This window comes from Corylus avellana, chromosome ca1 (genome assembly GCF_901000735.1).
Source record: "Corylus avellana chromosome ca1, CavTom2PMs-1.0".
Lineage (NCBI taxonomy): Eukaryota > Viridiplantae > Streptophyta > Magnoliopsida > Fagales > Betulaceae > Corylus > Corylus avellana.
Window position 1 is genome coordinate 36,358,427 of NC_081541.1, and position 67,305 is coordinate 36,425,731.

Consider the following 67,305-nt stretch of genomic DNA (forward strand, 5'->3'; position numbering starts at 1 on the left):
CTTAGGTAGCATAAAATATAGCATGAAAGACAACTTCATATGCCACATAAATGGTCTATTTAGGTTTGCAATTTCAAAACGTGCGCTTTGAAAACTCGACTTTTAAAATAATTTGATTTTTAAAAATGTTGTTAAGCGTTTGGTAAAATTATAGTCTGACCTTCAAAATCGCATATTTTTAACAACATACTACTTGCTTGCAATATGAAAACGCAGATTTGTATATGTTTTCAAATCGCAATTTTTTTAAAAACGTACCCTCAAAACAATACATTTTCTACGATTTGATTTAAAACCACACTTTTAGTTCGTAAAATCGCAGTGTCAAATAACGCTCTCAAACTAATTAGTTTTCTTGTAATAGGATTTCTATTCCAAATGGCTGACCTTTTCAACAAGCTCTTGATCCTAATAAATTATATGACATGGTGATATTTTAGGCCAACGCTGCAACAGTTCCAGAGGAGACTAACCAAAGAGAAGAAGAAACAACACAGGAGTCTCCTGTTGTTGTTGAAGAAAAGCAGGCCAATACAGAAGTAGATGTCAAACCGACAGAGTCCAAGACAGCTGAACCTGATGACGTGTTTTTCCCTGATGAAGAAGATAATAAACTAGCTGATCAAGAAGGAGATGAAGAGGATAAAGCACCCATTGAGGAAGATTTGAAATTCACAGAGGATATAGAAAATGAAGATCAAGCAGAAGAGGATATCGAGAATGAAGATTAGTAAAATGAAGGCAAAAACTTTTAGGTGCAAGTGGGAAATAAAGGAGATGCTTAAGCATTTGTTGTGCATGGTGTGATGTGGGTTTTTCATTTCTGGTTAATTTGATCATAGGCTTCTTCAAAGAGAATTATATTGAATTTTCAGTTAATGTTGGGAAGGTACTGATCATAGACAATTCCATGTTATTGTCTTTTGTAATGTGTGGAAAGGTGTGTATTTGGTGGGCTTTTATGTAACTTTTTACTTGCTTGTCTAATTGAGTTAGTTTGCTTATAACTATTTTTTTCAGAGCAAAATAATAAAATTACAAAAGGAGGGGGTGGGGACAGCAACAAACACCTCCAAAATAGTCATTACAGTGCATGAAATTAAACCTAAAAATAAAGCTGGAAATGGATTGAAACAAATCCGATATCATAATTTATTGACCAAAAGGTTGAAGAGAGTGTCGCCTTGAAAGCAGTATGTGATGCAATCTGATGGTTGGACTGCTAAAACAAGGATGCATTAATGATGACTGTGATGAGGCGGTCGATGTAGATAGCTTTTTCAGCATCATTGGCAAAATGAGCATGCTTAGTTACAGCTCTAGATAAAAGAGAATCATTCTCGCTTTATTAAGAATGGAGGGGAGGATGAGCTCTCGGAGGGAAAGTTGGATCAGGACACCACCACTCCTAGGGGTGTCAAAAAATACCGGGGAATTGGGGATCCGGTTCCGGTTCCCATTCTGGTTGCAAAAAAAGCAAAAACCGGAGACCCCAGTTCTGGTCCCGATTTTTGGCACCCGATAAAAATCGGGAAATCGGAACCGGGTGTATATATTTTACCCCATGAACTATCTACCTATTTGCACTTTTAACCCCAATGTTTAAAAAGTGACACTTTACTCCCCCCCTCCCCCCAAAAAAAAAAAAATTCCAAATTGTTGCAATTCAACAATTCTAACCTTTTTTTTTTTTTTCCCCCAAAATTCCTCCATCCCAAGTTAAAACAAAAAATTTAAAAGTAAAAAAAAAAAATTAAATTAAATTAAGGGGTGGCCGCCCACCCCAGTTGGGCCTAGGGGTGGCCGAAGCCACTCCTTAATTTTTTAATTTTTTTTTTTTTAAACTTGGGATGAGGGCATTTTGGGAAAAAAAAAATCAGAATGGTTGAATTGCAACAATTTGGAAGTTTGGGGGGTAAAGTGTATTTTCCTTATATATATATATATATATATATATATATATATATATATATATTGTATGTTATTTAAGTGCGTAATCTCACATTGCATGTGGATAAGATCTTTGGCATGTTTATAAGGAATGAGCAACCCTCTCCCATTAAACCGGTTTTATGAGATGAGTTAGGCTCTCGAATTTCTTTATGGTATTCGAGCCTACCACAAGACGAATGGAGCCCACACTACTTACCCTATGACAAGAACTAAAAAAAATATTAGCTTGCACGTGAGGGAGGGTGTTGATGAATAATCTCACATTACCCGTGGATAAGATCTTTGGCATGTTTATAAGGAATGAACAACCCTCTCCTATAAAAACGGTTTTATGATATGAGTTAGGCTCTCGAATTTCTTCAACCATTCCTTTGAAACCCTTAACTCTCAATCTCCTCGAGAAAAACCTATTTTTAAAACTCTAAGCAGCTTCATTGAAATGAATTGCGATTGAAGTTGTGATTGGAGCATACTGTGATACTCTCGTTCAAATGGCTTGCGAGTGATTTTGCAATAGAGGTATTCTAGGATTGTCTTAGGCATTCAGTGCATATTTAAGATTGTGTTTGAGAAATAGAGATTTAAGTATAAAAATGTTTTTGGGCAAAAGTTTCATTTTTAAGCTTTTGCCAAAAGTGCGTTTTGGCCATTTTTAGGCTTTTTGACCTTCAGAAGCACTTTGAATTTTTTTTACCAAACAAGTATTTTTTTTTTTCATTTCAAACAAACTTTTAAGGTGTTAAACGCACTTTTGAGGTCCACAAACGCAATAGGAAACAGGCACTCAATGACAACCTCTTTCGAATGGGCTTCGATCATGGTTGTGATTGAATCATTATAGGACATCTATTTGTTGGAAATAATTTTGGATAGTGCACAAATTCTCATTGATATAAAATAATTACATTCTGAAAATTAACAATAAAATAAATAAAATATAAGAGATGAAAAGTAGAGTTGTAACACCCCAGTCCCATATTGGGAAGATGAAAAGAAGCCCATATAGAGTGTGGTTTATAAAGATAGTTATTGGTGCTAAGTCCCATATTGCCTAGTTACTAGGTGAAACTGGGCTTTATAATGAATTGTAGGAAAGCTCCAAATTGACTAGTCATTTTGGGGTAATAGCCCAGATGTGGCTAGCGCTTTTTCCTGGGTTGTTACAAATGGTATCAGAGCCACCTAGTAACGTCAGGTCATGTGGTACTGGAGCACTGCATGACGTAACCCTAACGAGGACGTCAGGAATTTAAGAGATGGAGTTTGTAGCACCCTAGTCTCATATTGGGAAGATGAGAAGAAGCTCACATAGAGTTGATGGTTTATAAAGATAGTTATGGGTGCTAAGTCCCACATTGCCTAGTTACTAGGTGAAACTGGGCTTTATAATGAATTCTAGGAAAGCTCTAAATTGACTAGTCCTTTTAAGGTAATAGCGCAGATGTGGCTAGTGCTTTTCCCTAGGTCGTTACAAGAGTATAAAAAGATCTCACAATATGTTATAGAATCACACAAGAACGTTGTCCTTAAAGGTTGATTCGTACCTCCCAGAGTATATAACTTGGTGCGATTGGATCCTTTGACATGCAACCTTATCAGGATTAGACCCGTCTACCTTCGTTATGGACGCACTTCCAATAACAAAGAGTAATAGAACAACTCTTTTGATTAACGTGAATTATAAAATGCAACAGCAAAAAAATCGTTGCTAGTGGGGGCAAAAACAGAGAAACAAAACAAAGCTCAAAACCAAATGTACGTAGCCAATATATCAAATCATTTGAACCAAAGAAGTAATTCTATATAATACTCTTTTGGTGATATATATAAATAAATATGATGTGGTTCTCTTAAAAGTCATTAATAAGACAAAATAATGACCATATCAATTAAAGAATCAAAAGCTATAAAATATTTTAATGACCAACGGCCCTAAACTGTTAAAGTGAAAATCAATGGATTTGATGACTCATGGTAAAAACATATGAAAAAATTAAATGCTCCTTAATGACCAAACGGTCACAAAATTATTTCTAGAAAACCACTTGTTGGATATTAAATAAATAATAAAAGGGTTTGAAAAGAAAAGAAAAGAAAACAATTGTTTGTAACACATATATTACAACAATCCCCCACATGTTACAAACACTAAAATAAAATGAGATTGAAAGTATGCATTGATGTGGTACCTGAAGGTTTTAACCGCACCTAGGATAAATTAATAGGAACTTAATGCATCGTGGTAGAGTTAAACTCTTTTAACCAAATTTAACCAAATTCACAAGTTGACCAAACTTATCACCCATATAACTTTCTCAAAAAAAAAAAAAAAAAAAAAAAAAAATCAAATCAAATCAAATAAAAAAAATTGGGTTGTTCTATAGTGGGTTGGCGCCTTATACAGGTCATGTGCCTCTGGGTTTTATGAGTGTTCTAGAGACTTGCCAAAGTCTCATAGGAAGCAGTACCTCCTCTACACCCACATAGGTGGCGTCCATCAAGAATGTGTGTATAGAACACTTCATTCCAACAAGTAGAGACTATGGACCTATTACTAGTTTTAAACTCATCCTTACTCATTCTGCATCTTTTGTTGTTTTACCATAAAATGGCTTTCATGAGTGCTCTAGAAACCTACCCAAGTCTCATAGGAGATAGCAGATCTACACTCATATATGTAGTATCCATCAAGAGTGTGTGTAGGGAACACCCCATCCCAATAGGTAGGGACTATGGACCCATGAAGAGCTTTACACTCTGCATCTCTTACACCAAAGGGATGGACTCATCACTAATCTTCTCAACAAGATAGTTAATAAATATAATCACATGTGACTTCGTTTCCCATTAAACCTCATTCATGGGATCTCCAATCATAGAGGTTGGGTATCAATCACAGTGTCATAAATTGAGTATCAGTCCTATCCCCCTCGATGCTTCTCTCACTAGCCTTCTTGCTAGTGGGTTGGTCAAAGAATCTGTAAAATTCTTTTATGACCTCACAAAGTCCATAGACATTACACTAGTCTCAATAAGCCGTCTCACAATATTGTGCACTTTTTTCCTATAAAGCTTTGCTCTTTGCTCAAGCTATGGCAGCCTGTCAATCACAATGAAAACACAGGTGGAACTAAATTAGCATATAAAAGCAAATTAATTTATCAATAGGCTCATCGGCCATTTATCTTCAGTTCCTACCTTCTCCAAGGCAACTAACTCTGACTCCATAGTAAACCTTGCTATACAAGTCTACTTTGAGGACTTTCAAGAGATAGTTTCTCCAACTAGAGTAAACGCATAATAGCCATTAGTAGGCTTTGTTCATCTGAATCAAAAATCTAGTTAGCATCACAATGTCATTTCAATATAAAAGGATAATCACAATATGACAAATCAAAATTAGTTGTGCCTTTTACGTATCTCCACAATTTAGAGATAGCATTCCAATGCTCAATACCATGATTATAAGTGTTAAGTATATAGCTTTGATACCATGTTGAAATAATGATGATGTGGGAATATTGAGCGGAAGCAATAGAGAGAATGAACAAAGAATTTACGGGTGGTTCGGTGTTAGACACGTACGTCCATCACTCGGAATACCCCTAATGGCTACATTGTGCTCATTAACTTTTATTTGTCTACAATACAAAGGTCTCTATTTATAGGGTAGTGTCTAAATACAAGTATAGTAATCAAATCTCGTTGATTTGATTACAATTCTAATATATGATTACAATCAACCAATAAATAGAGAATATTTCAATATCAATCTAAATATGAAATATACGCAAAATATTATATATTTTCCATATATTCCAACATCCCCCCTTCAAACTCAAGGTATAATATTCTGAAACCTTGAGTTTGAAATTCGAAACAATGATGACAGCGGTGGCGGAGGCCGAGAACAAGCCGTAGATGGTGGTGACTGCCGGAGAAGATAGAGGCTGGTAGGCGGCCAGCGACGATGGCAAGTGGTTGGTGAATACAGATTCAAAAGGGCTAACAACGGGTTAGGACTGACAATGAGCCAAACTTCAAAAGGTGCCGACAATGGGCCAAGGCTGACAATGAACCAAACTTCAAAATGGGCTGATGACGGGCCAAAATCCAAAATGGGCCAACAACAAGCCAGGGCTTATAATGAGCCAAAAATAAAAGGGGACGACGATGGGCCAAAATCCAAAAAGGGGCCGACAACGGGCTAGGACTGTCAATGTGACAATAAATAAAAAAGGGCAGACTATGGGCCAGGGCCGACTTAGGCAAAAAATAAAAAGAAAAATGAGCCCACTTGGGCGGTTATCAAATTGGCGCACCGAATTTGATCAATGCGTGGCGCACATGATGTGGTCACTCGGATTTTTTTTTTTTTAAGAATCTCATTTTGTGCCATATAGAGATGCCAAAAGCAAAAACAGACAAAAAATTTGAAATCAGGACGAAAAATTGAGTAGGAAACACCTAGTCAACTCTGAAAGTCAACTAAAAAGTCAATAGTCAACTCTAGCAGAAGTCAACAGTCAACGCAAGACTGCGTGGCCGTGGTGCTGACGTGGCATGGATGCTGATGTGGAAGATGTGATGATGTGGTACTATGCTGACGTGGCCCTAAGGTTGACGTTGTAGTTTGAAGACCCTGGCGCATGTGGTGCACACGCGGAAGGGCTGGCGGTGCTTGAGCGCGTGAATCTGACATGCACATCTGTGAGGGGCGAGTGCAGCACTGGACAGAGGCATTCTTGCCAATTCTGGAGTCGTGGGAAGGAGATTTGTTGAACGGCAACCTGATCCAAGTGAACGGACCATTGTGGCGGCCTAAGGCGGAGTGGGAGTGGCGGAACAACCGAAACTCTAGGCGGCTCGTGGAGGTGTGTCGGTGATGATATGTCGGCGTTCTTGGCGGATATGGGATGACTGGCGGCTGATCTATGGAACGGTCCAGCAACCTGGTAGATCAGAAGAAGACGGCGGCTCGTGGAGCGCATGGTGTTTGTGGTAGAAATTCTAGGAGGCGCGTGAACCATTTTTTTGTGGCGTTTTGGGAAAATTTGAGACGTTCGGCGGCCAATCTATCGAATGGTGTGTCCAGCTCCGTGATCAAGAAACTTTAGCGGCACGTGATTGAGAAGGTAGAGAGCTTGGGTGGAGCACAGAAGAGGACTTGATCACCAAGATCGTCAGATGGAACGTGATGAAACGTCAAGGACGTTGAAGGCCACAAGAAAGTGGCTCTGATACTATGTTAAATATATAACTTTGATACCATGTTGAAATAATGATGATGTGGGAATATTGAGCGGAAGCAAGAGAGAGAATGAACACAAAGAATTTACAGGTAGTCCGATGTTAGACACCTACATCCATCACTGGGAATATCCCTAAGGGCTACATTGTGCTCATTAATTTTTATTTGTCTACAATACAAAGGTCCCTATTTATAGAATAATGTCTAAATACAAGTATAGTAATCAAATCCCGTTGATTTGATTACAATCCCAATATATGATTACAATCAACAAATAAATAGAAAATATTTCAATATCAATGTAATTATGGAATATACGGAAAATATTATATATTTTCCATATATTCTAACAATAAGTATATCTACTCAATTTACTAATAATATATGTAATAATATCAGGGCATATACAATTTGTCAGAACATCAAACTATCAATGGTTTGTGCATATTTTTCTTGCAAAAACACCATCATCATGATTCTTAACCAAGTGTATTTTTGAATCATATGGTGTAGAGTCTATAGACATAGGTGTATAATAAAAGTGCTCAAATCTTTTAAGCATATTTTCGACATAATACATCCAAGATAAAATAATGCAATCTAATTCTCTTAACTTTAATGTCCAACATGAAATTACATTTACCTATGTCTTACATATCAAAATTAGATGAAAGAAATATTTTAGTTTCATGCACAACATCAATGTTAGTTCAAAAAATAAGCAAGCTATCAATATATCAAAAACAAATAATGACACATTCATTATTGTAAAACTTGCGATGCATTTACTTGCACCATTAATCAAATATGCATTAGACAACATCACCTTGTCAAGTTTGTCTTGCCATTGTTTAGGAGCTTGCTTTTATCCATACAAGGATTTCACCATTTTGCATATTTTGTGTTTTTTACCGTGGATGACTAGTCCTTCGGGCAGATCTATATATATAAATCTCTTCGCTACTTAAAAAAGCAACTTTGACATCCATTTAATGTACAACAAATTTATAAATATAAGTAATGACAAATCACATTCTAATCGATGCAATTTTAGTAACCGAAAAATAATTATAAAATAATCAACATTATGCATTTACTTGTAGTTTTTAGCTACCAAATCTACCATGTACTTATCTATTGTATCATTCGGTTCAAACTTCTTCTTAAACACCTATTTACAACCAAATAGTTTGGTCTTAGGATGTAACTCAATGAGATCCCAAGTTTAGTTAGACATAATTGACTCCAATTCAATATTTATAGTTTCTAACCAAAAATGCATCAAATAGATTTAATTGCTTCATCATAATATGTTGGATCATCATCAACAATATAAGCAATAAAATCATTACCGAGATTCCTTCCGTTCTAGCTCGCTTACTTCTTCTCAATTCTTACACATCATCAACAATTTATTAGAAGTAACAGAAAATTCATGAAATAATTTTTCCTTATTTTTCAAATGAAACACATGCTCAAGGAAAATAGCATTTTAGATTTAGTAATAGTATTGTAATCTAAAACACCACTCTTGATAATAAGGAATATATAGCATGAGCTATTACAAACAAAACCAATAAATCCCAATCACAAGTTCTAGAACCAAGTTTCCTCTTTTTAGGCCCAGGTAATATAACATCTGCCAAACACCCCCACACTTTGAGGTATTCCAAACAATGCTTATAAATGACAAACAAAATAATGGCTTCCCTCCATACTTTGTTGAATAGCCAAAAATTGACAATCATTGCATTCATCATTTATTTCAATATTCTAATTTCTTTTCATTCCCTTGATGTAGCCAAGATTTACATGTGTAAATCTATGATGCTAAATATTAATGGAATAAACCAATTAATCACAAGAAGATATATTTCCAATAATAGCACACAAATGCTTTAAGAAATGACTTTCATGAGATCATATTTCTCTAAGTATGATATGTCATTTACTATTCTTTCTTTTCTGTTAATTGAAAGATTTGTAAAGCTATTAAAAAAAAAAAAAATACTAATCATCACTTGTGATTTTTAAACATAGTTCTTATATATAGGAGTCGCATATCACAAATTCAATCAAGATATTAAAATAAACTCTTTTTAAAGCTATCATGCTCAACCATATAATAATCAACTATTATTGGCTCATTGTCATAAATATGACATTGGTATCAATCTAATAATATGATAAATTTATTAAATATGAAATGAGACTTAATATATAAGAACATCAATAGTCACATATATTTTATTATGAATTAGCATGTCAGAGAAACTTGAAAGCTAAATGATCTAAAGATGAAGAATTACCAAATACTTTAAAGTATTTATGCCAATCTAACATGCCAGAGCTAACATAAATGCTAGATACTATTTCTTCTTTGAAATAGATAAATCAATAGAGGGCCACCACTTATCAGATACAATATTTATATAATTATAAAATTCAATTCAATCAAGGAGGACCTTCATCACTTGATTTATCTTTTAATAAATGAAATTATATATTATGTCTTAAAAAAAAAAAAAAAAAAAAGACCTATGAATCAGAGTTTAAAACTTACAGTGGAGTCAACAGCTTTACTCCAATATCTTCCAAAATAGTTTGTTGCCACCACACACCAATTAGTTGTCATGAGAACCGATTGACTCAATACACGCTACGTCTTTTCTCCTACAATATGCTTATCTGCAAGAAGCTTCAACAAAAATTGTATTCTCTGCACACAATTAGTAATGCCTATGTATTTTCTGCATCACAACATGAGTAACCACTCTTTTTGTTTTTATTATTATTATTAATCGACGAAAATGTTCTCTAACAAATGCAGCATATCACAATAGAAATTGCTAAGTTCTAAAAATCAGAAAAGCTCAACTCTTTTTGTTGCAAGATTCATAACCCAAAAATAAAAAATTATTTGACAATCAATAAATTGAGTTCAAATAATTGAAAACTCTTTCAATCAAAATATTTTCACTTTCAATAACTACATATGAAATTAAATTCTTTTTCTGATAAATGAATAAATTATCAGATATTTTTTCACAACAAAATTTTTCCACTCAATATTTGATTTCATCTTTCTCATATGTGAATTGCATACTGCAAACTCTTATACTATTTGACTTCTCATAAGTTTAAATACTATTGTCATGGTCTAATCAAAATATTTGTGCAACCATCACGAACTCAACCTTTAAGGTTATTGGAAATAATTTTGAATGGTGCACAAATTCCCATTGATATAAAATAATTACAATCTGAAAAATAAATAAAATATAAGATATGAAAAGTAGAGTATAGAAAGATCTTACAATATGCTATAGAATCACGTAAGAGAGTTGTCCTTAAAGGTTGATTCATACCTCCGGGAGTATATAATTCGGTGCGATCGGATCCTTTGACACGCAACCTCCTAGGATTAGACTATAACGTCTACCTTCGTTAAGGACATACTTCCAATAACGAAGAGTAATAGAACGACCCTTTTGATCAATGTGAATTATAAAATGCAACAGCAAAAAAATCGTTGCTAGTGGGACAAAAACAGAGAAAGAAAACAAAGATAAAAACCAAATATATGTAGCCAATATATCAAATCATTTGAACCAAAGAAGTAATTCTATATAATATTCTTTTGGTGATATATATAAATAAGAGTAATGCTAGGTACCATCTTTTTATGCTACTAAAATCCTTCTAAAGCTAATGTGGCTTTCAAAATCACCATTGGATCAGAATTCAAGTACGATTCATCTAAAATTTAATGGTGATTTTAAAAGTCATATCAACTTTAGAAGGATTTTAAAAGGATAAAAATATGGTACCTATCATTACTTTATAAATAAACATGATGTGGTTATCTTAAAAGTCATTAATAAGACAAAATAATTAATGACCATATCAATTAAAGAATCAAAAGCCATAAAATATTTTATTGACCATCGGTCATAAACGGTTAAAGTGAAAATCAATGGATTTGATGACTCATTGTAAAATCGTATGAAAAAAATTAAATGCTCCTTAATGACCAAACTATCACAAAATTATTTCTAGAAAACCACTTGCTGGATATTAAATAAATAATAAAAGGGTTTGAAAATAAAAGAAAAGAAAACAATTATTTTTAACACATATATTACAACATGTTCGAATATAACAATCCCTACTGTTCGAATAGGAACCCATAAGATCTATATATTCTATGTAAAACTTCTCCAGATCCTATTTCTACAAATCCCAAACTCTCCATACATATTAAACACCAAAAACAACCTATACACAATATCAAAACAACTTCTAGAACAATAAAAATCTCATTTTTGTATCGAAACTCAAACTTCCACTTTACATTTTCTTTTCTCCAAATCACAAAACCACTACAACAACGGCTTCACACACTCCATTAAGACAACACAACTCAACCAATCAACCCCAAATGATCACAATGAAAAACCACAACAAAATCAAATCCTAATATTACAACAACACACTATACCTTCAAAATCACAACCTTAAACATAATAACAACACTATTACCGTTCATACTCACCAAAATTGTAATGCCTCCAAAATTAATTGGTAATTAAATCGGTGCGCCTTCCTGAACCTATTTAGAAGTGAATAAGCCCCAAGTGATACATCTACTCCTCAAAAAGATAAAATTAAGTAGCAAAAACATGTGATTTTTCTTTTATTCCATTAACATTAATCATTACAACCAAAGTATTTACTAAGAATCATCATATTAACTTAAATCATTACATTATACACGTCATCAATATAAAGAAGATCCATTTTAAACATTAATAAAGAAATGCATCTCAAAACACTTAAGTGTGTAGTGTCACTTGAAAATATTGATTACCATGACTAGCTTGCGAAATTCTGCAATAAGTCCTCAAGTGATAACCAAATCAATATTATTACACCAAATGACCGCATCTGCCTCAAGGTCTTTCTTGCTCAAGCCATAGCTGATAGGTAGAAAGATTAAAGCATAAGTCCACAACTTAGTAATAAGAAAGCTAGTACTAGTGTGTAACTATGAACATTTCATCATTTAGATAGAAGTAGTTTTAATGCAACGTACTTTTCTAAAACTAACCTTTAGAAATATTTATCTTAAAAAAATTTACTCAAATAAAATTCCAGCAGGATACTAATAATCCACCCACATGTGAATGCTTTCCCCATCCCCAACCTCATATTTAAGAAAACCTTTAGCAATATCCCTCAGCTTGAAGATTTTTCTCTCGCCTCAAGAACTATTTTGAGGAACACCAACACTCTAAAAACTTATTCCTTGCAACAAATTATCTTTAACCTAAGCCACCCAAATGGAACTTGACCGAACAAAAAAACTGCATACATGCAAATCCAAATCCCTTTCTTTCTTTTGTTTTGTGTTCTTGTTATTTCCCTTTTCCCTTCTCAATCGAATAGAAAAAAAAAAAAAAAACCCTTCTTTCTTAGGAATTATTCCATTCACTGTTGTAAGAATTGAATAAAAAATTTTAACAAATAATATTTAAATAAAATAGATAATATAATAGAAAACTTATTACACTGTGTATTAAAAAAAAGTAATTAAAGTAAAAGTTTTTACTTTTTCAATAGTTATACTTATTTAATATTTGAAGAACCGTAACGAAAGACCAAAACAAGAACAAGGTATTGCGTAGAGTATCGAATGGATCTCAATCGTATGAGTGCATCCGAAGCGACCCAATACGCGCCGCACCCACCCAAACCTCTTCCTACTAATAAAGCATCGGAACCCCCACGCGTCAGAACGCGTGAGAAGTATACCACGCGCTCACCCAAAAAAACGCCATCGTCAAACCCTATCCCAGTCTCTCATTCTCTCTCGTCTCTCCTCCTGATCACTATCTCTTCCTCTCAAAAAATCCTAAACCCTAACCCTAGATTTCTCATGAAGTTCGTCAAACCCTTCGACGACCCTAGGGTTTTCCTGTCGAAACCAGACGTCATTTGATGGTTTCTTCGGCACCCTCCAAACCCTAGGTTTTTTTCTTTTTGTGTTGTGTTTTTCTGTTTTCTTTAATCTGAGGCTATGGAGGGCTCTGTGGAGGATCTCGGAGCCCCGGAGTCGTGGGAGGTCGCCGATTTGGACGAGTCCATGAGCCGCCTCATACTCTCCTCCAAGAAAGACTCCAAGCCGGTTCAAGAGCTGAGCGATAGCTCAGCTTCAGTTTCGGCTTCATCGGCTTCTGTTGCTTCGAATTCGGTTTCGGCCGGTGGTGAGGATGCCTCCGACGATGTAATCAATCAGGTCGATCAGTTCCTTCGAGAAGCTCTGCAGAATCCTCGTGAGCGCTTGTCAAGTAAGCCCATACGCGTAAATTTGTTTTTGTAAGTGTGTGTGTACGTAGCGTTGGAAGTTCGTAATTCGTTCTGTTGTTTTCCATGGTTTTCGAAACATGAATTTTATTTTGTTTGGTTGGTTAGTTAGTGTTGCGTAAGCTGCGATGCTGTTATTTGACAAGAATGTAGGATTTTGAGGTTTCTGTAGCTTGTATTAGTGAGTTATTTTACGATGTTGAATGATGAAGAGTGGTTGTATAAGTCTTATGTTAAAAGAAATGTATGCATATGTATGAGTTTTTTTTTTTGAGAAGTAAATGTATATGTATGAGTATATGTGTGTAGGAGTGCTGTATTGTGTTTTTGTGGTTTGTCTCAAGAATTTTGTGCCAAAATGATCTGTTTCATTAGAATAGGGTAATGTTTTGGGTACTTGCTATGTTTTACAGGTTGTAAATGGTATAAAGTCTGTTGGTGGGTTGATTCTGGTTATTGTGGTTTTGTTTTGTGGTCTTCTAATGCTGCATGTTTATCAGTAGAAATTAGGACTACGACTCTGGGATGTTTGGTTCTACTATTCTAGGCAGCTTAAATAAGGATCATTATGCCTCAATCAGCTTAGGATGTAACATAAGATTGTCATGATGCTATGACCAGGAAGTGTCTAGCAGTTGGAGAAGCAGCTTCATATGGAACCTACCATTAGTGTCTCTTGTTTATCTTGCTTGATGTCTGTTGATCCTAGAATAATTTTTAGTCTAATTAATGGAATACTGTGATGTAGGTTTGTTGAGTGTTTAGCTGATGAGCTCTAAGCACAAATGGCAACCCTCCCCTTCTTAGAACACGGTAGAGGGTGAGGTCGTGAGTTCAAGAGCCATAGAGAGCTATTGTAAATTACTGAGCTAAAATTGTTTAGTGTTTGGTTGGTGGGTTTTTTTTTTTTTTTTAAAGATTATACTTGTTTTGTACTTAATGGATTTATTACTTTGCTGAAAGGTCGTGTTGTAGGTGAAGTCAAAAGTTCTTGAATGGTTACTTTGAATGAAGTAAGGCTTTACTTGAAGATTTTACCGTAAAAGAAGGAAACCTAAGGAAATTCTGGTGCCAGAACAAGTATTGTCGCTCAAATGAAGCAAGCTCAGTCCAAAGAATCCATGATGAAGTAATGTTATCGAAGTGAAAAAAGGTTCAATTGTGCTAGGATAGGAATATAAATTTAGAAATATGGAAAGAATATAGCCATTATTCTAACAGATGTGGAAGTTGAATGATAGAATTCAATTTGTCGTGCTTTTGAATGTCTTGGTCTTGAAAATAAATGTTATTGACAAAAAGTATGCATAACTTAACCCCAAGGGTTTGCCCAAGTGGTGAAGGCCTTGGCCTTGAGGGTTTGCTCCCTTCAAGGTCCAAGGTTCAACACCTCATGGGTGCAAACAATCCCTTGGGGCCACACCTCCTAGTGAAAAACCAGTGATTTAACCAGTTCAGTGTAGGAAAACTTCCGAGGGTGCGGTGCACAGGACCGGGATTTACTCTGCAGGGGTGGGTCCGAAGGGCCCTGCCTTGGAGAGGTTCCCTGACATTAAAAAAAAAAAAAGTATGCATAACTTTGCGAGGGACCCCCTGCCGGTAGGGAAGGGGAGGAATTAAATATGAGTCTAATTTTAGGCTCATGATGTTTAGGCTTGCAAACAGGATTACAGAAGAAAATTTGATGAACTTATAGGAATAGGCAAACAGTAAGGGCGAAGACTGTTCAAAATTGTCAGGGAAAATAAGAGAAAACTAATGAGTAAAGTTATCTATCCTGGAAGCATGAGGAAATAGAAGAATGGGGTGAATTTTCTTCAGGGAGGAAAAAAAGGGTCTACTAAGTATTATGTAAAATTAGCTCAGTTGAATGGTTGGCTTAATGGCTTTTTTATTTTCATTTTCACTCTATCTATATGTTCAGTGATGTGATTGTAGTTTTCACGCATATTCGGTTTTTGAGTGCATATAAGTCAATATCGTTATCATTTTAGTTGGTTATGCGTTATCATCATCGCCTTCATTGACAGTATTTTCATTTGTCATGTTGTTTTGAACATGATACATATCTATGTTTTGATATTCTAGTGTTCAAGAACGCTTTTCAATGCATCAGAATTAGATTTGTTTATTACCATTGCCTTTTACCTTCTCACTGAAAAAAACTTGTAATTTCCTTTGCTCAGTTTTACGGATGGAGCAAGATGTTGAAAAGTTTATTCGTGATCCTACTCAACAGCAATTTGAGTTCCCACAGCTGCCTACATCCTATTTACGGTTGGCTGCACACCGTGTGGCACAGCATTACTCGCTGCAGTCAATGGTTTTATTGGACAATAGTTTGCCTGACGGTACAGGTTCCAGAATTATTGTTCGCAAAACTTCTGAGTGCCGGCTTCCTCTGATTCGACTTGCAGATATCCCTATCAATTTACCATCAGAAGAGAGTGGTGTTATTAAGGTTGCAATCAAACAGAGACCACAGAAACGGTCACAGACTGTCAACAATGCAAATTCAAATTCTTTAAAGTCGGGCAATTCCAAAAGCGTCGAGGAAAGAAAAGAGGAGTATAACAGGGCTCGTGCTAGAATATTTAACTCCAGTAATAGTATTAGCAGTGTTGTAAGTGGGAAACCGGAAAATGAACCAAGGCTGCCGGAGAATTCCCAGCATGGTTACTTGGGGATTCCGAGGATAGAAGAGAAATCTGTTTCGGCCATTACTGATGTAAATTCTAGTAGAGGTCTGATCGATTCTTCGACAAGTAGCAGTAGATCAGCTAGAAGTAGAACAGAGAAGGAGCCACCAATTGGTCGGAACAAACCAAATAGTAGGGTGGCTATATTTAGGGACCGTGAGGTTGATCGTAAGGATCCTGATTATGATCGGAATTATGACAGGTATGCCGCTATTTTTTTTATTTTATTTTATTTTTTTTATTTGCCTTATCTGATCTTTCTATTGCCCTGCTGGGCCAACATGGGGGAGGGATTTGGGTCTCTTAATTGGCTCAAGTGGTAAGGACCTTGGTCCGGGTGGCATTTCCATAAGGTCTAAGGTTCGAAACCCTTGGGTGCAAACAATTCTTTGGGGGCCAATCCACCGGTGAAGCCTGAGTATTACCCAATCCATGTTAGATTGAGCGCTTTGCATGGGTCCAATATTTACCCGATAGGGGTAGGTACACGAAGTGACCATATCTTGGAAGGGTTCCTTGTCATAAAAAAAATGTACTGGAAAAATCTCATATGTTCTAATATAAAAATCTTTGAAGGCTTATTGTCCTCTAAATGTCTTTTATGAAATTAGTTTCCATGTTAATATGGCTATTAGGTATATAGCAAGGAAGCTTCTGTCCGTTCTTTGCTATGATGTCTGTCCATTTTGTGATAATTGTCATTTTTGACTAATTTTCACCTGCATGGTCCAACTTCTAATTATATGCTATTCGGCCTTTTCCTGTCTCCTGAAGCTTTGCTTCCCCCTTTCCATATTAGTTCTGCATGGCCCACAAAATTGTTCACCTCTTTCTATATTACTTTGCTGGTTATGTGGCTGCATGCAGCAATGCTTCATGGATCCTGAATCAAGTTTCCCCTGGAGATATGTGTAGCCATTGTTTGATTACTCTAGGAAGCATGCCTTGTCACAGCAAGTCAATCTCTTGAAGCTTCTATTCTTTTCTGTGCCAGTTGCAATTCATTGTATTATTCTTGAATAGCTGTAAATCTCTCCTGCTGTTAATGGAAAGATTGACTGCTGGCTGGAAGTGGGATGGTTTTAACCCAAATAGTTTGGTGATCGGAAAAGCTGCTTGGTTATGCTTTGCCATACATACTCCTTGAGAGGACATTGGAGGAGCTCAAGTCCTTTGTTCTCTTTTTACTTGGACAGCTGTGTTTTTAGCTCCTTTGGTGACTTGGGTTGCGCTTTGCGCTTTTAATGATAAATCAATTACTTATAAAAAATATATATGAAAAAATTGCAGAAACCCAAATGTTTTAACTGTTATAGAGTTTCAAGTTCTACATCACGTCCAGATTTTGCATTATTTTGTGCATATTGAGATGCTGATTAGCTGAAAGATAGTCTGTTTGTCTCTGGAGGATATCCCAAACGTTTTAAAAGTAAAATGTTTTTCAGGTATTTGCAAAGATTTGATCCTGGGTTTGGGTTCAACGGAGGACCATACACCATGCAGCCTATGTACACACCTGCATTGAACTACAACACTGAATTTCCACAACTTGGATCTACTCATAGGCCTCAGATTTCTCCTGAACACCAACCTCGGCCACTCCCTCAACATCTGCCTGGGCCATGGGCTGGACCATCAACCCCTACAGGAATTGGGTATGGCCATCCAGAGACAATGATGACAGCATTCAATCCTAATCATGTCAGTGCCCGCTCCACATCTGCCATATACCTGCATTCCTCTCAGTACCCTTGTCAGCAGCCAGGAATGCCCTTCATCCATCCTCATGAACAAGTTCACCAACCTTTTTCACAGGTATGATGACTTCAGCGGTTCACCTCTCCCATGTTGGTAAAATAGAAGTATTAAATATTTCTCAAACAGGAAGAGGCAACCTTATCTTTATGCTTGCTACTATAGTAAGAGATGTCCTACTTCAAGGGCAGTAGACACTGCTCCCAGATCTTATAAATAGCTTTGCTTTGTAGTGGAACAACACCATAAATACAATAATAATGGCTTGGATGGTTGCATGTCCATCCCCCCTCTTCCCTCCCTTTCAGAGACGCACTTAAACAAAATATATGCAACAACAACAACGGACATGTCTAACCCTGTCCTATTCCTTGCTGTCCCACAGTCTATATTCATTCTCACTAACCTCTTACACATTTCACATGGTGTCCTAGACTATTAGTCGATATTACAACAGAAAGTATAGTATGATGCTTCTGTTATTTACAAAAGGGCAGTTACCACTTTAACAAACCATCTAATAACACAATTTTGTGGCTTATGATATTCTGGTGTTTTCGGAATAAGATTATGCTTTAGATTCTGGTAGGTGTTCTCTATATTGATCAAAATAATGATATTATCACCTGGGGAAGTTGGGAACAACTTCAAAGCAAAAAATTGATTCTAATAATACATGTGAGAATGCATGTCTAACTCTGTTTTAGTGGAGCAAACTTACTGGATTAAGCTTTGTATTTGATTCCAAGAGGTAACAGTGACTGTTGATAATTTGTCATCAGAGCCCTTTATTGCGAACTTTTTTCCATATTGTTCCTGTTTTAGCCATCAGATTGCAGCCTTATAGGCAAATGCTGTTATCTATTCTGGCAGACTTTTTCTGTCTTTTTTATCTTTCTTTTGTGCCATTAGGGTGGGGTGACTGACATGTTTTGTTTCTATTGCTCCCGTTGAAATGTTCCCACATGGTTTAGAAATTGACATATATATATATATATATATATATCAATTTCTAAACCATGTGGGAACATATATATATATATATATATTTATTTATTTATTTATTTATTTTTAAAGCAAATACAAGAAAAGTGCAAAGTAGAAGGACAAAAACACAACAGAAAAACACCAAAAGCAAAACACAAAAGAAAAGAAAAAACAGAAAAAAAAAAAAAAAAGATCTGCTGTAAAGAAACCAACAAGGTAGGAGGAAGCTCAAGGAGGGGCTAAGGTCACTGAGAGGAACAATAACCACAGGTGGGAGAGAATAAGTAGGAATGTTTCCACATGAGAAGGTGGATGCGGCTCATCTGTCTAGATTGTTCACAGACCAATTTACACTTATTTAACCTAATAATAGAGCAATCAGGGATTCCATCTTGGAGGAGAAGTGCATCTTTTATGATAGATTCAATTTTTCATTTGCATGATAGATAATTATTGGAGAGAAGAGGCCATAACAAAAGAATCGCCTTCTATGATGACATTTCTAGGCAAAGACGAGCTATGCTGGGCCCAAGAGAGCGTTTTTCGATTTTAGATATTTTTACAATGTCCTTGTTCCCCAGTCCTTGTTCCCCATGATAGTACTTCTTTCTTGTTGAAGAATATTTGGTGGAATAAGATCCCCATGAGAGCCGTTTTTCACTTGGTTGGCTGCCATAGTGAAGATTCTCATCATAGATAACCTAAGGAAGCAGCATGTCTTAGTGGTTGATTAGTGTTATGTGTAAGAGAGTGGAGAGTGTGTATTGTCTTCTTTTGTGTAATTCTTTTTTTAGTTGCATTGGGTTAGTTTGGGTTATGTCAAAACGAGTTCTAGACCTTTTCACTTGTTGGAGAGGGATGCATGGTAGTCTTTAGAGTGCTGTAGTGTGGAAGATGATTCTGTCTTCCCTAATGTGGTGTCTTTGGAGGAAAAGAAATGATAGAAGTTTTAAAGACCAGGAGAGGACAATGGTGGAATTAAAGTCTTTCTTCTTCAATACTTTTTACAACCAAACAACTGCTTTGGACCATCATAATTTGCCCAATTTTCTTGATTTTGTTTCTCGTTCTCACTAGGTGTATCTCTTATATACTTCTTGAGTACTTGAGTAGCACTGTTGCGCTTTTCTATTGATATTTTGATTTCTTACCAAAGCAAAGAAGTTCCAATGCTTTCCTCGAGGCAAGGAGGGTGGGCTGCCTTTGCTTCTCCAAAAGGGGGTCACATGGGAATTTTTACAGTGCAGGCGAAGATCCATTGATCTCTGTCTCTCTCTCTCTCTATGGATAGAAACATCCATCCAAGGAGGAGAGAGGAGAGCAAGGAAGAGGCCATTGGTTTAAAGCCATTCAAAATTGCATTTATGATAAGTAAGTCATATGCCGATACAAATTAGATGTGTATTAGAAAGGGAAATGCATTAATGATGAGACTATATATTATTATAAAAATAAATAAATAAAAATAAAAAAATCCTAAATTTTATGTGTATATTTTTCGCAGTCTTCCTCTTTTTCCCCATTTCCTTCAAACCCTAAGCTCAACCTACCCCATCCCACTGCCACCAAACTCAATTCAAAGCATCAAACCACACTCACACTGTCATAGTTGGCATTTAGTGAAACCAAGTCCACCACCTCCTTTGCCAACACACCCATCCAAGTTCTGCAATATCATTCCTAATGACTTCTTTGGAGGCCTCCCTCTCTCTCTCTCTCTCTCTCTCTCTTGTTGATCCTGCAAATTGGTATCAGTTTGATTATAAAATTTACTGAGAGCCTCTGTATAGGCTTTTTTTAAATTTTTTCCTGTGGTCTTTGAGATTGGAAGACAAGATCACTGTACTTCATTGTGGAGCACTACTCCTTGGCATAGTTGTGCAAATACGCTTGCCTCTCTTTTTCGGTGAATGCTTTCTTTCCTTATCTTTGAACCTCAAACTAAAATTAAATTAAAACAAACAAACTCCTCTTGGTATACCAGTGTGTTCAAATTTATACAGATTTATATTCCTTTGCTTGGTGTTTGAGATCAGAAAGATTGAAATGATTTTGAGTAAGATTCTAAAGTTCAAGGAGAAAAAAAGGAAACATGTCATTGTAGTTAATAGGTATTGTATGTGTAAAAGGAACGGGGAGTCCCGGGATAATCTTCTTTTCCATTGTGAGCTTGTCAGTGCCTTATGAGATGAGATGTCTTCTTTAGTCGATTTGGGTTGTCTTGGGTTATGCCTAGACGAGTAGTCAATTTATATGTGTGTTAGTGGACTGTTGGGAGCGCCAAGAGTGCTGTTTTGTGGAAGATGGTGACTTCATACCTCTTGTGGTGTCTATGGAGGAAAAGAAATGATAGAAGTTCTGAGAACCGTAAAAAGACTTTGGAAGAGCTTAAGTCGTTATTTTTCTATACTTTGTATATTTGGACAGCAGCTTTTGTTTATCCTTGGTGATTGCTTACCATGATTTGCTTGCTCTCTTTTCTCCTTTTAGTTAGGTGTTTTCTCATGTATACCTTATATGTACTTGAGAGCGCCGTACGCTTATATTAATATATAAGCGTAATGATATATTGATTACTTACAAAAAAAAAAAAAAAAAGTCCTTGGGTTTTCTTGTGTATGACATATCTCCTACATATTTTGGTAATTTGCCCTGTTTCCTTTTTGCAATTTGGATTTAAATCACTCTATTAACTGTTCTTGTGCTTACTTGATGCAGTCTCATCAACAGCAACCTGATGCAAGTTTTGGATTAGCCCGGCCCCGATGAGGGGCATGGGCCATGCCTGCACGCTGCCAGCTGGAGCCCAAAATATGATGAGGGGTTGCTACAGTTGCACATATTATTAGCTGGCAGGAGTGCAGGCATAGAGGACCGAGATGGACCGAATTGGATGTATTAATTTCATGGAGACCAATATTTGATCCATTCGACCATCTTGGGTTTGATGGAGGCTTCTTGCATCTCTGATAAATGATGAAGAAGCTCATTGGGTTTACCATTTCCATCTCTAAATGAGGTTTTTGAGAGCCATGTTTTACAACTGATGATTGATGAAGAATGAGAATAGAAGAAGAATTTACCAGAGCTGGGAAAGTAATTGGTCGGCTTGGACACAGGTCTGCTCTTCAAAATCATCAAGCTCTGATTTTAGTTGAAGCAGCTTTCTTTTCTATTATGGCTTAATGTTGTATTTATCACTAAAGAAAAAAACTTGCTTACAGGCTTTGCTCATCTTTTAACTACAAGCAAAACTAAAATAGGTGTTTTCTTTTTGGCGACAGCACCACCAAGAAGAATCAAAGTGAACATGCATTGAAGGAATTCAGAAGCTTATAGGGATCTTTGGTGTGCCTCTGGCTTTTTTGATTTGTGAAAGCTCTGATCATCACTTGCTATGCTTCATTGGAACACTTTTTTGGTGCAGAAATAAGAAAGCAAACCCACATTATGTACCATATTAGCCGTTTGGGACTGTAACTATATTTTAGGTCACTCTTTAATTTATTTTGGATATATTACTCGTATCCATTGCAGAATCTGAAAATGTTGGTAGTTGTGAATACCTAAATTTGTATTTATGTTCTCACATGGTTAGCCTCTCTATTCAGGTTCCTTTGCTGGTTACACGCATTCGCTAAGCTGTTGTACAAATTATGTTTGGCTATCGCACTAAGATTACGTTAAAAAGCTTAAGTAATACTTTCAGTATTAAAAAGTTGTGCTAAATAAAAGGCTGGTACGTTTGGTATAACATTTTAAAAGTATTTTTTTTGTTTACTTTAATAATGGTTAAAATGCATTTTTTTTTTTTTTAAATGAAGATTTTTTAAAGATAAATATTTGGCTTTAAAAACTTTATTTTTTAATTCAATTCTAAACATGCTCTCTAACTAGACTAACTGTAAGCAGTATAATTTGCGAATGGGGAAACTGTAAAAGCTGTCTAGGGTTAAAATTGGTTTTTTCTGTAACTTCTAGTTGCCCATTAAAAGAAATAGTGATGGTTTTATTTCACAGTTGTCTCACAATACTGAGTGACAATCTCAATCCTAAATGTTAAACACAAATAATAAATAAAAACAGCAACCAGCTAAGCCGCGCTCTCATCACGTGAACATCAACAGCTCTCCTCTCGTTTCGCCTGCTTCACAGTCACGTGCAAACAGCCCGAACCCAGGCTTGCCCATCCATGGCTCCATGCTGTTGTTGCATTAGGAGCAGCGGCTTATAATCTCACACTCCTTGTTCCCCAAGCATCCATATTCCTTATTTTCAGCTCCTTCTTACGTGGATCCCTGCCATTTTCCCACCACTTTTACGTGCACCGCTCTAACAACTTCACAAAAAGTTGGTTCTTTTTCTCGAGAATGCTAATGATGAATCCGACGGTTAAAGTCTCATACAATCCCACTTCTTTCTACAGGAAAAAGGCAGACAAGAAGGCTTTTGTGGGGGTGGTGGTGGATGTTTGTTTGTTGTTTTCAGGCACATCGTGTGGGTTTTCGCATGCTTCTTTTCTCTGTCGTTTTTGTACATTCCACCATATATTTATACCCTAAACCAAACCATATGCCTACGACCACCACCACTGCCTCTTCTGATTCCCCTCGAGATTTGAAAAGGATACAAGGTTGGTTCCAACTTAATTCCCTTTATGTCAATCATTTTTCTCTTTCTTTCTGTCTATCCCATTTCTTCTTCTTCTTTTATTTTATTTTAATTTTTTTCAGGAGGGGAGTACAATGGAGAAGTTGAATTCACAGCTATATTTGCAAAACTGTTACATAATCCAACAAAATGAGAGGCTAAGGAAGAAAGCACAGCTGCTAAACAGGGAGAATCAGGCGTTGTTGTCCGAACTGAAGCGGAAACTCTCCAAAGCAAACATGGATGCCAACCCTGGCCAGAACATCAGCTCTACTTCTGCCCCAGATACAGTTGCTTCCAACAAACATTGATCATGCGGAATACAGTTGATTCCATATCCACTAGGGTAGCTACATGTCCAGTTTCTGATAACTCTTTGTTGTAGGATTGAGAAAGAAAATAATGTTATGAGCTACAGATTTGTTACATGAAGAAATGAATACAATCCTCTCTCTCTCTCTCTCTCTCTCTCTCTGAATGAACAAATATAATTTCAAGAAGGACTATGCATTCATAGATAGATTATTCTTATTGACTTCTACCAACTAGGATAAAAGGTTGAGTTTGAAAAATCCTCCTATCTTCATGTACGTAACAGACTAGATCTTAAAAATCCACCTTCAGCTTCCTGTCTATGCTTGAGAAGGTTTGGTAGAATGCCTTGAAATGCTTGTAAGCAATGTCTACATCTTCCTTACCACATATCTCTCTCGCACTGCAGATGAACCGACAGCAAAAAACCAACTTAAGTCATACACCAAATGGAAGAAACAAAAAAACAGAAATGATTATTTGCCTTTTATCCAGCATCGGATTCTAATAAAAATGAACTCCAACAGATTTTTTTTTTTTTTTGACAATTGAACTCCAACAGTTTTTCTAATAAGGAGACTGATGGAACTATGGTGAAATGTGATGAGGTAGCTTCATAGATGTAGTGGAGCCAGTACAATCACTATATCATGCCATAGTATGGAGTGTGGTCACAGGTCAAGAACAAGCAGAGGCAAAGAAGGAAGCAGGCCTTTTGAAATGCCTGTAGAACACAATATGGAATTGGCCATAGCTAATTGGTATTGCCTCGTTAAGAAATAAATGGTCTACTTAAACCACTGCCAGACGCACTCCATAACTTTCCTCCCAGGGTCTACAACTAACAAACTTTACCAGGTGACTTTACCTGGATGAAGACAATTATTTGCCTGAACATTGGAACAAGGATCAAGCGGTCAATGTTTCCAACATCTGAATTTTTAAATTTTTAAGTCATCAAGTTTTTCCAATACCAATTTGAAAAGATTAAAGCTTAATAGTTTTAATCAAGTTCATTAAAATAATTAACATAAAATTTTTTGCATCGATTTATAATTTTTCCTATTAATCGCAGCTAATTAAGTGTTCGCATAGGAACTGGGGAAACTCCTTAGCTTGAACTTTTTATCCAATAACTTCGGCAAACCCAAAAAGCTCACAAGAGTAAGCATATTTAAGAAATCAGATATATATCCCAATGAACAATTCCCAACTCCTCCCACTTGACAGTAGACATCCAAACTCCAGTAAGGTTGACTATTTTTTCCTTTTCTTCCTCTTGTGTGCGTGTATATATATATATATGTTGATTTGAAGTAAAATGTCATAGAAATCAGAGAAAGTAATTCAATTTGCTACCTGTGCATCGAAAGTTGAGCAATGCCACAATCAACAGTACGGATGCCAACTCCTGATGCAAGAATTGGACCTATGGTGGAACCACATCCCATATCGTTTCTCACCACAAATTCCTACACGGAAGCAATTCATATGAAAAAGAATGTATATATTCCCAATGTCTCAAGTAAAAAATCCAGGAACAAAAAACTAGATGTGCATCCAGGAACAAAAACTAGATGTGCATGGTATGCAACCTGTTGCTAAATTTTCTTCATTACAGATAACTTGCCAATTAATTTATATAACCTCATCACATAAAGTTATAAAATTCTTACCAATACAAGAAGAGCTAGTCGTGAAGAATAATTGGAGATTTAGAATTATAACATATCATTCACTGTCAATGGGAATTTATGATGATGATTCAATAACAACTTAGCACAAACTGATTGTTAATTGGGCAAGGGGCATAACTTTTGACCATACCTAAGAACCCAAGCTCGACCTAATCCAGCTGCTCTTGGGCCGTGTTGAAGTTGTACACAAACAAACCGTAAACTTTGAATTTTAGGTTTAAGAGCTAGACCTTGAGTTATGACTTATTAAAAAAAAATAATAATAAAAAAGAAATAAAAATAAATAAATAAAAAATAATAATAAAAATAAAAAAACTAACTACATTTGAGGTTACAACTTGGTGATTACAAAAAGAGAAATATGTTTTCCGTTCTATAGGGGATCCCTAGTGTCAGTGACCTTTTTAAATGATTTCCGTTTGCAATATATTTTTCAGGAATAATCCAATGGTGTACCTCATTCATATATGACTTTCCATGGGTGAATACATAACAGAAAAGTTAAATTTGACCAACATCCAAAAACAATTTAGTAGCAATTACTATTGAGTGACAGGATCACTTCTTCCAAAACTTGTTAGAAGGTCAATTTCCAAAGAATGCAGAAAAAGCAAACTTATTAGTTAAGAAATTTAAGATGGGGTAAGCAAATTGAATTGGACAGACTATAAATGGTCACTACCTGAGTTGGAAGGTTATGGATTTTGCCAACTTCTTTGAATAGGAAAGCTGTGACACTACTAGTAGCATAGCGCTGGTTTGCATTGTGCTTGATTACAAGTCCCTTTTGCATTTCTGGTCGATGGTGTTCTTCATGCTTATCCATGAAATTTGGATGAACTCCATGAGCCATGTCTGCAGACACTATACATAGAAAGCATCCCACAAAGATACTTTAGAAATTGCTTTATATGCACTACTAATAAGTAAAAGATAAAACAAATAATGCTAAACAAGTATAAGAATAAACAGACTTCTACAATTCTTGTGCATCAAACCCTTCCCTGTCAGAAACTGACACCAGTGCACTATTTTACTTTTCTTGGACAGATGCCATCTTGGTGTTCATTATGTCTGACACCCTTCATCCATGTTATACACCAATACCAATGTTTTTTTTTTCCCTAGTTAAAAAAGCAACTAGAGAAAAGCCTCAATTTTTGTACAGAAAAAAAATTGTTTTATGAGTGAAGCAGTAGAATAAATTAGAGAGGCTACAAACTGGGTAGAGTTCATGGGAAACTTCTAGTTCCCCTCAAATGAATGACAATTATAAGAGATGACAAATACTATTTCACACTCCTCACCTGAAGTGAACTTATATTAAATTTATCTAGCTGCCTAACAAATTTTTATTCTGGTCCATATGTAACAGTTGGTATTGAAGCATAACAAGTCTCATGCTGATTTATAAAATTTTCATCTTCTTTGGAATGCAACAGTTGGAAAAACTTATAGCACATCTTAACCAGCTCATTAAGTTGGCTTCATTAGCCTTATTGTTATCCTAGTTCCACCCTGTGGATGAATAAGCCAGGACATTATCTCTTGACCATTATTCTTAACTGCCATTGCAACTTAGTTCATTCTTTTACAGAAACTGCATTTCTATACCTCGACTCAGTTTAAGATTTGAAAGCTTGAGGTATCCCTCAAACATTTTATTGTAACAGTCTCTGCTTTAGGATCATTAAATAAAATTGCGCATAAAATAGAGCATTAGGAACAAAAGAAAGTGTAAGCAGGAAGAAGTATCTTCTTGCCAACAAACAAAAAAGAAAATTTATTTTAAATCCATAAGCACAGAGAAAAGCAACACATATCAACACATAAGACAAGAGAACAAGAACTCAAAGCTAAGAAAAGAAATCCAAATGATGATCGAACATCACAAAATTCTTCTCTCCTTCATCCTAGAGTACTATAGCTCCACATTTGTATGTAGATCCATACCAACACCGATGTCTCAGGAAAGTGAATATGGTCCTCCAATAATGATCTCTAATTATAAGACCTCACCCTCCATAAGCCTAAGAAACTTCCGTCACTTAAGTATACGAAGGTTCGTATTAGGAGGGGTATCAAACTGACTTAAGCAACACCAACCAAGAACATTAACTTCTATACACTCAAATGCAGTTGAAGTCATTCTGTTACACCTTCAAAGGAACTGTTGCTAACTTTGTCATCTCTAGCAAATTGGTTGCCACTTTCAACCAAATTATCTCAGCATGAATATGAAGACAAACACAAACAGACATACTGACACATGTTTAATGTCAAATTATTTTAGATCATTCAATGTATATGTCTATTTAGTCACAAGTCCATGGTACTTATATGAGAGTCTCTTTCTGTCAGATAAAGATTTGATACCAGTAGGTCCAATACCTAGAATGACACATCACCAGGGTTGAGACTGTGAGTCTAGTGATGGTTTGTTAAAAGGTAATCATGTTTCTTGGGGATTAGCTCTGTACTATGAACATTAACTAAATCATTGAATAAGATAACTCCATACAATAAGCACATATAACATAATCAAGAACAGAAGAGTAATGAAGGGTCCAGCTGGCCCCAAAGCCAAAATTATATGAACTATATCATACCAAGAAATGAGTGGCGAATTGCACGCTCGAAAGCACCTTCACCAACATACTCATTAACTAAGCAACTAACGATGCGTCTCATAGCCTGAAACATGGTTGGTGCACCAGCTCCCTGAACTGAATCTGAACCCACCTAAAGAAGAAGAGTTTGAGCAACATTTGTTAAGTGGCTAACATAGCAAGAGCAAACACAGAAATGAGATTATCAATATTTACAAATGTATTAAGAAAAACAAGCACAAATGTCCAGTAGAACTAGAAATAAACACAATTTTCAGAGACAACTGATTCTGAGTATTGATTAAGAAACATAGTATGCTGCTTATAAGCTAGTTACCTATTAGTCACTTATCTCCATAAACATCTGAAAAGTGATAACATTACTGAACATAAAACATTTTAAACATGGATGGCAACCCTACTATTTCCTTCAATCCAGTTATAGTAGAGTTCATAGTAAAGTATGTCCAATAAATGGGAACAAGCTCCCATAACATAAAGAAAATTTTACATTACAAATTTGTACATATTGCACGTCCTATATGTGGCCATGGAAATTTTACAGGCTCATGATGATCCTTAGAAGTATGAATTGAGAAATGCATATTTGAAAAGTAACATTAAATCATTACCATTATTATGACAAGCATACAAGATAGACATAAAACTCCATCCACACGAAATTAACAAGCTGTGGAAGATTATTACCTCTTCGTTATCAAATAAAGCAATCATCCGAATTGCATGTTCACTTGATAAATCACTGGATAATTTACATGAATCAATAAGAGCCCGTAATGCACAATAACTTGAAGCAAGGTTGTCCAATCTTCCAGAGAAAATAAATTCATCGTTTCCACCTCCAAGGCAGCTAGGCTGGGTATCACAAACACTTAACTCAACACTCACTATGTCATCAATGCCACAGTTCAACTCATCCGACAAAGCCTGAGAATTGAATTTAGATTAATTTTAAGAATGACGTTCTAACACATTGAACTACTTCATAGAAATTCATTTAGTGCACCATTACTTTATACGATTATCTCAACAAATCGGCAAAAATATTTTACTTGAAAAGTTACCCATATAAAGACATAACACCAGTCCACTAACAAGTTAGTCAATAGTAATACGTGTTTCAAAGACACTACTCACAGTATTGGTGGTTTATCAATGTGAATCTACATAAATTACAATGATTAAGTATGTTAGAAGAGTTATTAGGGTTAGTAATTCATTAGGGTTTAGGGGGTAGTTTGGTCATTGTGATATTTCCCCAATCTTATATATTAGGATGTTTGTAGTAGGTTAACAACAAGCTAAATAATAGAACAGGCCTCCTCTTCTCCCTCTAAACTTCTTGCTACAAACCTCTTAACATAGTATTAGAGTGTGTTTCGATTCTTGGCTAATCCCTTGTTTGGTTTTCTCCCATTGGTGGCAGCACCGCCTGTGTGGGCTAAGTGCCTTCATAAAGCTCTAAAAGAGCTGAATATAGTCTATAGTAATCGGGAAAAACATCTCCGGTGAAAAAAAAGGAAAAAATTTGTTTACCGTGCGTTTTCACGGTGGTTGGTCGTCGTTGTGCCTTGTGCAGTGGCGCTCGGAGGTATTCCAGTGAACTGAAAGTTATTGGCAATTTCTAAGTCTCCGGCAACCTTTTGTGGTGTTTTGCGGCACTGTTTGATCGTTTCCAGCGTATTTGTGGCTTCTAATGGTGTTTTTTGAGTTCTCCAGCGACCTCTATGGTGTTTTGAGGTGTTTTCGGCAATTTTGGTGGTCTCCGGCAGTTTTTCGGCATTTCTGGTCGTTGCTGGTAGGTTTCCGGTGTGTTTGGTGGAGAAGCTGACCCTATTTGGTTACAGGTGTTCCATGTCACCTATCTGGGATAAGGATATCCCAGTCTCAAAACTAGGATAAGCCTATCCGCATTAGTGTTCATCACGGTTCAGACCAGTTCAGCCCTGTTCAGTCACATTTCAGCCCGGTTCAGACCGGTTCAATCACATTTCAGACCAGTTCAATGTGTTTTCTTATCGGTTCAGTTGGTTTCTTCTCGGTTTATTGTGTTTAAGACCAGTTCAACATGTTCCAGGTCCGGTTCAGTATGCTTAAGACCGGTTCAGTGGGTTTTATGCCTGGTTCAGCTTGTTCCAGGTCCGGTTCAGTATGCTTAAGACCGGTTCAGTGGGTTTTATGCCCAGTTCAGCTTGTTCCAGGTCCGGTTCAGTGTGTTAAAGACCGGTTTAGTGCATTCCAGATCCAGTTCACTCTCTTTTAAACCGGTTCAATGGTTTTTTGTCCGATTCAGCCTCTTTCTTGTCCAGTTTAGTGGGTTTCATGACCAGTTCCAGGTTTCATGTTCGGTTCACTATGTTTCGAGGCTTGTAAGTGCTGTTTTAGCCCGGTTCATGTTGGTTTGGGCTACATGTTGCTCAAGGGAAATGGTTCCCATTCAAGTTTTTGATGTTGGTTGATCACGGGTAACGTGATCGTTGTTTGTTATCGAGATCCGACCGGCCTTGGTGTTTTTCAGTGAGATCCGACCGGCCTTGGTTTTGTGCGGTGGTTTCCAACTGGTTCGTTGTTTTCCGGCGAGATTCTACCGGCCTTGGTGTTTTGCGGTGAGGTCCGACCAGCCTTGGTGTTTTGCTGTAAGGTCCAACTGACCTTGGTGTTTTGCAGTGAGATCCAATCAAATCCTGGTTGTTAGTTGTTAGTTATCGGGATCCGACCGGCCTTGGTGTTTTTCGATGAGATCTGACCAGCCTTGGTGTTGTGCGGTGGTTTCCGACCGTTTGTTGTTCCCCGGCAAGATTCTACGGCCCTTGGTGTTTTGCGGTGAAATCCTATCGGCCTTGGTGTTTTTTGGAAAGATCCGACTACTCGTTGCAGTTTCCGGTGAGTTTTCGACCGACGTTGAAGTTTTAGCAAATTTTCATGTTATTTTTATATTTATCAGTCTTTGTATTGTGTGCTCCAAGCTATCCCAGCTTGAGGGGGAGTGTTAGAGTATTTCTATGTGTTTTTCGTTTGCTATTTTCTTCCAAGTTGGATTTATATGATTTATATGATCCAACTTCAGGAGAAGTGTTAGAAGAGTTATTAGGGTTAGTAACTCATTAAGGTTTGGGGGTAGTTTGGTCATTGTGATATTTTCCTAATCCTATATAATAGGATGTTTATAGTAGGTTAACAACAAGCTGAATAATATAGAACCAGCCTCCTCTTCTCCCTCTAAACTTCTTGCTACAAACCTCTTAACAAAGTCATCTAACTTTGTCCTAAACAAATTTTAAAATGAAGTCCTTTGTTCCTAACATTGACATTCTAACACTTGGAATAATGTGAAAATGACATGGTACGACCATTTTACTTTTACATAGAAAATGCTTAATTCCCAATCCACATCAAAGAATTGATAAACATTCATTAATTTGCTTACTGTAGAAAAAACCGAATGAGATACCTGCATAAGCAGTGGATGATGAGCAGGTTTTAAAGAAGATGCTGTACTTTTCTCTTTTGACTCCAAAGTTTCCTCTATTTTTGTTGAAAGTAATGGAATCAGATGAGTCTCCAGATTTGGTTTAAATCCATCCTTATTCACTGTGCTAAACAACCAAAAAAGAAACAGAAAGAAAACCAGCAGATAATCTGAGTGATCGTGTGGTTTTGCTGCAAGTTCATCATGCAATAATAAAATAAGTATGAAGCACAACATAAGAACCTGTTTCAAACTTCTTATCAAAAAGAACTTTTAAAACTCAAGAAAGTGTCCTAAAAATATCAGTCACATGCACATGTGGCATGCATGTGAATGATCTCTTAGGGTACATTTGGATGGAGGGAGAGGAAAGGAGAGGGGGAAGAGATGGGGCTTTGATACAGGAGAGTCAGCAGTTGAGTTGTCAAATATCGAATTAATGGTGCTCGAATATCTTGATAGAGAAGATCAGCACAAAAATGGCAAGAATCGGGCATAAGATTTGAGGACTGTTTTTCTAATAATATCCTTTTGCTTTGACTAAAAATTTAGGGTTATTTCGTATTTTATCCTTTCTTTTTTCTACAAGTATTTTACTTGGAAAGCACTCAACACTTGGCATATATAAAAGCTCTAGTTTGTATTATTTTAATATTTTTCAATTCTTTTTTGGAATATTAATAAAATTTTAGTCTTTCAAAAAAAAAAAAAATCTTTGGGGCAACTATGGTCTTTCTCTTTCCTAATTGTTATTTTATCTCTTCCTGAGTTTTCTTTATAGCCTTCAATTCTTAATTTATGCTACTATCATACATTGTCAGAACAATCCTAGTGTTGATTTGGAGGCATAGCGTAGCCCCCTTGAATCCCCTTTTCCTTAATTTTCTCAAATTAGGGGTAATTTAAAGGGAGAGGACAAAAGGTTCTAAGGAATTTTTCTATAATTTCCTTTGCACCCTTCATAGTTCATTAAATTACCAGCAGTGTCTAAGCAAAACCCATAACATTTATCTCACTTTATTGTCAATTTTAAAAGTTTCTTATCCTTTCCTCTCCTTTCCACCCAGCAACCAAACAAAGGGCAGGATATCTATTTTGCGTCCTATTATTTATTAATGCATCCAAACAAAGGAACCAATAACAATTCCTTCTCCTCTCCTCTCCTCTCTTTTCCTCTCCCTCCAAACTTCCAAAATTCAAGATCAAATCTCATCAGATTAAACGAAAAATAAAAACTATAAACAGAGAAATTTCACATCATGGACAAGCATAGAATTATAAAAATACCCTAAAAGACATCTAAGGTCCCAAAAGTGGTTCCATAAATTGATAGGTTGGTTTCTTTTGGATATGGACATCTGGATCTTTCGTGCAACATAAACTGAAAATGAATAAGGCTTCAAAAATTGAAGTTCTGAATCCAAGGGTGAGCTTCACAAATGATCTTCTAGATCAACTAATTTTATTGGCCACACATGACAAGGTAAAGAATTTTTACTAACAATGAGAAGCATAGTACATTAGTACCTAAAGAGGTAAATCATCACACTATAATGTGCATTTGATAAAGGCTAGTTTTGATTTGAATAGTGTTCATTGATAACATAGACACCTTGTGTCTTTTAGCATACAATTGTTACTGGTCAATCTTCTAAAAGTTTAGGTGCATGTATCGACACCTCTTTAGTTCAGATTGTTGCCTTACATGAGAATACTGTATTGGCCCAAATATATATGTTTTTTTAATTTTTTTATAATCTGGATCTTGTGTATTGGCCCAAATATATTCATATCTTATAGGTAAAATGATTCATTAAAGGAAAGATAAGAAGGATGAGGACCCCAAAAAATAAAAAGACACAATTAGTTTAGAAATCAAAGGCACAGTTTGGGTGGGTAGAATGGAAGTGTTATCATTGGAGCAGCTGTTAGAAGAAGAAAAAGATTTTTTTTTGATAAGTAATAATAGAAGAAGAAAAAGATTATATTAGAACTTTTGAAGTAGTGGCTCCACTGAGTATGTGATAACTTTCTTCCCACCAGTTTGCCATGTGCTTTAAAACACTACAATAGTAGATTGACATCTAACAGGTTTAGTTTGAAAACAAAGTTCAAGGTCAATTCTCATTACATTGAATTGAAAAGAAGTACTCTAGACAAAGCAATTTCATTTTTTTTTTTCTATAAATAATCAAGATATCATTAAAAGAGTAAGGCACCCTGAGGTACATAAGAAAAAGCACCTAACTAGAAGAAGAAGAAAAAAACAAGAAAATCATGGAAACTAAGAATCAAAGGAGATACAAATGTAGCTGCCCAAAGATAAAGAATATTGAAGAAAAATAAGACTTAAGCTCCTTCAACATCCTCTAGTGGTCCTCAAAACTTCTATTATTCATTTCCCTCCAAAAACCCTACAAAAGGCAAGAAGGCACCATCTTCTACAACGCAGCACTCTAAGTGCTATCAGCAGTCCAACAAGCATATAAGTCAACTACTCGTCTAAACATTACCCAAGATAGCCCAAAGCGACCAAAGAAAGCATTCCAAAAGGCCCAAGCAACCTCACAACGATGAAGAAGATGGTCTACAGTCTCCCTATTGCTCTTACACATACAGCACTTGTCGCCGACAATGACATGTCACTTTCTAAGATTGTTCACGATAAGGATATTTCCTAGGGGCCACCGACCATAACCTCACAATTCCGCCTTTTAAGATTGTTCATGGTAAGCATTCCATGACAAAGCAATTTCATATAATGGACAAGCATAGAACTACTCTAAATATACCCTAAAATACATCTAAGGTCCTCATTCATCCAAAGGGGGCCATATGGGAATGACCATAAGGGAAAACTTGTTTTTAACCTTGTTTTGGCTTGGTAATTTTAACTAACATACCTGGCAGGATTAGAACCCAAGACCTCTCACCCACCAATTGTAAAACTTAGTGTTAAGTTCTCCAACACCGAAATCTTAAACATCAAAATTAAAAAGGGAAACAACCTACCCAATTATATTTCTTTCTTAATCATCTATATCTCTATTGGACACACTTTGGAAACAAAACTACCGTTTAAAACCAGATATTCAAGTTGAGCTTCATATGAGAATGCCCCAAAAGTGTTGCAAAAGAAGGATATTTTAGCTTTGTATGTGTCAACAACCATAACTCAGTCCAGTCTAAAGTTAAATTTTAAAAAAATTGATTCATAATCTTTTTTTTTTGATAAGTAAAAATTGATTCATAATCTATGAAGATGTTGAACTCTCATTTTCCTATATTGTCACCAGCAATATACAATAACATATTTTCAACAGAATAATCATCAATTATGTTTAAATGATAAAGAAAATAAACTTTGAGGAAGCAGTGGCAAACCGGTCAAGATGAATGGCTAGTGTTGGTATCCTTAACAGAGGCCTCTTTACTTTGACAAGCTTGTGCATGAAAGAACCGTCACTACCTCTCACTATCACCCTTCCTGCAACACTTAAGTCTCTATCAAACCAAGTATGCCATAAACCACTACCATAGGTCTGCACATTGACCATTTGATAACCAGACTTTGACGATGCAGATTTTGGTTTTAGTTTTAGACACGGGCTGTCTGTGTGCGCAGCAATGACATGAAAACCATTACCAACAGCGTACCTACATAACTAAGAAAAACCTTTTATTAAACAATTGTCAGTAAACCTATGTCGCATAAAGTTGGTAAACATAATGAAAAAAAAAAAAACAGAAAAACTTCAATATTTGATTACAAACAAGCTAGAAAGAAAATGGTGGGAACTGTAACATTGTTTATCAAACAAAACAAGAAAATAGGAAGCAGCAGACACAGAGAAACATCTTAACAAAGGAAAGCATAAGGGAAAACTGGTTGACAAACTATGCCACAAGAAAATGAGGACCAGATAATGATGCCAGTCCAAAATTGGCAGTCAACAGATTTTAAAACCCACTTTTCCCCCAGTATTCAGCCTCATATTCTATAAGGTCAGATTCAATAAAGATTGAATTGCTAATGAAGACTGCCATTTTTATTTTTTATTTTTTTTCTCTTTTTGATAATTTAATGAAGCCTACTTCATGATCATTTTTTCAATTACCAAGAGTTTTAAATAAAAGAGAGGATTATCCCACTCACTTTTCTCCAATGGCAAAAGCGACTAAGCAAGACATATTTCGTGTAAAGAAATATCGTCCACCAGGCTTTAGGTCCCATTCATCATTCTCATTTAACAAATGAAAACCAGCAACAATTAGTTGTCGTTTTGCTTCGGCTGCAGAGAATGATAGCATATATTAGAGAAAAAGATAAGACTATGTACCTGATCACCTAAAAATTAAATTAAAGCTGATTCTACATTACCTTTCTCAGGACATAAGGATCATTTAGCCACAGCAGTGAGATTACTAGTACTAATTAAAATAAAATAGCAAACAAAACCAGACACTATTTTAGAAAACAAATGAAAGTGAATTCCAAACTATAAAATTTTATTCATACACCCACACTAATGCCAATGGTGATAGGTTTAGTGTATAGAAACTTCAGCCAACCTAAGCATCACTGATATCTTTACAAGGGAGCTGTACCATACCAGACACTTGGACACTCCCATTTATGTATGCAATACTTGTAAGATGTATCAAAAATTCAGAAATACAACAGATAATAGCAGAAATATATCAAAAACTATAAAACCCCCCGAGGTAAACCCCAAAGAAGCATCCAACGTTAGGTTGCATGCTTTAAGAAAAATAACATATCTGTAAGAAAAAAATTAAGAAGTGTTTATAACATATTTTTTAACCATTTTGGAGAGAATGCCTTTGTTTTACAGAGATACCTTATCAAACTATTATAGGTTACATAAAGGCAGTTTTCAACAATTTAGTTAAAAAGTCAATGTATGATAATTAATATTCTAGAAGCAAAAACAATAATGTAGCCCGGATTTCCTACTTCAGGATTTCCTACGTCATCATATTTGTAGCCCGCTTCATACAAACTAATAATATTCTAGAAACAAAAACAAATGTTAGTACTATCAATCCAAAAGTTAAGCAATCAGGCAGTGTCAATAATGTATATCAAGCTAAAGAACACTAACTCTAACACCCACTCACAGGCAGGCCTAACTAAGAACATTGAAACAAATGCAGGCCTTACATGTGTAGAACCAAATAAACTCTAACACCCACTCACAGGTAGGCCTGCCTAATAACGTTGAAACAAATGCAGACCTTGCATGTGTGAAGCCAAATAGAATCGGAAACTGAAACAGATAGAAATTCCTAGCATTCAAACACAAGACTTATCAACAAAACCAAGCACGATATTAAGTGAAGAGGCCCAACTAGCACATAAACCATATCAAGTCCACACAAACTCCCCCTCTCACGTGCTGGAGCAACAGAAACCAGAGATAGAAGCTAAATGAGCACAACATCTTAACAGAACCAGAGAAAAATGCAAATAGACCAAGCATAAGGAGTCCAAGAACAAACAAACCAAGCTTTTAACACCATGTTAGAGCATCCAACGTAAATATTAAGGTAGTAGGTGGAGAAGCTCAACCATTAAATAAATTCATATCAATGTGCACACAAAAGCTTTGCAAAACAGAAGCAGTCAATATAGTAGCTTTGCAAGCATCATTAGTATAATTGTCAGTAAACACAAAAGCTTGAAATCACACCACCTAATTATGGTTGATTAGCCTGAATGCGAACATAAAAGAATTGCCAATGCAAAACAAAGGCAGTGAATATAGTAGATTTTCATGCATCATGAGTACAACTTTCGGTAAACACAAAAGCTTGGAATCACAAAACCTAATTATGATCGATTAGCCTTGAGTTATATGGGACATTCCCTAACTATTACCAACAGATGGTATCAGTAAATAATTTTTCCATTCATGTGAAAGCTTGTTAGGTTGCAATATTGACTTTCCCTTTTTATCACCAATTAAAATGGATGACCGGGCTGTATCCCAAATCTTTTCAGCACTGATTCTTCTTAGTTAAAGCTGTCAACTAAATCAACTTTGTTTGTGGCTCAGAATAGGGCTAAATTAAACAATTGTTCAATGTTAACATTCTGCATGGATCTGTTACAGCCACTGGATGCTGTGCGGACAGCCCTTGGCCTTAAGAATATGGCAATATATAGTCTGCTGGCATAACAATCCACGAGTTCCCCAAAGTTGAAAACTATGTTTATATATATATATTTGACACGTACTCAGCTAGAAAATCTTCCTTTCATGCTTTGTTTTGTATTGTATATGAACAAATTTAGGATAAGAGCCCAACCGTGAAATGTTTAACTCTACATTTCGAACTGTGTGACCTAAGTAACAAAACTAGCACTCAGCAATGCCTAAACGTTATATATGAGAAGTTCCAGTGAACCGTCAACTTTCAAAAACATATTTCGAGAATTTTCTATCAAATTCTCACTAAGCAAACAAAGACTTATTATAGAATCAAATAAATTCATCAGAAACCAAGAAAAATGAAGCCAAAGAATACAGAACAAAATACAAAGAAAAATCCTTTTGTACCCGTAGCATGAAAGTGAGTCCAGGACTCATTGAGATAGTCCAGAAGATCCCCCACTATAGACCCTCTCGATCCATCCGCCGAAGACGAACTCTGAAAACGCACCGAATGAATTTAGCTTTAGACACAGAAAACACGCAGATACACACGCACACACAAAGATGGGGACCTGGTGGGTTGAAGCTGAGCTGGAGCAGAGAGGAGTAGCGGAGAATTTGCGGCGGAGATTGGTGTTGAAGGAGTGGGAGAGAGAGTGAGGGCATTTTGTTAGGAGTAAGGAGGGCTTGAGAGTCGTCGGAGAAGAGTGGTAGAGGAGGTGCAGCCGAGTTATCGCCGCCATTTTCCTTTTGTGGCTAGCGCTGTGCCTCTGTGTGTGTCAGTGTCGCCGCGCTGGTCCGCAAAGATTCGATGTTTCCATTCGGAACCAATTCGGTTATAGAAATGCGAAAAATACTTTTTTTTTTTATCTTATATTTATTTCATATTAATATGATAGTTTCAAATAATTCTTAATTTTTGTTTTAATTAAAACTGTACAGTAATATTGTAAAGAGAAATTATTATTTTTATTTAATGGATTCATAAGCGAGTTTACAAATTTAATAGTAAATTTTAAAAATAAAATGAAAAATAAATTCATAAGAAAATGATATCAGACACATTTGTATGCACATGTTGCAATTATTGGCTCAATGCAATTTAGGTCGAGTGCCAACGGGTTTCGGGTTGGTCCTGATCAGGTTCTTCTGGCGAGATTTGGTTAAGACACCTCTAAATTTGGTCGATACAATTTCATAATTTTGAATTTAATATAATTGAATAAATAAATAAATATATATATATTATCATTTTTCGAAAAACATTTTAATTAGAAATAAAAGAGCATTTTGCTGCATTAGATAATCATCTTGGTGACATTCTAATTTTATTTTTCTTCTAATATATTAAGACTCTAAGTTTTGTATTATAGGGACCAATTTTTAGAGCATATATACTTTTAAAGTTTATTCAGAGAGAGAGAGAGAGAGGGAGATGGGGTCGTCGACGGTGGGGTTGGCGCCGGGGCTTTCTCGGAAGCTGAAGAAGGTGCTGGAGTGTCGGACGGACTCTCCGGATCTGGTGTCGTCCCTGAATACTCTGTCGACTTTCTACTCGGAGAACGCCCCTCGGTCTCGGCGCAACCTCAAGTCTTCCATTGAGACCCGCGCCCTCCAAATCAACCTCGAGTTCCTCCAGGCCTCCAATGGCGCCCAGCAGGCCCTCGATCGCGTTGAGGACGAGGTTAATGCTCTCTCCGATTGTTGCGACAGGTAAGGCAAAATACCTATTTGCTTAAGATGAGATGAGATCTCACCATAAATGAACAAGTTTTGCAACATGCCAGGATTGCAAAGGCGTTGAACAGTTGCAGCGCCAGCACGGGAGACATCATCAGTACCACCGAGAGGCTCAAACAAGAACTTGAAATTACTACTCAAAGACAAGAGATCGTTTCATGCTTCCTTCGTGATTATCAGCTCTCGAACGACGAGGTTTAATTTTGCTCCTTGCATGTTGTTGGTGCTTTGTCTTTGTGGATTGAACTCTTTCTTCTGTTTATGCTTAATTTCTAGCGGTTCTCACAATTTGTAGATAAATGCACTGAGAGATGAAGATCTCAATGAAAACTTTTTCAAGGCACTTTCTCATGTTCAAGAAATTCATGCCAACTGCAAGATGCTGCTGAGGACACACCACCAGGTAATATACTCTCTGTCGGTCTCTGTGCGTGTATGTGTGTTGTGTGAGATATATCACCTGGATCTCCAATTTATTCTTGCTTACTAAGGAAGAGAGAGGGAAATGTATGACACTCATTCTATGTGTATTCGTCTTAATGGTTTCTTGTGCCTAATGCCTGGTGTCAAGAAATGGTCTCTGTTTTGTCATCCGTAAGGATTGTCACCGTAACAAGACTAGCATTCCTATTGAGCTCTTTAAATTTGGTTTTTCTTCAAAAATTTGAAAAAACTCATAAAGAGTCATTTAACAAGCTCTCTACTCTATTTCAAATTTAACTTTGATCAACAAGGCTCTTCAAGTACCAAGTACCAAAAAGTGGAAGTTATTAATTTTTTAAGCTTATATATTCATTTTCCTTCTCTCTCATCTACCAAGAACAAAAAAAGAATTAAGAAATGAGAAAAAAATAATAGTTAGCAAGATATAGTGAGTTTGATATTTGGTTCCTTTTAAAAGTGACTCTCAAAATTTTAAAAACTGAATTTTTCTCTTCAAATTTAACTTTTATTTGAAGAGCTCAATAGGGATGCTCACTGTGGCATGTATAATTGATTTCAGATTAGGGTGTGCCAACGGATAGATCTGAATGGTTGGAGATATGGTTCTTGTGTTGTTGGTTAATTTTTTATTTGTTGTGCTTCTTTCTTTCGTTTTATTGTGAGAGAGTAACTGTATTTTTTCCTGCTTCTATTGAAATTGAATCCATTCACATGAGGGCTTCTTTACAGCGGGCAGGCTTGGAGCTCATGGATCTGATGGCTGTATACCAAGAAGGAGCCTATGAGCGCTTGTGCAGGTGACTTCTCTGAAATAAATGAAGTTTCAAGACATATATTAGTTTCCACTTCTTCTCCACTTCCAAACTGGCACAATAGATAAACTTAGATCTAATCTATTTTTCTTTATAAACATTATACCTCTAGTTCATGGAACTAAGCTACTGCATCATCATGTAGGTATTCCTTTGCTTAGGTGCATTAAATGTGTGGCTACTCTCTTGAAAAGGTCATGGGATAATTATGATTTGCACAATCGTTGTATTGAAAACCATGTATACGTTATGATTAACGCCTTTGTGGTTGACCATGGGTAACCTAATCCACCTAAACTAGAGTGAGTTTTCTCTAGTCCAGAAGAAAGTGCCCTCAATCTGCAGGATAGAGTTTTGCAGTTGCAGTTTGAGGACACTACCAAGATCCGTCACCTGTTTGAGTGTGAATTAAATCCCTAAGTTAGTTGGTAAGACTTGAGACTGGTTATTCATTGTTGATCTACTTTTTTACCCTTTTGTTTTAACTAACAGTGCTTGGTTACTCTTGGACCTGTAAGGCATTCTCTTCACTGCTAATATTGCTCTGCAGTATGATCTTCTTAGGCTGACTGTAATTGTCATATGTTACCGGTTTACTATATAACAATCTTGAAGCAAAATCATTTTTTTCCCTCTCTTTCCTAATCTTTCTTCAATTTAAAGTCTCACTCAATCTTTTTAGCTATGTTGGCTTCACAGCTCTTATTTCTTTCTTTCTTGTTTTTTCCCTCCCACCTAGGTGGGTTCAGGCAGAGTGTAGAAAATTAGGTGACACTGATAATCCTGAAGTTGGTGAGCTTTTGAAAACAGCAGTTTGCTGCCTCAGGGAACGGCCCGTCCTTTTCAAGTACTGTGCAGAAGAGGTAATTCACTGGATAGCTTGATGGTCAAAAAACTTGAACATGTGACTTGCCTCATAGTTTTTCTAGTAGCTTGTCATAAAGTATTTATTTATTAATCTTACAGGTGGCAAATATGAGGCATAATGCATTGTTTAGAAGGTTTATAAGTGCCCTTACACGTGGAGGGCCTGGTGGACTGCCTCGGCCAATTGAAGTACATGCTCATGATCCCTTACGATATGTGGGGGACATGCTTGGGTGGCTACATCAGGTGTGACATGAATGCCTTCTGGTTTTTGGTTCTGGCCTTTGTAATGCTGCATTTTAAATATGTAGTTATTTATTTGTTGTGTGTGTGTGTGCGTGTATTAATTGTGTTTTCTTGCTCTCTAAGCAGGCCTTAGCATCTGAACGAGAACTTGTTCTTGTATTACTGGATCCAGATGCTGTGGTAGATACTGGATCAACTGCAAACCGATTTTTAAAGAGCCCAGCTGGTGATTCTGGGAAGCTTGAGTCTGACTTGATGTTTGTTCTAGATAGAATTTTTGAAGGAGTTTGTCGGCCGTTTAAAGTGAGAGTTGAACAAGTTTTACAGTCTCAACCTAGTCTTATAATTTCATATAAACTCAGCAATACCCTGGAGTTCTACAGTTACACAGTGAGTTGAGCTCTTTTTCTGTTATGATATTTTTAAATGTCTTAGTTGCCATGTTATAACTATTTATTGACTTCTAGATATCAGATTTACTTGGGAGAGAAACAGCTCTCTGTAATACACTTTGGGCGCTCAAGGATGCAGCTCAGAAAACATTTTTCGATATTCTGAAAACTCGAGGAGAAAAGCTTTTACGGTATCCTTCCCTTGTTGCAGTTGATCTTTCCCCTCCACCAGCAGTAAGAGAAGGAGTTTCCGTGCTTCTTGAAATAATTGAGACCCACAACAGCATGATGGTTCCTGCTTCAGGGAATTTTGATCCAGTGATATCTGCTTTACTTGATCCTATTATTCAGGTTGTTTTTGCTTGATATTTTCTTGTAGATGTCATATGCAGATATGCTTGATAATTTGCAGGATGCTATAACAAAAGTTGCAGAAGTTTTCAAGTATGCTTGATGTTTCAATAAAATGTCATTATATGGAGAGCATTTTAAATGTACAGGTGTACTTGTCCCAAAAAAAAAAAAAAAAAGATTAAATGTACAGGTGCATATTGCTGTGGGTTGGGGTGGGAGTCGGATAATTCGGTTACGAAAATGGGGTTTTCGCATTTCGCACCGCCATTGTCGGTAAAGTCGAAATTTTCACCGACTTATTCCACCAACTTATTGTTCCGTTACCGAATGGTGGTCGGTAATGTCGGTAAGCAAAGAAATGGAAAATTGGTCAGCAAAGTTGATCGGTGTCGGTCGGTAAAGTCGGTTCGGTTAGAAAATGTTATTCCACCTACCGAACTAAGTTTGTCGGAAATAGAAAAAGTCTACCATCTACCGGCCATCGGTTAAGCGGTGTCGGTCGGTTCTCAGTCGGTAGGCGGTTAATTTGCCCACTCTTAGCTGTGGGGTAGTGTAATCCTGTAATCAAGTGCTGCCTATGAATAGGATAGTTCACTTAAAGTAAGAGGCTCAGGTTCGCATGCTGAGCCTTGTCAGCAAAACTGGTTGAGTCAACCTGTTCTATTATGTTACCACAATGCAAATGTCACAGTGAGCAATTTCTTTTATCATTACCTTCCTTTGTTAAACTCATATTTCTGGACTTGATCTGGTTGAAACTATGTTACTCAGTCTTTCAAAAACTGGTATGCTAATTTAAAACATATTGAAATACTAAATTAGTTCTTCACTTATATGTCTTATCAGTTCAGATCACATTTGAGGACTTTTGTAATGTCTTCTTTGGTATAGGCAATATTTGAAACAAAATTTATTACTTGTGATCAATGCAGTTGTGTGAGCAAGCAGCAGAGGCACACAAATCCAAGGGGGGCAGTTACTCATCAAGAAGAAGTAGAATGAGCTCTGACTTAGGTCAAATAAGTAAATCATCAGTTGATGCTATCTTGTCGAACAACAGCTCTTCTTCATCTTCCCAGGTTCGTACTTGACTGTGTTCGTCCTCTTCAAGTGTTTCTGCTTGCCAGTTTTCAAAATTTTCCTTTGCCAATTTTAGTTTGTGGTTTTCAACTCTTCTCCTGTCATGATTTTTGGTGGATATGAATGAACATGCATGCTACTTTCTGAATTAACATGCATCGCTTTTCTACCCACATAGTGGTCTTATATATTAATCCCTATGCTGTTGACAAGTTTTTTTTTTCTTGTCCTTTCTTTTTTTCTTTTGAATGTTCAAAATAATGTGATGTTCTTCTTGATTGCTTGTGCATTGTAGTGCCTGATATCATGGATTTGTGCAGAATAACGAAACTCCTTCCAAGATCTTCCTAATCAACTGCTTGTGTGCCATCCAACAACCATTATGTGGACATGAGGTTGCAGCTGAATATGTGAAGAACCTGGGGGTGATGATAGATAATCACTTGCATGTGCTTGTGGAAAAAGAAGTTGATGCCATCTTAAGAAGATGCGGCTTGTCACAAAAGATGCATCACTTCCACAGTTCACTCAACAAGGAGGCTGGCAATGCGGTTATTGGGGGCCCATTAGCAGACTTAGAGGACACATCTCCTTCCTTTCTTTCAGAGTGCTTGAAGACTTTCTTTGGGCTTATTTTGGGAAGTGAGAGTTCTCTGCCAGAATTTGAGCAGATGCAGGTTCCTAAGCTACGCTCGGAAGCTTGTATCCAGGTGGCTAGATCATTGGCTGAAGCTTATGAGCTTATATACAAGGCAATCATGGATCCTGAGAATGGCTACCCAGACCCTAAGTCACTGGCGAGGCATCCTCCAGATCAGATAAGAACCATTTTAGGAATATGAAGCTCTATAAACTCATAAATTTCCATCTACTTCTTTATTGTTTTCTTGTAGTTATAAAAATGCATTTTGCATCGTGTTATTTTAGCTGTGGTTCATACGGAACAACCCCTTTTTCGCAACAAACAAGTTATATTGCCCGTTTGACTAGTATTACGTAGGCAGTTTATAGATGAGTTGTTTGCACATAACGAATAAATTGGTCATTTATTTATTTCTTTTTGTGTGAAACTGAAGGATCTGCTGTTGCTAGTGTAAATTTTGGTACATGGATAACATAGTGATTGTAGACATTCATCTTCTGTGGACTTGGATGAAGCCTTCTCCCTTTTCTTTTTCGTTTGGTTACTCCAGTTCTCTTAGCGAATTATCCAACTAAACATTAGCGATGCATATAAAAGAAAAGAGAGATTGTCCCAGAACATTCTTCTAGGAAAACAACCAAAAAAAGAAAAGAAAAGAAAAACAAAGGTAAGTAATGTTCTTTGCCAGTAGAAATTGCTCTTGCATAATCAGGTATGACGGGATAGTTTGAGAATGGGTTAGCTAAGACCGACAAGTCACTTCATGAACTGATCATTGGAGGTTATCCTTTGAATTACCATGCAATTTGAAAAACTTTCCAAATTCTAAAACATCTCAATTTCGTCATCCGAACTTTCAATTTAATGCAATTTACGTCCCTTCGTCAGTTTTTGGACATTAAAAAGTAATAAAATGAACTTTATACTTCTGAAATTTTTATAAAATTTCAAATTTACTATTAATTTTAAATTTAAAATAAAATAAAAATTGAAGAGTAATTTTGTCTTTTTACTGGTTTTTGTTATGGTTTAATGGTAAAAATTGACGAAGGAAGTCAATTGCGTCAAATTGAAAGTTTTTAAAATTTGGAGTTCTTAAAACGCGTAGTAGTTCAGGGGTCCTAAGTGAAATTATTCATTTATTTTTTAAAAAAGACCAGTAACTACTAAACCTTGTTACGTCAGCTTAATGGGGCATTTTATAGGATGTTTGTGTAGTATGTAGCATTTCATCAATAATAATCTCTATCGTTTATTTATACATTCCATAATGAGCATATACTTGGAATTGTGATCATGAAGGTATGACATTAGTTGGTATATACAACCATATACCACCCTTGTTGGATGTGGCCCTTTGAAGCACCTCTAGAGGCTCTAACAAGACTTTTGACTAAAAGCTCCTTCAAGAAATGTGAGGTTCAACATAACGAGCGCCCAAATTCAAACTGTTTATTTCAAATTGCTTGGAGAAAGAGACTACTTTCTCAAGCAAACTATCCCAATCTTCATTTCTTAATTTTTTGAGGAATGCTTTTGTATTAGAAATTAACTACATAGCATTCAAGATGTCTTGAGATTTTTATTGCAAATGTTAACAAAGACAATCAGTAGTACCCATGATTTTCCTCATCAAATGTAAAATGAATATGAATTTGAGTGATGTAATCATTTTATAAGTAGCATTAGCATCCCCACGTTGAAAGTAAATAGATCATTCTTTTATAATCTTTTTAAGCACTGAACAAGCAGGATTAAACAGCCTTCTCCTTAGTAGGCTACAAAAAGAATGAAAATGAGAACTCCAATGAGAATGACCAACTTGTTTCAAAGTATCAATTTAGTTAACTCATTTTCCAGTTTCAAGTTCATCATTAGATATCAAATGTATGATATCTGCTTTTTGAGCATCTTGCAGTTCACGATGACATTTACATGAAGCACTAACTACAATGATAATGAAATTAAATTTTAGAATAACTCATGAACATAAGCGTTTATGTTCATGAGTTTAAAGAATAAAATATCTTATATTCTTTCTCAAAATTGTCTTGATATTCAAAGTATTAGGATATCCTTGTGCATACTAACCGATGTATCTTTAACGTATACAATATCAAATAAGCGTTCTTGTATAAAATCATCTTTGTTAACAAATCTCAAAACAATAGACATTTGTTTTCTTTTAGAATTATCTCGTGCCTCATCAATAATAATGCAAAATTTTGAATCACCAATTTCTTCACAAATTGCATCTCCCACCCTTTTTGCCAAGACATGTAAAATATCGTTTTGGATATGATGTGAAGTATATTTTGCATTTTGTGAAGCATTTTCTAAAACAACCTTAGCAAAATCCTCGTTGTAAATGGACACAAGTTTTATCAACTTAAAAAAATTGTCACGATTTTTTGAATCGGAACCTTCATCGTGACCTTTAAAAGCACATCTTTTAGATGCTAAATACCGAATATAATTGATTGAAGTCTACAATCGCAATCGATTGTTCAATTTTTTTTCCGAAGTTTGCTTATCTATCACCTTATCAATATGTTGAGATTGGTCCATCAAATTGTCACAACACTTAACAGTATTATTATGAGGTGAACATGTCTCATTTCCCATATGGACCAAAAAAGAGCAATGCATACCATCATTAACTTTCTTCCAATTACGAAATCCTTCAATAGTAAATGCACTACCTCCAAACCACCCCGTTGGCTTTTTAACAAAAAGATAGCAAGGTAAACAATAAGCAGCATATTTTTCAAAAGAATATTCTAACCAATTAAATTTCTTATACCAAGATGATTGAAATCTTCAGCGATTTTTTTCAATTCCCGAAAACGGATATCCAAAACTATTAGAAGGAGTGAACCTATATAGCCCAACTTTAAGATAAGCACATATAATTTCAACATGTTGATTAACAGGATATTCTAATATTTGAGGATGTAACCCTGGATTATGTTGTAGAGTAGAAATGTCAAGTGACTCAACTATTTGAGATTCAATTCTTGGCATCTTAAAAGGTGATGCAACCTGACTTGGTCGGATGCAAAGAAAATAGTAACAAAAAGAAAGATAATTAATTCTAGACCTTCAGTCTATCAAAGATCTAAGAATTTTTCTCAAAACACAAGAGTCTATCTAGGGTTTAAGGAAAAAACACAAAAAAAACTCAACTCAAATAATATCAAAAGCTGCCTCTTACATATTAGGTCTGTTGTATTTATAACAATAAGCAAACTTGAAGCAAAAGTAAACCTAAGCATATTATGGAAATTTTTAGAATAATAAAGGAAAATTACAATTAAATAAAATTTTAATTTAAATAATGTAAATAATAAAATAAAATAAAATATCTTTGATTGCAGGATTATTGATTTGCTGGGATAAAATCTTCATTATAGTCTCCAATAGAGCAATCAAGTCTTTCCTTGTTGGATTATTGCCTTTATTTCCGTCCAGCTTGTCAATCTTCTCTTTGCAGCCCGCTTTGATCTACTAAACGTCCGAATTAGCCAAACCCCATGAAACATGACTTTGTAGATATTTGAATTAGCTTTCCAACGCCACTAAGCTTGCTCAAATCCAATATCCAAAACTCGAGATATAACGTTTTTAGTAAAACTCGTCAGGTGCAAATTTAACCAAAATAGCTAAAACTAGCTTGCATCTTTCTCACCGATTTGGAGAGAATTCATCCAAGAATTCACACCCTCATTATTGCAGTCTGTAGGGAGTAAGTTCCACCCGTTCCCCCCTACATCATTCTCCCCTTGTTGGAGAGAATTTGTCCTCAAATTCGAAAAGTTCTTTCCATGATCCTTCGAATGCCCTGTCAACTCGTTCCACCCTCCCGTCCTCAAGATCAAGATATACGTGATGCCCCTAATCATCGGGAGACTGTGATGATTATCTTGAATGCCCCGCGCATCACTTTTCCAAACACCAGGCTTGTCGTGCTCTTCTCGTCTCTCCTCCGCCATACAGATATCATCATAAATTTGGTTAGAAGAATTTGACAAAATAGCATCTACTACAGGGGAAATCTACTTTCAAATCAAAGACCTCTTTTTTAGGGATTTCATCAAGCACTTGATGTATAGAACTCACCTCTTCATCGGAATAGGTGTCATAGTTTGGTGGAATGCCCAATCTACCAAGCAATCTTCCTCAATAAATCCATCTTCCTCCTCCATAACCGATTGACTCCTAATCACCGCCTCCTCTTTAGGCACCTTCTTTCTGTCAATTTTTTCTGTCACAAGGAACTCTTCGAGTTACATGCAACCTTAGAATTCCGACATATCGAGTTTGAACTCGTTCACCCACCGATTGGCATGAGCTTGCACAAGGAGCTGAGGTCTATGTGTTCGGCGCTCTGCAAAAGGGTTCCTGGATCCATTCCCATTGTGACCACCCATGTTGGATAATCGGGTAGTGAAAGCTTCGATTTGATCCCTCATAGCCTCGAATTGATCTTCCACATGTTGCCAACGTTCAGCGATAGATTTGCCTTCCGCCACTGCGAATCACGGTCTTGGTTGGCAACGACAACCGTTCGGCCCACCACTCATGTGTCGCAAACGAATCGCCGGTTGCTCCTTACGTGCTGGCTCCGTGCGCACGTACACTTCGTTCATACTTGCACAATGATCACCCCTCCCCATTCATGGAAGGTAACTTGGGCTCTGATACCAACTGATGCAGCGTGACTTAGTGGGCTACAACAAATAACATCAAGAAAAGAACGGATAAATAATTCTAGATCTTGAGTCTATCAAAAATCTAAGAATTCTTCTCAAAACTATAGAGTTTATCTATGGTCTGAAGGAAAATATGAAGAAAGCTCAACTCTAAGGCTTCTTATTTATCAAAACTGATTCATAAACAACAACTGCATTTCTGGAGGCTATAAACATGTATGGGGAAAATGTAGTTTACCCTCCTGAAATTTCAGGAGTTTTTCAATTCTAACCCCCAAAGTTCAAAAATTGGCAATCTACCCCCCTAAAGTTTCAAAAATTGGCAATTTAAACCTTCCGTTTAATTTGTCCGTTAAATTGGACGGAAATTTTTTTAAAAAAGCCTAAGGGTAGTGATGTAATTTTATAGATTTTCGTCTATTTTGACGGAAAGATTAAACGGATGATTTAAATTGCCAATTTTTGAAACTTCAGGGGGATGGATTGCCAATTTTTAAACTTTTGGGTTAAAATTGAAAAATTCCTGAAACTTCAAGGGGGTAAACTGCATTTTTCCCAACATGTATTTATAGACCCTCAAAACCCAAAACCTAATAAAACATGAAATATAGACTCCTAAAACCCTAAACATAATAAAACACGAAATAAAGTCAGTTTACCCTAAACAGCCCTATGTGTTCGAACGGGACATAATACCGTTCGAATGGGACTTGACTTAAAACATAGAAAATGTGCAAATAGCATAGGGCTATTCGAATGGGGTTCGAACGGTTCGAATGGAGCCTTCTGCCAGCTTCATCCGATCTGCATCATTCTCCTCAGGTTGGAGAAAATTCGCCCTTGAATTCGCATCCTCATTATTAAGCTCGTAGTGGTAAGGTCCACCCGCTTCCCCTTACATCATTCTCCCCCTGTTGGAGAGAATTCATCCTCGAATTCGGATGGTCCTTCCCGTGATCCTTTGGATGGCCAATCAACCCACTCCATTCCTTCCTTTTCAATATCACTCCAATGTAGCATCCTACAATAAGACTCCTCTAATCACCATAGGGTTGTGACGATCATTTTGAAGGTTTTGCTTGCTATCCCGAGATGGACCAAACTTCGGATGTTTTGCCTTCTTTGCCTCACACACTATGAAGATCTCCAAAGAAAGATCAATGACCCCTTTTTGTTATGGCATAAAATCCTCCTCTACCAAATAAAGCTTTTCATAAGTATTGTTAGAAGAATTTGATAAAATAGTATCTATCCTAATGAAATCAACATAATCAAGTTTGCCAACATTAAAATCAATGACTAGGCTCTCATTAAGCATATGGTGTGTTGAAATGTCAAGCAAAAAGCTTTGATACCCAAGCATATCAAAGCTTTTTGCTTGACAGTTCCACACATTATATGCTTGATGAATAAAAAGCCTCATAGTGAGCTTTCTTCATATTTTCCTTCAAACCATAGATAGACTTAAAGGTGTCAACCCAGTCCGGTTTTCCACTTTTTGGCTAAAACTAGAGACCGCAACCGGGGTACCCCGGTTTTTGGTTTTGGGAAACTGGAACCGGGAACTGGGTCCCAGTTAATCGAGGTTCCGGTTACCGGCCGGTTCCGGTTTGCACCCGGTCCAGTAACCAATTTTTTTAAAAAAAATTGTTTTTTTTTCGCTTTGTTAAGCGCCAAAATATTCATATTTTTGCCCTTAACTTATCTGTATTAATTCCTTAGTTTTGTTACTTTGTACAATTTTATTTCATTTTTGTATTTTCATGGTTTTATAGGTTTTTGGAAGAAAATGAAGTAAATCTGAAAGTATCAAGCTTAAAGAGCAATTTTGGAAAAAGCTGGAGGCTTTGGTAGTGCAATCGATCGCAGTGGAGCTACAATTAAGCGCACTACAAGCAAGGACTAGACAAGCGCAAGGCATGCGCTCGTGCACACAAGAAGAAGCCTTGATCGCATTTGCGATCGAGCGCCCAACACAGAAGATCGATCGCAGTGATGCGATCGATAGCACATGGGATGCGATCGATCGCACACAGGATGCAATCGAGCGCACCCGTGAGTGAGGCGCAAGTCAGTCGCAGCCTTATTCTAGAAAGTGTTTTCCTTTAGGGTTTTGAAGCCTTGTGCGAACTATGGCTCAAACCCTTCAATTTTTAAGGTTTCTAGAGTGTTCCGAAGGCCTATAAATAGATCGTTAAACCTTTTGAATAGGCACACCATTTCCACGGAGAAGACTTGGAGCTCTTCAAGTTCAAGTTTCGAGTTTATTCTTTTCCTTTTTATTTTATTTTATGAAGATGTTTAACATCAAACTCATGTGTAACTAAATTACTTAGTAGGGCTAGATTGAAGCCCTAATTATGTTTATTTAATGTTTCAATATTGGCGCCTTTGTGATGATAATGTTGTGATATTTAACTTTATTAATTCTTATTTTCTTAAATTCCTCATATATGTTGTTTGATCAGCATATGCATATAGTATGGATTAGTTAATAAGAGTAGACCTATACAAACCCAAAGCTTGCAGAAACAAGGATAGGATGTAAAGTAGTTATGGGTTTAAAGAAATAGGGGTTAAGATTGACTGTATGTAAGTTCGAAACTGGACTGAATCATGAGTTCCTTAGTCCTAGAAGTACAAGTTTGCTTCATGGACATAGAGTGGTAACACGTGCCCAAAAAAATCTTATAGACACGCTTAATGAATCTGGTGTGCCTCCAAGGAAGATAATGTCAGTGTTGAGTAAAGAATCTGGGTGTGATCATACTGTTGGTGGTATTGAATGATGCGAATCTCAATCGACGCGCTTTTGAGACCCAACAAACAATATTGGAATAGGGACCCAAAAAAGCTAAAATTCAGATTTTTGATAGAAAACCTCACCCAACGTTTATAAATGAAACGCGAACCAAAGGTATAAAGTAACAACCATCAACCCAATGATTATAATTGAATCACGAATTGAATGTATAAAGTTTGAATGCCACAAGGAAGAATCCTTGATAAGTTCACAAGTTCTTTGAATAACCAAAAGAAGACGCAAGCCTCACATTTTTTTTTAATTTTCAGTCATCATGTCCGTTACAATGAGTGCATGCTATTTATAAAGCATGGCTGAAAATATGACTACCTGCTTGCTATGGAAAGGAAATTAAATTAGTTCCAACATTGGAAAGTAAATAAAGTAAAAAAAGGACTAACTAATAAAGGCCTAAAATTAAGGTTGATTTGGTCTGAAATTAGCAGCTCCTCCATACCAAAAATAGACTGAAATTGGCAATTAAATCACGCCTAAGGAAGGTCTTGAAATAGGTAAGTCAATCAACCAATTAATTGGCATGTAATTTGGCAAGTCAATCATCCAATTAATTGGTATGTAATTGGAAAGTCAATCAGCCATAATCAAATATTAATCCATGCCATTGCTAAGGAAATTATGCGCAATCAGCTTCATCAATAGCTTGGATCAAATTTATTACGCCTTCATCTCCCTTTGGGCCAAGCTTGAAATTCTCCATTTTAGAACTAGCTCAAATCTCTTGAATCAGCCCATTAAGTGCTTCTTTGATCTTCTTGGATCTTACTCAAGTAATAGGCCCAACTGGAACATGCAATGGATCCTTTAATGGTGCTTGTTAATTCTCATCATTCCCCTTCTCTTCAAAGGATTCGTCATCGAATCATTAGCTACATCAAAAGGAAGAGGACAATTGTTTTGTTTTTTTTTTTTCTTTTCTTTTCTTTGCTGACGTCTCCTTTTTTTTTTTTTTTTTTTTTCTTGGTGCACGATGCAAAACAACAAGAAGGAATAATGAACACAAACGGAACAAGATAGGATGATAACAATAAACAAAAGATAAAAATGATAGTAAACCTGATTTGAGAGCATGTGCTCTGATACCAAATGATGCGAACCTCAATCGACGCGCTTTTGAGACCCAACAAACAATATTTGAATACGGACCCAAGAAAGCTAAAATTCAGATTTTTTTTTTTATAGAAAACCTTGACCCAACGTTTATAAATGAAACGCGAATCAAAGGTATAAAGTAACAACCCTCGACTCAATGATTATAATTGAATCACGAACCGAAGGTATAAGGTTTGAACACCACAAGGAAGAATCCTTGATAAGTTCAAAAGTTCTTTGAATAACCAATAGAATAAGCAAACCTCACTTTTTTCTAATTTTCATTCATGATGTCCATTACAATGAGTGCATGCTATTTATAAAGCATGGCTGAGAATATGACTACCTGCTTCCTATGGAAAGGAAATTAAATTGATTCCAACATTGGAAAGTAAATAAAATAAAAAAGGACTAACTAATAAAAGCCTAAAATTAAGGTTGATTTTGTCTGAAATTAGCAGCTCCTCCATGCCAAAAATAGACTGAAATTGGCAATTAAATCACGCCTAAAGAAGGTCTTGAAATAGGTAAGTCAATCAACCAATTAATTGGCATGTAATTTGGCAAGTCAATCATCCAATTAATTGGTATGTAATTGGAAAGTCAACCAGCCATAATCAACCATTAATTCATGCCATTGCTAAGGAAATTATGCGCAATCAGCTCCATCAATAGCTTGGATCAAATTTATTACGCTTTTATCTCCCTTTGGGCCAAGCTTGGAATGCCCCATTTTAGAATCAACCAAAATCTCTTGAATCAACTCATTAAGTGCTTCTTTGAACTTCTTGGATCTTGCTCTAGTAATAGGCCCAACTGGAACATGCAATGGATCATTTAATGGTGCTTGTTGATTCTCATCATATTGCTAAAGATGTTCAAAGTTATTTGGGCAATAGAAGAAGATTTCTTTTTGGAGAGGGAGACACACAAAAAATATACAATTATTTTCTTGAAAGATATCAAAATTCAGGTTTTGTTCACACAATCCAAGTGGATGAAAATGGATGCATGAACAATTACATTTGGGCAGATGCTAAATCACGAGTTGCATACCAATATTTTAGGGATATTGTTACTTTTGACGTTACCTACTTGAAAAATTGTTATAAGATGCATTTTGTTCATTTTACTAGAGTTAACCATCATCATTAATTTGTGATGTTTTGATGTGCTTTACTCGTGAATGAAACATCTAAATCTTATATACGGTTGTTGAAAACATGGCTTGAGGCAATGCTTGGATGTGCTCTCTCTACAATTATTACAGATGATGACAAGGTTATAGGTAAGGCAATTGCAAAGGTACTACAAAATATTACTCATATATTGTGTTTGTGGCATATTTTACAAAAAATTCCAGGACATTTGGCTCATATATATAACAAATGTCCATCTTTTCAAAGAGAATTTCAACATTGTATTCATAATACAATCACAATTGAAGAGTTTGAAATGGAATGGAGTAAAATTGTTGGCAACTATAAGTTGGGAAAGAATGATTGGTTAAAATTTTTTATATGAGGCATGAAAAGTAGATATCGGCTTACTTGCGAACCACACTTTGTGCCGACATGTCTACAACTCAACAGAGCGAGAATATGAATAATAAGTTTTTAAAAGATTATGTCCGTTCGAACACAAAAGTGAGTGACTTTGTCTATCAATATGAAAAGGCCTTGGATACAAATTATTTTAAAGAGAAAGAAACAAATGTCAAGACAAAAACTTCGAGACCAATTTTGAACACATGTTACAAGATGAAAGCAAAGACAACAAAGATTTAAATAAGAGCATTTTTTTATATTTCAAGAAGAGCTATTTAATATTCAAAATTACAACTCATCTAAACATCGGGAAGAATGAGAGACGAAGATATATAGGGTAGCCCTTCATGGGAGAAAGTCCATTTTATGAAGTTGCATTAAAGTTCTTGAGAAGAAAGCTACTTGCAAATGTCATAAATTTGAATTTGTTGGAATTCTCTATATGCACATTCTTAAATTTTTTTTGAAGAAATTTTTTGTGGACACTATTCCCCAACATTATGTTTTAGAGAGATGGACAATCAATGTCAAGAATCGCAATATATATGGCATATCTAGTAATGATATACAAGCAGAAACACAAAATTCTTTCACCTTGACGAGAAATAGCTTAATGTTGCAATTTTATGATAATAATTTCAATAGGGTCTTGGCACAAACCAAGACCTCTTTGTGCCCTCCAATGAGAGCTTGACAAAATCAACATAGAATACCTTAAGATAAATAAACAAAAACACAAGATTTTTATTCTTATATCCCTCATATGCGTTAAAAGTAATAAAACATTTTGTTCACTTCTTCCTATTCATCTACTCAAACCTTTGTGCCGCCAACAACCAGAAGGCTTCTCCGGCCACGATGCCGGTCAGCCTAGATGACGCTAGCCACGATGCCGACCAACCTAGATGACGCCGATCACCTCTACAACTTCATAAAATTGCAAAATTGAGCTATTTCTCATCAAGATGGAAGAATTTTGTGTTTCTACTTGTCTATCATCACTAGATATGCCATGTATAATGCGACTCTTGGCATTGATCGTCCATCTCTCTAAAACATAATGTTAGGCAATCATGTCCACCAAAGATTTCTTCAAAAAAATTTGAAGAATGTTCCTAGACAGAATTTCAACAATTTCAAACTATGACACGTACAAGTAGCTTTCCTCTCGAAAGCTTTAAATGCAACTTCATAAAATTGACATTCTCTCCCATGAAGGGCTACCCTATAAATCTTCGTCCTTCCTTCCAGATATTTAGATGAGTTGTAATTTTGACTACTAAATAGCTCTTCTTGAAACATAAATAAAAAAAGTTAAAAAATAAAAAAAAGACTATCTTATGTAAACCTTTGCCGCATCTACTAACATCTTGTAACATGTTTTCAAAATCGATCTTGAAGTTTTTGTCTTGACATATCTTTCTTTTTCTTCAAAACAACGTGCATCCAAGGCTTTTTCATATTGATAGACAAAGTGACTCACAATTGTACTCGAATGAACATAATCTTCAAAAAAACTTTTTCACACTCTCACTCCGTTGAGTTGTTGACATGCCGGCACAAAATGTGGTTCACAAGTAAGCTGACATCCACTTTTCACACCGCATATAAAATTTTTTCAACCAATCATTTTCTCCAAACTCATTCTTGCCTACAATTTCACTACATTATGTCTCAAACTCTTTAATTGTGATTGTATTATAAATACAATGCCAAAATTCTCTTTGAAAAGATAGATATTTATTATATATATGAGCCAAATGTTCTTGAACTTTTTGTAAAATATGCCACAAATACAATCTATGAGTGGTATTTGGTAATACCTCCATAATCGCCTTACCCATAGCCTTGTCATCATTTATGATAATTGTAGAATGAGCACGTCCAAGCATTGCCTTGAGTTATGTTTTCAATAACTATGTATAAGATTCAGTTGTTTCATTGACAAGCAAAGCACATGTAAACATCACAGATTGGTGATGATTGTTAACTCCAGTAAAATGAACAAAATGCACCTTATAACAATTTGTCTAGTAGGTAGCATCAAAAGTAACATCTGTAAAATATTGGCATGTAGCTCATGATCTAGCATCTGCCTAACAACAATTGTGTATGTATCAATTTTCATCCACTTGGATCGCATAAACAAAACCCGAATTTTTGCTTTATTTCTTGAAAAAATAATTGTACATTTTTTTGTGCATCTCCCTCTCCAAAAAAAAAAAATCTTTTACTGCCCAAATAACTTTGAACATTAGCAATACAACCAACATTATGGTCATCATCGGATTCTTTACTTAGCACCAAGATTATCTTCCTTGGAAGTACATTGAATTCATTGAGTGTTTCTATAAGATGTTTTTGGGCATGTGTTACCACTCTTATGTTCACGAAGCAAACTTGTACTTCTAGGACTAAGGAGCTCATGATTATGTTCAATTTTGAACATACATACAGTCCATCTTAACCCCACTTTCTTTAAACCCATAATTGTTTTATATTCTATCCTTGTTTCTGCATGCTCTGGGTTTGTATAGATTTTCTCTTGATAACTTTTCTGACGAAATCCTACCTTTGATCAAACATATTCCATCAAATTTATTGACTTCTCATTCGCTAGTCGAGAATGACTTCTTTGAATACTAAAACCACTTCACCTTGTATAAGCATTATAACATGCATGAGCATCTTCCAATTCATCAAATTCCATACTAAAACTTGGTTCATAAAAACCATTATATGAAGCAAAACTCACAATTGCTTACTTCAAATGATTTTGAACTTCTACCATTTCGTTGTCAACATGCCCATCTTCAGCACACACATACTTAATTTGCAGTTTTAACCTAAATTAGACAATGATAATTTTCTACACGAGATCAAAAATTTCGCTAAGCTCAGAATCATCTCCAACACCACAGGTAGTATGTTACCACCTCTAATTCATTTAACACGCAAATTATGTATATGAGGAGTTTAAAATATAAACTCTACTCAACCATATTCCCTCTAAGTTCAACGATGACTATGTAATTCTAAGCATATCAATTTATTCCTCAATATTATGGAATAAATTATGAACAAACATATTAATCTCATATGGAATTACACAGAATATAACATGCATACCAAAAATTCAAATAATGGCATATTTCAATATTTCTCAATATATATATATATATAATTTAAAAACACATTGAATTTAACAAACAAAAATTACAAAAATTCAACATTTTAAAATATATCATTCATATTTATGCATGCTATTACGTGGAATAATCACATCAAATATTACAATCGTAAACTTATATGGAATAATCACATATAAAATTTCATTCATAAAGTCGTATGGAATAATCATAAAGAAAATTCCATTAAAATAGTTTCATGCCAATTATTTATTTACAATATAAAATATAGTGAAGAATGTAGAGCGAAACCTGTTATGTGGCTCGGAGATTCATGTGCTGAAGATTTTGAGCCCAAGGCATAGGTTCTAACCACAACCTTGCACGTCTCTGCAACAATTTTTTTCTTTTGCGGGTGACCCATTTGGATCAGTCCGCGGAGCCGAATGGTCTACTCAGGTTAGCAGGCATGGGCTGACCTGCTTGGGTCAGGACATGGGCTCCAATGAGCCCGTTTGGGCTGGTAACTTTTTAAAAACAATTTTTTTAAATGGGCTTCCACCATTCGGGTTAAGGAACCCAACCTGAGACCAATCCACTTGATCCGAAAATCTTTCTCTGTCAACTCTCAAGTGTCGCCGTCGTCGCTGTCATACACGAAGCACTAGCGCCTCCAGCCACCAATGCAGCGTCACCACCAGAACTATGGCGGCTACGATAGACAGCCATCCAACGGTGGCGACCTGATCTGCCCACGCACAGCAATCCTTTAGCAGCTCTGCTGGGTGTGGTCTTAAAGCCACTGTTGCGGCTGCGCATGGGCTGCAGTGCACTGGCGGTATTGCCTTTATGCGTGGCGGTGCTTCCACTTTTCTGGCGGTGCAGCCTCTACCAGTACCGCGCTCACAAGGCAGATGCACGTTCTCAAAAAAACTCACGAATTATTGTTCTCAAAAGAATAAACACTCAGTAACAACAATGTTATACAGGAGGAATTGACTAACGAAGTTTCAAACTCGAAATAAATTTAAGGGAAAACTTCACTTTGATCCCCTGAACTTTGAGTCAATTTTACAAATTCTCTCTAAACTTTCAAATCTCTCACTTTGAACCCTTGAACTTTCAATTTTTATCACTTTGAACCCCTCTATTAGTTTTCAACGTTAAACTTAAATGGTTTGACTTTTTATGCCCCTTACACTCCCACGTTAAAACTACACCGTTTTGGGCCCCAAAACTATAACACCCATTCAGCCCAAAATGACATCGTTTTGGACATTAAAATTATTAAAAAAATAAAATAAAAAATAAAAAAAATAAATTGGAGCCACCGCCTTGGCCAAAATGAGGTGGCCAACACATCAGACCTAGGATCAAGCGCTGGAGCAAAAAGACATGCAGCCAGACTCTTTTTCAACATTAAATTAGGTTTTCCAAATCCTAGTTGGACTAGGACTTAAACCTCTGACTTTACTAGGGTTTCTAGGGATTTTAAGGTTTTTCTAAACCTATAAATAGATCTCTAAGCCTCTAGAAAAATATTAAATTTTGGAGAGAGGATAAGGAGGCTACTTCAAGAAGCGTTTTTCGGTTTCTTCTTTCCCTTTTCCTTTTCTTTTTAGTTTTAGTTTAATTATGTGTAACTAAACTCCTTGTTAGGACTAGATTGAAGCCTTAATCATGTCATTTTAAGTTTAATACTAGTGCGTTTGTTTCAATCATATTGTGGTTTATTTAAATTGATTATGTCTATGTGATTGAATTTCTCATATTTTATGGTATGAAATTGTTAATTAAGTCAATTTAGATGACCGAATATTGGGGTTAATAAAGTGACAAAAGAACCTCATTATGGATTCTTGGCTTAATCAACATGGGAACTAGAAGTAGATATCATGCCCTTAGGTTGACAAGCATTGATTATACCACATGATTAGAAAATTGACCTAGTATTTTCTTAATTAGTTGGATTAGTGGTGGATATCAAAGCCCTAACCTTTTCATTATCTTTATCTTTTTCAACATTGCAAATCTGTGACAATTTGGCATTTTAATTTGGAGAATTAGTTTTAAAGAATGATCTCGTACTTGTATCATATACTATCGTTTTGATCTCATGCACTTGTAAGTAAAACATACCAATTATTTGTCTATTAATTTAGGTAGGTATTTGGCACAACACTTCCCTACAAGACAATGATTCCCTTTTACAGAAATCCCTTCCACCTCCTCTTCCACAGCTTCGAGGCCCTCATGCTCTGCCTCCGTCAATGTGAATTTTTTCCATAAATCTGCTAGACCATCCTCCATAATTCCCACCATTGGGACGCTTCTCCTTTTTTCAACTACACAGAGATACATAACTATGCCTTTCTGCCCACAAACACCGACTAGAGTTTGTGTTGAAAGAATGCTCCTCCCCCTATAGGTTTTCGAGAGAGCCCTAGAGAGGATATGCATGAGTTGGCTACATCTTTTTCTTTTTTCACTTGAGTACAATAAAATGAAATATTTATAGTTGAATGAAATCAAGAATACAATAATTATATAATTAATATGCAATTTATGAAAATTAGAAGAGTTAAATAATTAATATATAACGTATGAAAATTATAAAATAAATAATACATTAATTTAATTCAAAATAACTATTTCACGTTGTCTTCGAATGTCTTAACACCTATCAGAAATTTAAAAAATAATCGTGACCATTTTTTCATTATATGTTTATAAAATAAAATATAAATAATAAAAAAAGGAGTAGCTTTTTTTTTTTTTAAGATTTATCCTGGTCCTTTTTTTTTTTTTTTTTTTTTGTAACAATCTAGTCTCATTATTTGAATAGCGACACACATGACAGTCTCTCAGTCAGAAACACATCCTCTCCATTTGACTTAAAATGAAGAGGGTCCATTTGATGTATTTAGATGAGTATAGTTGTTCATTTAATTTTTGAACAAATTTTTTTTTGACAACCATGCTCCCCAATTTCAATAAATGGACCCTTTCTCCCTCTCGGTCAACTTTATCTTCAGTGTTACTATTCGTTCACCTTTAAGAAAAAGAGAAATGGTGTCTGCTTCAGCCAATGGACCACAAGTTTAGTGTGTGCTTCTGATTTGTGACACATTACCTTTACAGCCCACAATTTGTTTTCTAGAAGACATGCAAATTTGACATAAAATTAGTGAAATAAGTGTTTGATATAGTTGGTTTTGTCGGAGTAATAAACAGATTAATTACGGTCAATCCGCTTGACTCATAAGTGACTCGTTTAAGTTGCTTAACCAGTTTATAAATTTATTTTCTTGAAAAAAAAAAAAAAAAAAAATCTTAATTGGGTCAAACATAGGGCTGGGTATCGGTCGGTTAAGACCGGTTAATGGACTTATCGGTCGGTTAACCGATAAGCTATCGGTTAACCAAATCTTAACTGATTACCGACCGATAAGAAGTCTTAACCAAAAATTATCGGTAATCGGTTAATCGGTCAGTTAAACCGGTTTGGGCTTTTATGGGCTTTTTATTGGGCTTTTTTACTGATTGCTAATTGGGCCAAAAATTAATTTGAGAATTGCTAGATTGAGTTTTGTGGGCTTTTTATTAGGCTTTTTTTTTTTTTAGTTTATATTAATATAATAAACTCTTTCTCTTACTGGGAGCATCATCTGAGATTGCTCCATGAGTAGAAATGCAAAATCGGTTCTACTGTTCTAGCTTCTGGAAGCCTATTTCGTTCAAATGAACAAAATATGTCAACCAAAAAATCAAGCTTTATCTGATTCAAAATGGCAAAATTGAAATTCTTCATTGGAAGGAAATTCGACGTCGTTTTGGTTTTAACTTTTAATAATAAATATAAAATTTTAAAAAATTAAAAATTAAAAATTAAAATAACTTATCGGTCATATCGGTTAACCGATAAAAAAATTTTAACCGACCGATAAGCTTATCGGTATAAAATTTTTAACCGATTACCGACCGATAACTATCAGTTACGGTTAATATCGGTTTGGTTAAAGTCAGTAATCGGTAATCGGTTAATCTGCCCACCCGACTCAAACATGTCAAATAAGTTGTAGTTACGGTTAATCCGCTTGACTCATAAGTGACTCGATTAAGTTGCTTAACCGGTTAATAAATTTATTTAATTGAAAAAAATAAAATAAAAAAATAAAAAAACCTTAATTGGGTCAAACATGTCAAATAAGTTGTAGTTAAGTCAACTCAATATCACATGTTTATTAAATAAGTTGTGTTTGGATCAAACCAACATAGCCTGTTTATTAAATGAGCTGTACGGGTTGGATCTGGTTAACACGATGTGACTTATTTATCAAACGGATTGAGTAATATCACCTTCTTATTTAAATCAATCATGTCAAGATGAAAGAATCTGATCCGTTTAGTAAAACAAATTGTATTAGGATTGACCTTTAATGAGTTGACAGGTCAAACAAGTTAACTCGAACCTAACCCACCAACCCGAATGATAAGTCTTAATTAAATCACATTGGTTTATAAGAACAACATGGGTCAGGGGTCTAATCTTTTTCAGAAAAAGCTAACAATTATTATAACATAACTCTTACCTTTTTTTTTTTTTTTTCTAATTGAATGAAGGAAAAGGACTACAGGGGAGGATCTTTCCCATTTCTGATCCGAATGGAAGAGAGAATAGGCGATCCTGTGGGAATGCTTCCAAAAACAAGATGGGAAGCGGCCCATTTAGCTAGAGCATGTGCCCTAAAGTTGGCACTACGTGAAACCTTCAAAGCATTCCAACTTTGAAAAGGAGCTAAAACTACACTAATATCAGAAATACAATTAGCAAAAATCCAAGAAGAGAAAAGGGAAGGGTTATTAATAGCTAACACCACTAGAAGAGCATCTCCTTCCAAAGAAAGAAAATTACAACCAAAAGAGGCTGCCAGTCGAGTGGTCAGCAAGGCTGCAAGGGCCTCTCCTTGAAGGGCATCTGGACAATTTAACCTCTGCGTGGCAGCACCTACAATAGCACCATTTTCATCACTAAGCACAGCAGCAGCAACTGCAAAAGATCCCTTCACAGCAACATCAAAGTTGCCTTTTATCCAACCAGCAGCAGGAGGGATCCACAAAGAGGGAAGAGCCATCTCTGACCAAGCTGAAAGATGCTTATTAAAAGAGCTAGAGACTTCAAAGAAGACTTTACTGGGGATAGGCTGCACCCCTTCATGGATAAGAAGGTTCCTACATCTCCAAACAATATCCAAAATAAGTGCTGCAAAAAGTTGAAACTTCCTAACTTCAACCTTGGTAATGCCAAAATTAGCCATAGGGGAGAGTATAGCAAGAATCCATTCTGAAGTAGACATATAGGAGAAATCAGAAATGGAAATATGCCAAGGAGAGGACCTCCACAAAAATCTCACCAAATCACATTCCAAAAAAATATGTGAAAGAGTCTCTGGGGGTCCTTTACAGAATGGACAAAGCCAAGCTGCCGGATCCACACTAGCAACAAACCTACCAATCTTTGCCCTAGAAGGAAGAATATCCCAAGCAACCTTCCATAACAAATGCTTCAACCTAGCCTGCAATTTTAATCCCCAAAGGGAAGACCAAGCATCAGTTGATAAGGGAGAAACCCTGCCCCCCAAAGAAATAGAGAGCTCATGGGCTGACTTCACCGAAAACATCCCTGAAGGAGAGGGAACCCAACACCACTTATCAAATTGAGGAGAAAGAGGCAAGTGGATGCTAAGAATATGCTGAACCGTGATAGGATCAAAAAGATCCTGCAGCAATAAGGAGTTCCAACCACGACCAATAGGGCAAATAAGATCCTCAACTGAATAGGAAGGAAGCCCCACCAAATTCTCATTCGGAATAGGCTTAAAATTAGGCATCAAGGGGATCCATGGGTTATTCCAAATATCAATATTCTGACCACTAGAAATAGAAATGCAGGCTCCCTGCTCCACTACCTTTCTATTCTTTAGAAGCCCTTTCCAAAGCCAAGAAGAAAGAGCATTAAAGGGAGCATTCAAAAAGGAAACACCATGCTTGAGATACTTACCTCTAAGAGAATCCACCCAAATAAGAGGTTGATTGGATGTCAACTTCCAGCCAAGCCTAGCAAGAAGAGAGTTGTTAATGGCTTCCATAGACCGGATACCTAAGCCACCCAAAGACTTAGGTTTACAAATATTATCCCAAGCCAAAAGGGAAAGACAATGCTTCTTTTCCTGCGGATAACCCCACCAAAACTTCCGAATGCTGGAATTGATAGAAGCACAAAAGGACTTAGGTAGAAGAAACAAAGACATTAGATAAGTAGGAATAGCATTGGCCACAGACTTTACCAAAGTGGTTCTCGCAGCCTGAGAGAGCAACCTAGCTTTCCAACCAGAAATTTTAGCAAGAATTCTGTCTTTAAGTTCAATAAAAGAGTCCTTCTTCCTCCTATGCATAAAAAGAGGAATACCTAGATATTTAGCTCGAGAGGGGATCAAAGCCAAGTGAAGAATCCCTTTGACAGCATTTTTAGCATTAGAACTACAATTCCTACTAAAGAACATAGCAGATTTGGATATGTTAATATGCTGTCCTGACCAAGAGGAATAAGTATTAAGACACTTTAAAATCACCCTAGCTTCACTTTCATTAGCCCTAGAAAAAATAATGACATCATCAGCAAACAAAAGGTGAGAAATAGTAGGACACCCCCTAGCCATTTTGATGCCATGAAGAAGACCCAAGCTTTCTTCTCTTTCAATTAATCTGGACAAGATCTCAGCTCCCAAAATAAACAAAAAAGGGGAAAGAGGATCTCCTTGCCTTAAACCCCTAGAAGGAGTGAACTTTCCAAAAGGAGCACCATCAAGAAGAATAGAGAACGAGGAAGTAGTAATACATTGCCTAATCCATTGAATCCAAGTAGAATTAAAACCCAACAGCTCTAGGATTTTAAGCAAAAATTCCCATTCCATAGAATCAAAGGCTTTCTCCATATCTAACTTTAAAGCCATTAGACCACCATTCCCCTTTTTTTTCTTCATAGAATGAAAAACCTCATGAGCAAGAATGGTATTATCATGAATAGACCTCCCTTTAAGAAAAGCAGACTGATAAGGAGAAATGATCTTGCTCAATAAAGGTTTAAATCTATTTGAAAGAATTTTAGAAATAATCTTGTAATTGAAATTAGTAAGACTAATGGGCCTAAAATGATGCACCAAATAAGGATTGTCAATCTTGGGAATAAGGGCTATATTAGTGTGGTTAAACTCCTTAAGAATAAAACCACCCCTGAAAAAAGATTGAACCGAATCCACAACACTCACTTTCACTATAGGCCAATAAGACTTATAAAACAACCCAGTCATACCATCAGGACCAGGGGCTTTATTCAAACCCAAATCAGAAATAGCCAAGAAAATTTCATTCTCATCAGGAATTAAACAAAGGGAAACATTCTCCTCCTCAGTCACAACCTTATCAACCAAACTAGTAAATCTATCATCAAAAACCGGATGATTAGAAGTAAACAAGGAACTAAAATGCTGCACCAGATAATTGCCAATATTTTCCTACCACCCAAAATAGTACCTTCAGCAGTCTTTAAGGAAGAGATAGAGTTATACCTGCGCCTACAGACAGTAGAAGCATGAAAAAATTTAGTGTTGAGATCGGTACAGGTAAGCCACAACTCTCTAGACTTCTGCTTCCAAAGAACTTCTTCCCTCAACAGTTGCTCCTGCAGCTCATTCTGCAAAATAGTTTCCCTTGCCGCATTACCAGGAGAATGGGAACTAGATTGAATCACACTGATATCAGACATCAGTGCTTTAATCTTATACTGAATATGGCCGAAATGGTGCTGGTTCCAGAACTTCAAGGCACTCTTTGTACTCTTCCATTTCTTGCACAAAGAAAAAGCCGGAGAACCCTCAACCTCAGCCAACCAGGCCTGCGCAACAACTGAATGACTGGACTGATCCCTTATCCAGAAAGCTTCAAAACGGAAAGGCTTAGGAAGATTCCTATAGGAACCATCCGTGGAGATCAAAATGGGACAATGATCTGACTGAGTTGCAGGAAAATGGTTAACCAGAGAATTAGGAAAAGAATGAACCCAATTTTGATTAGCCAAGCCCCTGTCAAGCCTCTCTCTAATATTTTCCCTACCAACCCTACAATTGCTCCAAGTAAATCTGTTACCCACAAAACCAAGATCCACCAGAGCATTCGAATGCACAAAATCAACAAAATTGCCATGAGAAGAAGAACCAAAATCACGGCCACCACTCTTCTCAGAAGAAGACAAAATGGAGTTGAAATCTCCTAATAACAACCAAGCTCCACCAAAAGAATTACCCAACTTAGACAAACCAGACCAAAAAGCATTACGTCTTTGGCTAGTATGTGGAGCATAGACACCAGAAAAAGGCCACGGACAACGAACAGGTTCTGAATACACCAAACAAGAAATACAATGCTTATCAAGACGGACAGGCTCAATATCCACACCATGCTTCCAAGCCAAGTAGAGACCACCTTGAAAACCTGAAGGAGGAACCTCTAACCAAGCTGAAAAACCCAAACCAAACAGACAAGGTTGAAAACGTGAAGACGAAACTTTAGTCTCAGACAAAAACAGAATATCAGGACGATGATTTCTTAGCAAGGCACGGAGAGCTCGAATTGTAGGGCCCCGAGCCAAACCCCTACAATTCCATGCAAGAATTTTCATTGAGCTGGGGGGGGGAGGGGGGAGGTTAAAACCTTCGACCCCTGCAATTCCTGAAACACTCTGCCCATCCTCAACGTGAGCAGCAACATCTTCTTCATTCTTCTTTGAAAACTGAATGTCAGGTCTAGGTTTTTTGACAGGAAGGAAATTGGAATAAGGATGAAATCTTTTCTTGCTAGAAGAGTTGTTGGTATGGCGAGGAGGTTTCAGATTAGGAGAAGGTTGATAAAGAAAAGTGGACAGGCCAGAAGAAGAATTTGGAAGAGTCGTAGAAGTGGAATTAGTGGGAACAACAACACACGTGGAATGGAGAGAAGAAGTGTGAGGTAAAAAAGTTGAGATAGAACTAATACCTTCAGATTCCAACTTAGAGTTTGAGCTGTCCATAGAGGAACTAGAAGGACCTAACCCCAAGGTAGAAGAGACAAAAGAAGGCCACGTGTTGTGTGGAAAATGAAGGTCAAGAGAATTCAGTTTCTCAATGCTAGTGCGCAATAAAGAAGAGGTGGAGTGTTGAGGCTGAATTTTGACAAAGGAGGCCTTTTCCATTAATGCAGATGCAGAATTAATGGGGCTCAAAGTAGTGGGATTGGTACCTAGAAAATCAGAAGCAAAGCTGGAGGAACACGGCTGTGTTGAGTTGAATAGGTGAGTGGACTCAGTGACCAACCTGTTTGAAGCTTGAACAATGGCCAGAGCATCTGAAACCTGGTTCCTTGGTTGGAAAATCTGAACAACCCTG

The 67,305-nt window shown here is 36.2% G+C and overlaps 4 protein-coding genes across 8 annotated transcripts in view; 3 read left to right on the forward strand and 1 right to left on the reverse strand.

Annotated features, from left to right (window-relative positions):
* LOC132167975 (uncharacterized) overlaps window positions 1-951 on the forward strand; it is a 1,845-nt gene extending 894 nt beyond the window's left edge. Inside the window, exon 2 of the mRNA XM_059579032.1 lies at window positions 441-951. Within this exon, the coding sequence (XP_059435015.1) occupies window positions 441-731 (291 nt within the window). The 3' untranslated portion in view covers window positions 732-951. The remainder of the gene's footprint in view (window positions 1-440) is intronic.
* A 12,067-nt stretch (window positions 952-13,018) lies between these two features.
* Window positions 13,019-22,644, forward strand: LOC132183973 (uncharacterized). Of its 3 annotated transcripts, none has more exons than XM_059597461.1 (5): window positions 13,019-13,554; window positions 15,757-16,471; window positions 17,715-18,084; window positions 21,730-22,130; window positions 22,236-22,644. In XM_059597461.1, the coding sequence occupies exons 1-4, from the start codon at window positions 13,284-13,286 to the stop codon at window positions 21,778-21,780; spliced, it is 1,407 nt and encodes a 468-aa protein (XP_059453444.1). In that variant the 5' UTR covers window positions 13,019-13,283; the 3' UTR covers window positions 21,781-22,130; window positions 22,236-22,644. The 3 variants fall into 3 exon arrangements, with proteins under 3 accessions (XP_059453444.1, XP_059453436.1, XP_059453450.1); XM_059597453.1 differs by having other exon boundaries at window positions 22,296-22,644; XM_059597467.1 differs by lacking the exon at window positions 13,019-13,554 and adding an exon at window positions 14,561-14,699 and having other exon boundaries at window positions 22,296-22,644.
* A 1,330-nt stretch (window positions 22,645-23,974) lies between these two features.
* Window positions 23,975-38,788, reverse strand: LOC132190402 (probable aspartyl aminopeptidase). 2 transcript variants are annotated; one of them, XM_059605382.1, is made up of 10 exons: window positions 38,521-38,788; window positions 38,354-38,444; window positions 35,926-36,061; window positions 35,154-35,426; window positions 31,752-31,896; window positions 28,988-29,227; window positions 28,280-28,412; window positions 26,353-26,534; window positions 25,333-25,445; window positions 23,975-24,376 (listed from the first exon to the last, which is right to left on the reverse strand). In XM_059605382.1, exons 1-10 carry the CDS (start codon window positions 38,689-38,691, stop codon window positions 24,268-24,270), a joined length of 1,593 nt encoding a protein of 530 aa, XP_059461365.1. In that variant the 5' UTR covers window positions 38,692-38,788; the 3' UTR covers window positions 23,975-24,267. The 2 variants fall into 2 exon arrangements, with proteins under 2 accessions (XP_059461365.1, XP_059461372.1); XM_059605389.1 differs by lacking the exon at window positions 38,521-38,788 and having other exon boundaries at window positions 35,154-35,434; window positions 38,354-38,443.
* A 546-nt stretch (window positions 38,789-39,334) lies between these two features.
* LOC132187169 (conserved oligomeric Golgi complex subunit 6) lies at window positions 39,335-44,936 on the forward strand. Of its 2 annotated transcripts, none has more exons than XM_059601380.1 (10): window positions 39,335-39,661; window positions 39,736-39,883; window positions 39,984-40,091; window positions 40,862-40,929; window positions 41,684-41,807; window positions 41,911-42,057; window positions 42,184-42,447; window positions 42,525-42,800; window positions 43,736-43,882; window positions 44,204-44,936. In XM_059601380.1, the coding sequence occupies exons 1-10, from the start codon at window positions 39,384-39,386 to the stop codon at window positions 44,723-44,725; spliced, it is 2,082 nt and encodes a 693-aa protein (XP_059457363.1). In that variant the 5' UTR covers window positions 39,335-39,383; the 3' UTR covers window positions 44,726-44,936. The 2 variants fall into 2 exon arrangements, with proteins under 2 accessions (XP_059457363.1, XP_059457372.1); XM_059601389.1 differs by having other exon boundaries at window positions 39,757-39,883.
* Window positions 44,937-67,305: the final 22,369 nt, after the last annotated feature.

Bases quoted from the DNA above. Each gene is read 5' to 3' on its own strand.
- LOC132183973 (XM_059597461.1), top strand. From the start codon at position 13,284: ATGGAGGGCTCTGTGGAGGATCTCGGAGCCCCGGAGTCGTGGGAGGTC. The intron at 13,555-15,756 runs GTAAGCCCATAC...TCCTTTGCTCAG, and splicing joins TCCTCGTGAGCGCTTGTCAA to TTTTACGGATGGAGCAAGAT. The intron at 18,085-21,729 runs GTATGATGACTT...TACTTGATGCAG, and splicing joins TTCACCAACCTTTTTCACAG to TCTCATCAACAGCAACCTGA.
- LOC132190402 (XM_059605382.1), bottom strand. From the start codon at position 38,691: ATGGCGGCGATAACTCGGCTGCACCTCCTCTACCACTCTTCTCCGACG. The intron at 36,062-38,353 runs GTACAAAAGGAT...CATTCTCTGCAG, and splicing joins GACTCACTTTCATGCTACGG to CCGAAGCAAAACGACAACTA. The intron at 28,413-28,987 runs GTAATAATCTTC...CTTCTTCTTTAG, and splicing joins CTTTATTTGATAACGAAGAG to GTGGGTTCAGATTCAGTTCA.
- LOC132187169 (XM_059601380.1), top strand. From the start codon at position 39,384: ATGGGGTCGTCGACGGTGGGGTTGGCGCCGGGGCTTTCTCGGAAGCTG. The intron at 39,662-39,735 runs GTAAGGCAAAAT...GCAACATGCCAG, and splicing joins CTCTCCGATTGTTGCGACAG to GATTGCAAAGGCGTTGAACA. The intron at 42,801-43,735 runs GTTGTTTTTGCT...TGATCAATGCAG, and splicing joins TACTTGATCCTATTATTCAG to TTGTGTGAGCAAGCAGCAGA.